At 38.6% G+C, this 65,932-nt stretch overlaps 1 protein-coding gene across 2 annotated transcripts; it reads right to left on the bottom strand.

Annotated features, from left to right (window-relative positions):
• Positions 1–13,998: 13,998 nt before the first annotated feature.
• LOC121520779 (zonadhesin-like) lies at positions 13,999–36,316 on the bottom strand. Of its 2 annotated transcripts, none has more exons than XM_041804394.1 (29): positions 36,061–36,316; positions 35,834–35,886; positions 35,659–35,733; positions 34,016–34,224; positions 33,838–33,919; positions 32,771–33,168; positions 31,274–31,832; positions 30,987–31,183; positions 30,508–30,897; positions 29,843–30,135; positions 25,666–25,931; positions 25,116–25,175; positions 24,712–24,849; positions 24,379–24,635; positions 22,531–22,615; positions 22,301–22,363; positions 21,963–22,097; positions 21,573–21,829; positions 21,376–21,460; positions 21,064–21,297; positions 20,837–20,974; positions 20,226–20,482; positions 19,990–20,074; positions 19,003–19,899; positions 18,587–18,795; positions 17,582–17,738; positions 17,093–17,484; positions 15,775–15,901; positions 13,999–15,610 (listed from the first exon to the last, which is right to left on the bottom strand). In XM_041804394.1, exons 1-29 carry the CDS (start codon positions 36,135–36,137, stop codon positions 15,468–15,470), a joined length of 6,318 nt encoding a protein of 2,105 aa, XP_041660328.1. In that variant the 5' UTR covers positions 36,138–36,316; the 3' UTR covers positions 13,999–15,467. The 2 variants fall into 2 exon arrangements, with proteins under 2 accessions (XP_041660328.1, XP_041660329.1); XM_041804395.1 differs by having other exon boundaries at positions 25,116–25,172.
• Between the last annotated feature and the right edge of the window lie 29,616 nt (positions 36,317–65,932).

Genomic DNA, 65,932 nt, shown 5'->3' with positions numbered 1-65,932 from the left:
ATCAATAAATTTCTCTTGTGCCTCCTAAAAAAGGAACAAAATGTTTATTTTTAAAGTAGCCTAAGTACTAAAGTTTACAATTGGCATTATTCATTTTAAAAAAGAACTTAAAAAGCAAAATGTGTGGCTCCAGATAAATAATTGTAAATAAAACTGCAGGAACATTAATACTAAGTACAATGTTAAATAGTACTTGTTTTCCTCTGCATTGTGTTTAAGGTGTTAGAATTGATTTGATTTCACTTTCATGTTGAGATCACCAAGGTTCATTTGTTTATTATCTATTTATTTTTGCATTTATCTGTCACAACATTTATTATGAACCTACTCTGTTATCAACCTAAAAGGTCCAGAGCTTCTGAGAAAATGGTTACGTTTGTTTATGATCACTGAAATTATTTATTTTTGACAGCACTAATAGAAAAAAAATGTATTTTATAAAATAGAAAAGGAGGGGGTGGGGCTACAGGGCATGCTCCCAAATATTCAAAAGTCTTGAAACCTTTAGGTTGGTAAAATCTATGTTGCTACAGAGTATTAGAATATATGAAAAATGCAACAGAATAGCATAATCAGACTTTTTAAATCATCTTTTTCTAAGAGTGTATACACACACTGCAGTATTAACATACAAATATTGTATCAAAAATAACATTTTTTTTGCATTTCTGATGGAAAAAACAATATCCAGCACCCTCATTTTGTTCCAACTCCAACTTTAAATTCCTACTGAACCTTTGATGTATGACTCAAAAAATAAAATTCACACAGTTTCTTCCCATTTTTAGGAGGCAGAAGTAAAAATGATGAATGTTTTTTATATTGATTACAGAATAACAAGGACACTTAAGAACAATTAGATTAAAAATAAGAATGATATTTTTTAGATGAAGTTGCATCCCAAATTATGTACAGATTTCTTCGCATTTTAAATTTTGTCTTGTAATTTCAAAAATTGTTTGAAACTCCCTGATAAATACAAAAAATATCTGGGACAGCACAAAGTAACCCTGGACCCTCCTAAAGTTTGAGCTAAGCACTGCACATGTGACACTTCTGGCTCTGCCCCTAGAAGTTGCACCACATTCAGGCATTCACAGCTACAGTCAACTTGCATTAAAGCATTAAGACATAATGTATATAAAAACACATGTAAAAATTATTCCACTGCAGATCATTTATATTGCATAGTATAAGAGGTGGCTTGTCTCTTATATAATTAAATTGACGATATTATAACACATTGCACAGGAGGAAGAGTATCTAAATACCATTTACCTTTAATGAATAAGCTGCAGATACAATTTCAAACAGTAAAGATTTCCCAGCTTTCTAAGTTTCTGAAAAATCCTTCAATACCTTTAAATGCTTCTAGATTGATTCCTGGTTATTGTATTTTATGGGAGAAAGCTTGTTAAACATCTTCACACCTTTGTGCTACAAAAACAAATATTCGGTATAATGGATCTATAAACAAAAACATAACAGATTTAAATTTTAGTCGTCAGATATTTCATGCTCTTGAAAAAAATTTCCTCTCAGTAGAGAGGGATGCCATTGGTGACTCTTAACCCCAGTATTTCTTATACTCTGTCAATGACCATGTGATTTACTTCGTCAGTTAAACTACATAATTTTTCTTTCTCTCTTTGTTCTTTTTTATTTCTTTCCATTTTAAACATGCCAGCTGCTTTACCCCCATCGTTATCTGAACCCAGAGGAGCGGGAGACTGACAATGCCTTCCCTCTTTGAGCTGCACCGCTCACGCACGCTCCTGGAGCACTAAATTTTAAATATATCCCCTTTCATAAACGGTCCTTTTGGACAAATTCCTGCTCCCTGGGGGCTCCTTCACACCCCTTAATGACTAAAACAGAGCTGCTGTAAATTATATAAGCACAGCGGCCCGCAGTCACACCGGGACATCAGTCACTGACATGGCTGTACAGAGTTCAGAGAGGTTTGGACTCTCACTGCCAAACAGAGAGGAAAACAATGTTCAACCAGTTGGCAGACGCCCTCAGAAGGTTATAGATATCACCAGAACTTTTTATCACTCCCTGTTGTCTTATTTTTCATTTCTTTTAGAGGTTTGGAGATTAGATTGCAGCTGTTCATGTCATTCATGCCCTCTCTATAAATGTTTTAATGTTTTCTCTCTGTATGTATTTGTACGTTTGTTTGCCTTCTCATGCTCTGTGACAAAGATCAAAGATCACATTTCCCTATTTTCTTTGCTCTCAACAAACTTTTTTAACAAGTGCTCAACTTGTAAGACACAATAAGTGAAAAAGCCAAAGGGTTTGCTTTGGACTGGAGTGTCAGTCAAGCTGCAACACACTGGAGACAACTTAACCTCTGACCCAAACACTCTTTGAAATGAGTAGACTACTTGACCAGCGCTGACAACAATCGGAGCGTCTCTGCAGAGCTCAAATTAAAAGTAAAGAAAGGACGACAAAGAGTTAAAAGAGGGTTTTTGATATGATAAAGAGGGAAAAGGATCAGAATTTTCTTGAAGAATATTTAAATATTGAGCTTTTTCTGATCAAAATAAAAATAAAATCTTTGTTTAATGAATTTCAAGTTGCACTTTTATGATATGTAGGCTGTATTCAGTGAGAAACATAAAGTACTGGGCTCTCTCCCTCGAAATGCCACCTTATCAAGCCCCCTGAAGAGTGGGTGGATGACTCACAGCGTGCCATTCCTAAAGTGGTGATTGCCCACCGCTTACACTCTCCTTGTCCCTTGCCCTGGTCCCTTTTCTCTGTCTACACATTAGTTTCTTTTAAGACTCTTCTACTTGTATTCATTTGTTATGATACCCATGAACCAGACCCTCCTGCTTCCTCTCCTCTCCAGATGCCAGCAGCTCCTGGAGGGCACCGCTATCGACACCAATGGAGCGCAAATCAAGACAACATTTACCAACGACACAGAGAACCCTCTGTCCAGCAGCAATCGGACATCCAGCATCTCCACGTCCAGGGGAAGTTACGATAATGCCTACTTTTACATCCTGTTTGTCATGGTCTTTTACTCCGTCCTTGCCATGACGCTTTTCAAGTGCCTGGGCAGCGACGAAGACAAAAAGGACCCCTATGAGGAGTTCATGAGTACTGGGAGGCAGTCAACACAGAAATTCAACGCAGGCCACATGGAGGAGAAGTTTGACTTTGAAGATGAGAGCAGCCTGTGAGGCTTTTTGAGGAGAAGGAGGAGGGGGGAGTTGTATGAACAAATGGGGGGATGTTTTGACAGTCACCAAGCCAGAAAAACTTCAGAGAAGGTACTCAGGCAAGACCTGCTAGTGATTTTGTGAAAACCTGTAGTAAGTTCATTTTTTCCTCTTTTATCCGCTTCCATCTGACAATCAAAAACCTCATGCAAGCAGGCAGGCTGACCGAAGGAGCTGGCTGACTCTAATGATCTGAGAGAGGGGTGGAAACACGGAGAAGTGTGGGTCAATGGCAGGCCGGAATCTCCTCCTGTGAGGCCCAATCAGGATCAATAACACTGGGGCCTTCGACATGCACAAACACCGCAGGGAGGCTGGAATAACGCTGCAGACTGACGGTGTGGACAACATGGAGACTGTGTGTGTTTGAGTGAGAGAGAATACTAACCTGCCAATAGATTTTCCATTTTTTGTATTAGGTTAACTAAACATACTGAACAAATTAGACATGGGTTATGTATTATTTTACTGCATTTAAGATTAAAGTAAAAAAGCATTTTTATTAGACTTAGAATTTTAAGATAAATGTTTATCCCAAATCCTAAATATTTGTATTTTCCAAGCTGAAAATCTCTCTCTAAAATGCCCTTAAAGGTAGTCAAATTGTGCTTGCAAAAATAAAAGCATGCAAACCATACTCCCTTACAAAATAAAATGATATCACACATTCAAATTGGTTCTAATTAGGCCCACAAGCTCCATGCAACAGCAGGAGTGAGCGACATTCCTTTGCCATTACATTGTAACTGATCTTTGCAGACTCAACGCTCTGCAGCTACAGGCCACTTCAACCTCCCAGTGACCCTGCATGATCTAAGTTTACAAAGCTGTGGCGAAACGTGAGCCCGAGACTCACTCTGCAGAATCAACTTCAATTGTGGGATTGTGGAGAAGGGAACACACGCTTCTGATTTGCACCATGCGTGGCTGACAGCGTTGCGTTTGCGGTAGGCAGGAGGACACTTCAGATTAACAGCTGGACAGGTAGAGATGATGATGCATATATGTGGAAAAAAAAATATACAAATAATAATATTTTTCCATGTTTGGTTGCATGCATTTAAATCCCCAGGGTCAAAGGTGGCTCAGCTCTAATTTGAACTATCCGCTCAGAGAGGTTGTGCCAGTCCCTGAGGCCATCAGGACCTGTTTCCTCTTCTACCCTCATAATTGATTTTTTGTCTCATCCCCCTCTCTTGAAGTGCGGGGGTCACCACGTGTATATCCTACCTGCCAAACAACCCTGCCTTTATGCTTGGGAGAGCAGGCCTAAAAATTAACACTAAGTCCTATTTAACAGAAAAACACCGATTTTTTTTTTCCATCTTGTGTCCAGACAAGTAATTCAATTTCATTTGCAATCACAATTTTGTCTTTCCCTTAATCAAAAAAACATGATCAAAAATTACTTAAATTTAAAATGTATGCAAAAGCTGTCATATAGAGCTTAAATATGAATTACCATTTAATAAAACACACTGTTAGACGAGGAACACTGAACAAAGCTCATTTTGTCTGATTTTTACTTGTAACATTTTTCTAATTGAGTATAGATATTATGGATCATTTATTGGTCATGTCTGGCCAATTACTGGAAACAGGGTGAGCCAGAAACACCTGGTCAGATTTTTGTCCCAGCCTTGACAACAGACTAACATCTTTTTTCAAAAAATAAAAAATAATTGTGATAATTATTTTTGAAAACAAACAAACAAACAAACAAACAAACAAACAAACAAACAAACAGAGTCCTATAGTAATCATTTAGAATTATTGAGGGAAATACTTTCAAAAATCACCATTTTATTTCACATTTAATTACAAAACCATTAAATTTTGAGGGGTTTTGGATGTATTCTGTTATTGTTTTTCTTCTGTGACACCTTGCTCTATATAACCCTGAGATAGACAAGAATTTTACAATTTGTCTTGTTAAAATAATAAAGAATAACTTTTGATTGACCCAAAGAAATTTACCATTTAATCATGTTATTGTCATGTTAGATGCTGTTCCTATCATGGTTATAACACATCCTTAACTCATAAATGACTGACTTTCACAATAAAATTCTGCTTATGGTAATTAATGCACAGTCAGATATAAGTGGCTTAAAAAGGCTTAAACAAAGCCTACCTCAAACACTTAAGGAAAAAAAATGGGGGAGGGATGGGGGAGGGTCTCTGCAGCACCCTCTACTTCTAGTGGCAGTTTTAGGGTGATGCTTCAGTGAACCATCTTCATCTGATATCCGGGGAGATCTGCAGAAAAAGTGTATGAGCCGCTTTCACATACAGCAAAAACAGAGGAATTACTGTACATGCAGAATATAAACACACAAAGAAAGCCTATATATGGGTTCGCTTTGATGTGAATGTTGTTTGCAAACCTATGTAGCGCCCTTTCATGGAAACACCTCTGAGTTCATGTCTTTATTTCCCTCCACTGGGTGAAATAACAATGATACATTTAATTTGTAAATTTCCAAGGCCAGAATAAGTGGCAAAAAAGTCATTTAAAAACATGTAACTGCATCAATTTATAAAAACGTGCTGAATATGGTACAGGTAGCCTTCAGTTAAAATCAATGGATATGCTTCACATTGATGAGGATAGTGTATAAGTGCTGAATATTATTGTTCTGTTGTGGGAACAGACTGTATGGCTTATGAGTGCGCAGAGGCGAAGTATCAGCTTGGATTTATTTGGGAAATTTGGGAAAAAAAACGTTTGGAACATTTTTTGAAAAACCATTGCAGATTTGTTTTTACAACCAGCTGAAGAAAAGGCTGTGTATGCTTAAGCAAAGCTGTCATACATGTCATGTCTAAAGGGCAACACACAGTATTAGCAGATGCTTTGGTTTTGCTGCCATCTACTGGTAAAAACTGGACACTGCCTGTCATTTCTACCTGTGGATTAAAGCTGTGAAAAACACACTTTAAGATTAAAACACAAGTATGACCGAATGGCACGGTTTAAATAAATGTGTATTCGTTTTTTACACCTTTTCTTTCATTAATATATCATGACAGAGAAACTTTAGACGAAGTAATATATGCTCTGATAATGATTTAATCTCTTTAACGTAGACATACAATGTGGCAATCACGACATACTAGAAATGCAGAACCTAATTCCTAATTCCTTTAATTTTTTTTGGCTCACAAGGAAAACTCAGTTAACCATAACTATGTTGTATAGTTTGATATCTTATGAATATCCTAGCACCAAAGCAAACAATATTTCTGTGGAAAACAAAACTCTCTCCTCTAAGAGTCCTCTTTGACTGAAATAGCACCTCGGTTATTAGTGTCTAGCTAACGCCACCAAATAAATGCGGTTAAAATTTAAACACTCTTTATTGCTTGAGGCGAAAATGGAGGGGAGAAAGTTTATATACAACCATAATGAAGCAAAAGGTCAGAGTCAGCTACTGACGGTACGGGCAAAGCTTAAGGCAAACTAACTTGCAGAAGAAGCATTGAGGACACCGTGTAAAGATTAAATGTTAATGTCAGTTACCTCCTTGAAGAATCCCAGGTTAGCTTGTTTTTCCAGCGTTACGCAGTTAGCCAAAAGTAGCTCTGGCGCAGAAATGATTTTTCTCGTCTATAAACGAACTTCATGCTATCACAGGTTCACAGCAGAGAAAAAAAATGTATGGAAATTACATTAATGTTCATTTCTTCATGACCTTGGCGGAATGAACAAAGGGCCTCAACGTCAAATCACGTGAATGAACTTAACCGTCCATTTTCTTTGCTAGCTTTGTCATCTCGTTCTTATGTATGAATTTACGCAGTATGTTGTTGTTTCATTATCAGCTGCTGAGCATGTAAAGATTTGTAATTTGTCACAATTTTCAATTTGGTTACTCTTCCTTACATAGTTTTCCTGGCTCCAAATGAGGCCTTCTGCAAAGCCTTTCTCTAAGTTATTTAGCCTTTCTATCACAGAGATGTTAGGTTATTTAGTAAATTGTGATATTTTTAATCTCCGTTTTTGTAAACAGAGGCGGACTTAATGTTAGGCAAAAGTAGGCAGCTGCCTTCGGCCCCCAGACTACCAGGGGCTCCTTGAGCACCTATGAACTTAATGTTAAGCGTTTATTTTTACTTATCATGATTTTATCTATAAAAATCATTATAAAAATCCATATATGCCAAAATGGCATCAAATTACCTGTACTTCTCAAATAACAGTAGAGATCCTTATGGAAAACTATGGCAATTTATGATAACACATAGCAGTAAGGGTGGATGATGTTGAGAAAATATAAAATCACTAGTTTTTTTGGAATGCCCAGATCACAATCTTGACTACATCACCATTTTTAAAGTCGACTTTTAAGACTAATTTGTAAATTATAACCTGAAGAAAACAAACTTATTCTCCATATGAATTTAAATGCACAAATAATTTGTTTACAAATTAAGTCTTTCATTTTTGTTTAATTTTCTTCTGCAATAACTTGATACTTAATACATGGAATATTAAAAAACACAAAAAATCATTTTCAAAATTGGTGCCATTAGGTGAGGAGGGGTCTGGAGGTCTACTCCAGAACATTTAAGCACCAAACTTTTATTTTTTTGCATTCTGATCTATTTTATGGTACAAATATGTGCACTATCTGTTGGGGAGGGCGTGAGTAAACATAGATGTAGAAGTATAAATAAGCTTTAGCAGATCATCAATGTGTTCTATTTCTTCATGATCTAAGATTGTCCTATCAAGCACCCTTATGTGACAGATAAACAGGCACTGAAGAACTAAAGTACTAAAGTAAAGTTTTATAGTGTTTTATGACATTAACTGTTTATTTGTTTCATTGTTTTTGTTTGGACTTTCTTAGATATATGAGGGTTTAAAAGAGGTGGAATCATGGATATGAAGGGCCCCATGCCTGGGTTTTCCATGGGCTCCAGAATTTCTAAGGCTGCCACTGTGTGAGTATTATTATCTTTACTTGGTCACATATTGTTGTAAGCTGTAAATCTTCCTGTCTTAATATTAATCTAGTTACAATAAAAGTTGGAATAAAGAAGACACAAAGCATCAGAACTGTCACCTTTTCATGGACACTCACAGGATTTATTTACCAATATCTTACCCAGCTATCAATAACATTATGAACAGTTCAAAAATTAAAATCAGTTGTGCAGTGTGTGTAACTCACCATAGTGTAACAGTTAAATCTAAATTTTTTTTGGTTTAATATTATTTTAATGAAGATGGCCTGCTAATTTGGGCTCAGAGCCGAAGTTGGAGAGATAATCTACTTGGCCTCAATGGGGCCATTAAATGGATTTGCTGCTTCCATCAGAATCAAACTTATGACTCATCATCACACTTGTAACACCCTCTCTCAGCAAAAAGAAGTGCCATGGCTGCTCTATTTGCACTAACTGTTAAATAAATATGTGGTTCTATTGCATTTCATTTGTCAAAACTTTAGCAGCAACTTTTAATCAACAGTTTGTTCTTTGTCACAGGTGATCCAGCTGGTCCGTAGAGTCGTACAGTCTGTTCTTGCCGTGGCCTTACTGACGCTGAAACATGCATGTTTCTCTCTCAGGTGGGTTTGATGCGTCTGATAGTCACTGTGCAGCCCTCACAGTTTGCCTGGAGAAAGACCTGGGACACAAACTATAGTAGGGAAAAATATGTTTAATGCTTGTGCCTCTGTAAGTGCATTAGGTATTTTTGGGGTTTGTTTGCACTTACATCAGATACATCATCTAAAAGAGCTTCCTCATTTGCATCCTTGTTGGAAAAAACTGAAACCTTTAGGTGAAAAATCACTGTTTTGGCATCTGGAGAAAGTATTGAAAACAAGAATGCACTTTAATTTTACATCTAAATGTTAAGTATCGCTTCTATTGCTAAGTAGGCTGTGTCCACTTAACTTTACCTTTATTTGAGGTAGATGAAACTTTGGATGTGCTTCCTTCTTCTATCAATGTTGTCCCAGCTAAGAGGAAGTTATAAAAACATGTTAAAAAAGTTAATGGAACGTGCCACAGTAAGCAAGAATAATTGTTGGCTCAGGCTGTGATGAGAAAAGTAACAAGTTTACAATTTATTGGCAATAAAAGACTTTGACAGTGTAATTTTAGCAGTGAAACACAGGAATGTTACATTCCTTTATGAATATGACTCTTTAAATGCATGTTTTTTTAAAAGTAGCTTTAACATAGAGAGTCACATTGACTAACCTGGGGCAGTAGATTCTGTAGATGCTGATGTTGTGAGGCCATCTAGTGGTGTAGATGTAGCTTTGCTACTTACTGTAGCACTTGTTTGGCTGATTGCTGTAGTAGTCTCTGTGGACTCAGATGTGCTCACATCTGATTGTGAAGTCATGCTGCCTGTACTTGATGCGGCTCTGGTTTCTGCTGATGATGAACTGCTGCTAGTTTGGCTGTTTGGTGTAGTTGCATAGACTGTGGATGCAGAAGTTGTGCTGTTATCCAGTAGTGTAGGTGTTGTAGTATCAGAAACTGTGGGTGCTGAATTGGTTTTGTCTCCTTCTAGCATAGAGGTAGAACTACTTGTTTGGTTGGTTGTAATGGCAGCAGAGATATTTGTTGAAACTTTTGCCATGTCTGTAACTGCAGAGGTTGATGGAGTAGATGCACTGCCGCTTGTTTGGTTGGTTGCGGTAGTGGAAGACACCATGGAGGCTGAGGTTATGCTCACATTAAAAACTGCAGATGTTGTACGGGATGTGCTGGGCCTGCTTGTTGATGTTGTTGTAAAAGCTGGAGTCAAGATAGAAAGATTTTACTTCAAATGCCAAACCCTACAGGTTTACGAAATTTAAGTAATCTGAATTCACACTCCTTTTGTTTGTGTATGTTCACAGTTACTTACATCCTGTGCAGGTAGAGCTGAAGTCAGGACAGCAGTCATTCAGTGACACACAGGCCTCGTCACAGAAACAACCCCTGGTACAGGTGTTGTTTTGACCAGCGCAACATAACACAGGTGGGCCTGCACAGCCTGGAACACACACACAACAGCTGTACACTACCATTAACACACTACACATTTCTGAGTGTTCATTGAACCCCTGAAAGCTGTAGACAAAATTACTTAGGTATTCAAGTGTCTTTATTTTATATCACCTAAAAAAGAACGCCTGTAAAAAGAAAAAAAGAAACACATTTTGTAATTATTGTAATAAAGCTTTGATAATTTTCGTTTAGCTGTGATCATTTCTAGTGGTACAGCAGCCTTGATTGCACATCACTTACGCTCTTCATCTGCTCCATCTAAATTGCTAAATCACAAAGTAAAACGGCTGATGATATAGACAGTGTTAATTTCATACATTAAAAAAAGTAGAATGATGGACGATAGTCAGTGTGCAAACTTAATTACAGTATATGCTGGTTTTAAGCCTCAGACAGCCCAGACCCACAAAACTCCCTCTACGGTTAGGGCTTGAAAGATGGAAACTGGAGAAAGATGTCAAATCATCATTCTCCTCAATACAACACTTCAAAATCTATTTGGCAATTTTTCAAAATTGTTCAGTCTTAGTTTAATCTATCTAATGTTATGTTTGTTATGATATAGATGGATTTATTGCTTTTTTTTTGAGAAATACATAAGAAAAGGAAAATAATAACATATTAAATTGCAATTGCATTATTGGAGGAAAAACAAAACTTGATTGTTTTCCCCAAATCGTTCAGCCTGATTATTTTTGTTTCAAAAAAGATGAGTTTGGGCATGATTGTTATGGCTATAAGCCAGTGTTGCAGCTGTATGTAAAGAGGCTAAAGACCTGCTTCAACTCCACCTCCATGTCTGAGAGTTAATTTGACTCTGCATTTTTAAAATGTTGACCGCTGCAAATTAGCTTGAAAGACAGCTACAGTAACCAAATAGGTGATATAACCTATTTAACCTACTCTAGTACTTTCTATAGTCTTTTTTGTAACCTACCTGCATAATGTCTGGAAATTTTCAAAGTACATTGTAAGTGTGAAAAGGGCTTAGATGATAGTAAATAACAGCATTAAAGTAAAAGAGAGAGCAAGCAAAATCTTGTGTGAAAATATTTCATGCATCTTACTGGATGCACTTGAGAAATATTGAAGACAAACTACTGAACATTGTAGAGTTAAAGGAGAGGCAGAATGTATTGTATTTTAGGAGTGGGAGAAGATAGTGAGCATCATGAAATGGTTTTGTGGCTCTTACCCAGTGGCACATTACTGGGTCCTCCTGTTTGAGCTGGAAGATAAAAAAGGACACATTCAGGGGAGAAAAGGCCCAATGGTTAGGTTTCATCCCATGTATGGAGGCTACAGTATTCCAAGCATTTAGCCTGTTCAGTTCCAACCTCTATCTTCCTGATTTCCTACTCTATACACTGTCCTACAAAATAAAGGCAAAAGCCCAATAGTGATAATCAGGGCTGCGTGTTATTATCAGCAGTGTGTTTATTGGTGTCAGCAGATATTAGCTTAAAAAGTTAAAGCAGATATGAAAATTTCTGCTGATATTTACCAACAATAAATAGCTGTAAATGTCAGCGATATAAATAATATAGGCCTTAAATTTAGTAAAAATGTACATACTGTATGTAACATTGGGTACAGGTGGTCCCCAAGGGCAACACATAAGGGGGGCCCACTGTGAACCCCGAACATTCTGAGTGAGGCCCAAAGCTTAAAGACCCTGTAAAGTGAAATCCAAAATTTGTGTCTTAACAGACTAGATTTGTTGGAATATGGTTGCTGTAAACATGTGAAAACAGTGAGATCTACATGCGACTGGATTTTGGATTTAGATCATTAGAAACTTTTTCACCTCTTTCCTGGCTTATTTGGGCGGAGCAAATATGTAGACTGGTGATGTCACCAGCCCACTGTGGGGAATGACCCCGTCCCTTTATCACTACGTTACAAAATCACCGAGCAGCTAATCTCAGGACAGTCTGTTGTCAGCTGATGTCACTGCCTTTATTGAAACTTAACAGTTAGTTAAATGCCGTTTGTTTTGTTCATTGTGAGGTAAATTTGCCAAATCTATCAGCCACAGTTGCCTATGGATCATTTAAAGTATCATAATAGAGATTTGAGTCGGATGTGGACTTTGTTTCTTCTCTGTCCCAGAGCCAGGCGGCTGTGCTCTGATTATAAGGTCAACATAAGGTAAAGGGGCAGGCTGATGGTGTGAGTGCTTTTCTTCACTCAGATTGTAGCATTTTTTAAGTTTGAGGGGAATGTTTTCCCCCTAAGTGGGCGTGGCTTCAGCTCATTCAACAGACACTCCCACATCATCTTAGAAGAGATTTTACTGCCTCATTTTTCATGATTTTGAAGCTTAATTTTATAAACCTAGAGATGTTTTATTTGAATTAAATTTGACCTGGGGGTCCACAACACAGTAACCTGTCATACAACAAACCTAAATCTGGATTTATTTTCACTTTAAAACAACCACCAGGCTGTCTTCTTCACATCTCCTTCCTTAGCTCTGCTTGAGTCAGACTGTCATGCAGGAGATGGTTTTCCTTACAACAAAAAAGTGTATATCAGTATTAATATCTATATTGGCTAAAATTAGTCTTGAAATACCACATCCCTAATGACAATAAAAAATAGAAATAGAGGAAGACTGGCTTGGATGCTACAGTAAAGTATCAGTACCAGGCTGGTACTGCAAAAGTGAGCATTAATGCTTATGGTTGTTTTTGACCGTTTTTTATTTTCCCCTTTTTACATAAGTACATCTATTTAGATGACTATAAATATGGTTCAGTTTAATTTAATAGTAAAACTAAAGTTTATTGTCAGTGTCATGAATCTCATGTTTCATTCATCCACAACAGATGTGTTTCCTAGATAACAGAGGACCGTGACTTTTAAAAACTTTTTTGTTTGAGGTCTAGACAGAATTGCATTGTTGTCATGTTAAACATGACATGCATTTCCTCAAACTTTGTAAGATTTTCTCTTTCGTCGCTAACATTTACATTATCTTTTTTACCTTGGATAATAACTTAGAAGTTAGAGCTTCAGGGCGATAAACTGAAAGAACTTTACATATGAGCACAGAAGTATTTATCAGTATTTTTTAAAGTAATTGAACCAGCTCTAAGCAGTCATACAACAATTAAATATGATTTTCACAAAGAAGCCTGAAGAACAATAAAGTACCAAGTTGATGATGGTAAATACATTTTAAAAATTGTTGTAGCTTTTTGTCCTAATTTCTTTATCAGTAAAACACTTGTATATTATGGGCTATTCTGACTTTACTTATATAATCTATTGCCTCAGTTATAATGTACTCACCATTGTAGAGAGGTAACAATCCCAACAGAAGAGAAAAGCAAAATACTAAACAACCCATGACTGTATGAGGCTGTGAATGTAACTGAGTCTTATTTTTACATCTGAGCATGACAGGCACCCAGACACACAAATTGTTCAGACACAGGACTGCTCTGACAAGTATCCTATTGTCTATTGCCCTCAGACAGTAATATCAAGTTACAGAAGTTATCTAACCATTTTCCCCTAAAATGATTAGGCCTTGTGTAGATGTAGAGGTTAAAGTGTTATAAATTCAGACTGTAAATATAATAATAATAATAATAATAATAATAATAATAATAATAATATCTTGAATTTATATAGCGCCCAGAATGTTGTTGTAGGTACACTAGGAACTGGAAAAGGTAGGGCACAGTGCAGTCAATCAAATTATAGCCAATAACAAGCAGCATTTTGAATAGTTGTTTATTGCACTTGAATATCTTTCAAACAGTTTTAAAGGGTGATATAATCTGTTATTGTCTGGAATACAGTAATCTTTACACAGTATATCATATTTTTCATTTTAACATGGCCATTACTTTGTTATACAGGTATGCAGTTTATGCACAACAGTAAGAGCGTCATCCCTTGAATAAATAGGTATGTCATGCCAATGACACAGTATAGAAGATACAGTTTATAATCAAGGTGCAAAGTTTTTTTTAAAAGGCTAAGAATTTAAACATTCACTGAGACTTGTAACTTCTTCAAGGTTGGCTTGAAAACTAGAACACAGTGGTAGCACCTTAATTTAGTGGGCCCTAATTACCTAGTAATTTTCTATTGATAAGGGTACTTATCTAGGCATTTTTCCAAGAATAACGTGATAATTACCTAGTAATAAATTGGCATTTTACCAAGTCATAAGTCTGTAATATCAAGGAAGTATTTACCTAGCAATAATGTATATATTATCAAGTAATTCCTTGTAATATTGTAGCAATTCTCTGGTAATTGGATGGTATTTTACCAAGTAATTTCCTAGAATTATGTGTTGCTTGATAATTACTAGATAATTTCTTTATTTCGGCCCACTAGTAATTTTTCAGGATTAGGTTAGGAAAGATACAATGACGCTCCCTGTCTGGGGTGTCACCCATTCAGTTTGGAGTAGAGGGCCAAGGGAAAGACACAGGCCACCTGTCGAAGACATTCACACAGGTTACTGACCAGGTAAGAATTACTTAAAGTAGAAGATTTGGGAGAAGTATCCAGCATTGATGAGTTGGCAGCATTGAGAGCAGGGTATCCCGTACTTGGTCCAGGGTTTTATTATTGTGTTGAACCATTTTTAACTTGGATTGTACAGCAAGTTGGTTGAATGCTGTTTTGATTTGAAATGTGTCTACTTTTAGTCCAGTGCTGGAGAATTAAAGACAATAATTTCTAATCATTCGGAATTACTTGATAATTAATACATTATCACTAGGTAAACACTTCCTTAATATTACCAAATTTCCAGTTAAATGCCAACTTATCACAAGGTAATTACCATTGATTCTTGAGAAATTATCAGATAATTACACTTAATTCTATATAATTACTAGGTAATTTTGGCCCTTTAGAAAAAAGTGTTACCAAAACGAACTCCTGAAACAATGTTTATCTCTAGATCATGTAGATGCAACAGTGACGTCTTTATCATGATATCTTCATTAGAGCTACAGGTTGCTAATGTACCATACATGTCTTCCTAAAAGCTAAAGGTAAAGAAAAGTGCATAGGTATGTTGTCACTGACAAGTAAAGTCTTCTATAAATTCTGTCTGTTATCATCAGTTGACAGATATCGTTGTGTAGAATTCATAGTAGAATCCCTCAGTGTTGTTTACACAAAGGTTACTGTTTTTAAGTGCTGTTTCTCAGCATTAGATGTATCCGATGCTCAAACTCTCCAGCTCTCTCCAAACTCTTGAACATTCCTGGCTATGGTGCCATCCGGTCTCATCAGGTCATTTTGCTTTCTGCCGTCAAAGTACCCACAAAGGCCTCCCACCTTTGTTTTATACATATTGGGTAGAATGATCTCTGCAGAGACAACATTAACAGTACAGTGTCAAATAACCTGATGTACAGAGAGGAAATAATTTGTTCGTTGACAGAGGATAGAAAGATTAAATAATTAGTTTGAATCCTACAAGATTTAGAGTTACTGTCTTATCTTTAACCTTTAATGGGTAAAGGATACTTACCTGCGTTGCTATCTCCATCAAACTCCACTGAAAGACCGAAGTCGGTCATAAGGTTGATGTGTGATGAATGCTGCCAGATATTGAGACCAGGAAGTGACACAGGAGTGACTGTTCTCTTTCCATCCATCTGTTGGAGACAGAGATGAGGATGTGTCAAGAAGATTTTTCATACTAAGGGTGACTTTTCTGAACTATTATTTACACTTAATTATGTAAATTTGTGTGCTAGGATGTTGAAAGACTATTTTTTCATCAAAGCTGCCATTTTTGGCTCTAGGGGTTTGTCAAATAAAAATAAGTTAGAGGGAAATGTGCCATCATCTGTTGGATGTGCTTTGAATAAAACTGGGTACACAGTTCAAAAACATCATAAAGAGTTGTATTAACTTTGATGATTAGTTCACTCTTGGGTAAAAATTTTCCATGAAATAGATGACAAATAAATTGAAACAGTAAAGATTTTCCTATCCACTTCAGCTACGTCTATTATATTTTAGTATTATATATTTTTTTTGTTGTTGTTTGCCTGTATTTGATAGGACAGCTGAAGAGAGATAGGAAACATGAGGATGGAGAATGAGGAAAGACATGTACCAAACAGCACCAAGATCAGGGTTTGAATCTGCGACCAGTACGACAAGAACTAAAGCCTCTGCCTACCTACTTCCCCAACTGGGCAAAACAGGCGGCCACTATGTTTATTTTGAAAACAATACACAGTAAAAGTAATCATATTTCGATACTTAGCCAGTATTCAGTAATGGTAGATTTGATACCCTGTGAAGATTAGATTTTTATTACTGTGAAAGTTAGCCTCACAAAAGCACTACTCTTAGTGGGTCTTGCTTTGTAAAACTGCAAGTCTTTACTTAGCTTACTGAGTATAACATGATGGTTTCTGCTTTGATACACTCAAAATTGAGAGTTACAAATCAAACACTTTATGTGCCGACCTTTTTGAAAGTACAAACTCAGAAAGCTTACATGATTTGACTCCTAAATAACAGTGTGGAGAGGCAGATACTTCTCTCTCTCTCTCTCCCTATCTTTTACTCACAAACCTGTATAAACTGCCAATAGGGAAATAACATGCGATGATCATAATTTAGCACACAGCACATCATCTCACTGCTGTTGTTACACTTCACAGAGAAAATGCGAAGAAACTCTTATTTCCCTCAGCACTTCAACAAATGTGTTGTGGGAAGACAGAGTTATGATGATAATACCTAATGAACATAATATTACATCTGCCGGAAAGGCTTCACAGAAAATGAAAAGAAGGTAGTATGTCATTAAAAAGGCCCTTGATACTTACAATCAGCTTTCTTTTTTGCTTGAACTCCACAGTGTGATTGTACACTCTGATCTTAAGCTCTTGTAAACAGTTGTCTTCATCGTCTTCCTCGCTGTCTTGATTGCGTGAGTCATCATCATCATCATCATCATCATCTTTGTCTTTGTCATCATCATCATCCTCATCCCTGACTTGGCGGCTGCTGTCTTCTTCACTGCTACTGTCATCATGCTGATGGCTATCATCGCCATTATCAGTGCGCCTATTGATGCCCTCAATGTAGACTGCTTGGAGGTTACTTGGCAAGTTCTTAGTCCGGACCAGCACATATGAGTGTCTTCCCACAAAGTCATGCTTTAGTCTGTCAAAGGTTCTGTACTCAGGATCTCCTTTGATGGAGCACTCACTGAAGCCTGTAGAGCAACAAGTGAAGAGTGATTCATAAATTAGTGAACAGCACCTTACATGCTGTAGGTAAATAACAGAGTTAAATGATTGTACTCATAGTACCTGTAGACTGGCAGTAATAGTCGTTGTTCTCTTTTGGAAGGCAAACAGCATTTCCATCACACTCATTCTTGTCTTCACATTCAATTCTCCCAACACCATGTTCCCTTTTGCATTTACATTTCTGACTGCAGTGACTGGTGTACCATACTTCGCTAAACTGAAAAGAAAGGATCATTATAGTTCTTAAACTTTTATATACACATTCAACATTTTGGACACCACGACTAAAGTAAGTAGTAAGTAAAGTAGTAAACTTTTATATAGCACGTTTAAAACAGCTTTCAGCTAACCAAAGTGCTTCATACAAACAAACAACCAAACAATACAGGAGATCATAGACAAGACACAATAACATGGCACAGAGTACACATTCACTGAGAGGAAAATGTTGCTCAGATTGGAGAAGTCTTTAAGCAGTATCAAAAGCCAAGGAAAACAGGTGGGTTTTGAGCTGGGCCTTGAACGAATGTAGAGTGTTTGCAACTCTAACTTGAGGAGGCAGATTGTTCCACAGACGTGGACCTGCCACTGAAAAAGCACAGTCACCTCTGAGTTTGCGTTTGATTCAAGTGGGAACCAATGAAGGGAAGAGAGTACAGGGGTGTTGTGCTCCCGTTTATGTGTGCCTGTTAAAAATCTGGCAGCAGCGTTTTGCACATATTGCAGGTGAGACAAAGCAGACTGACTGACCCCAAATAGAGGGAGTAACAGTAGTCAAGCCGTGATGTTATAAAAGCGTGGATAGGTTTTTCAGTGTCTATAAAAGAAAAAAAATGTTTTACTTTTGCTAAGGAGTGTAATTGATAAAAGCAGCCTTTCACTACAGATTTTTGTCAAATTTAAAAGCAGAATCAAAAATCACGCCAAGATTTTTTGCAGATGGTTGAAGGTGGGATGAGCCAAGGCTGAGGTTTGGTAAGATTTTCCAGCATATGCTATTTCATTAAGTTGAAACTGTAGATGACTTCTGCCCTTGATGAAGACTCATTCTCAACAGTCACTCACCTGACGTCTGGTGCCATTCCTGTCCACACATCCACACAGTTGGATAGGCACACAAACCCCGCCTTTCAGCACAAATCCATCGTCACATACACATCCTGGCACACAGCCCTCGTTGTTACTGCATTGTGATAGGCCATTCAGGTTTGAACAGGTGGGACTGCAGGGAGGGACGCATGTAGTGTAATGACTGTCCTCAGGGCAAGAGGGAGCTATGGAGGGAAGAACACAAACACAGTGTTAATTAGTCTACAATGAGAAGGTCTATGCATCAATGTACCATGCACTTTATATTTAAGGGCAATAGGTCTTTGAATATCTTAGCTTATGTGCAATGAGACTTACATAAGGTTTAGAACTAACATGATAAAAAGCCCAGTTCATGTTTCAATGGGTAAATAAAAAATGTTCTCACTTACTTGGTACAGGTGTATTTGGTGGTCTAACTGTTGTAGATTGTGGTGAAACTGTTGGGGTAATCTCAGGTCGACTAGTTGTTTGATTTGGTTTACTGGTTGTTGAAGGTTTTGGTCCAGCTGTAGTTGGTGGGTGTGGCCTAGCTGTTGTTTGAGGCTGAGCTGTAGTCTGAGGTTGTGGTTTAGCTGTTGTAGGAGGTTGGGGTCTAACTGTTGTTGGTGGTTGTGGGTGGTCTGTGGTAGGAGGTTGGGGTCTAACTGTTGTTGGTGGTTGTGGTTTAGCTGTGGTAGGAGGTTGGGGTCTAACTGTTGTTGGTGGATGTGGGTGGTCTGTGGTAGGAGGTTGGGGTCTAACTGTTGTTGATGGTTGTGGGTGGTCTGTGGTAGGAGGTTGGGGTTTGACTGTTGTTGGTGGATGTGGGGGAGCCGTGGTGGGAGGTTGGGGTTGAATTGTTGTTATTGGTTGTTGCTCGGCCGTTGGCTGAGGTTGTGGTTTAGCTGTGGTTGGGTGTGGCCAAGCAGTACTTTGTGGTTTTTGCTCAGCTGTTGTTTGTTGCTGTTGGTCAACTGTTGTTGGTGGTTGAGGTCTAGCTGTTGTTTGTGATCCTGGTTCTTCTGTTGTTGGGAGCTGTGGCTTAGCTGTTGTTGGTGGCTGATCTGTCCAGGCGGTGGTTTGGGGTCTTGCTGTAATTTCAGGCTCTGGTTGCTTTGATGTTTCGATTTCTGGGTACTGAGTTGTTGGTAGGGGTTCGGCTGTATTTGGGTTAGCTGTTGAAGATGGCTCTTGTGTTGGTGTTTGAGGTTGTGTTGCAGTGGTGCTGTTCCCAAAAGGAGGCTCTGGACCTTCTGTCGCACTTGTTTCAAACATTGTAGGAGTTGGGGTTACTGGTTTAGCCAGATCTGTTAAATTTTAAAATGAAGTCAGTTACATCAGTTTCATGTCATGACATGGATGACTAAGAACTGTTGCCAGTAGGAGGGTAGACTAACCTGCACAGTGGCCAAAGTGAAGCGACACATCATCAATGGCCACATCAGACTGGTCATTAGAACCTCTCCGCCCCTCAAAAAAGATCTAAAATAAAGTTCACAAGTTAGTACTTACTGTAAATCTGTCATAGCATGCAGATTAGTTACAATCATTTATTTTAGTCTGTATTACACTAAGTGTTTTTCTCTGCTGGCTGAAAAGGTAAGAAGAGCCGATGTGTTAAATTATGACTCACCTGAAATGCTCCAGCTGGTGTGAAGTCTACTTGCGCCAGTTGCCACATATTTCCTTGGTCATTCCTCTTCCACCAAATAGCATTGGCCAGTCTGTCTTCAAGCAAATAGACATGAAGGCCCATTGTATCTGCAGAACCGTACATATGGTACCAGAACTGCAGACACTGAGGACCAGAGCGAACACACTCAGAACTGATGAGACGAGCCGTGTCTCCATGTGACCCAGCATTGGCCTCAATGTAAAGATAGTGACCATCTGGTAAAGGACACAAGAGTCAGTTAATCAACCTAGAGAAAAAAAGCAATTCCTCTTTTAATTTGAAATTTAAATATCATCTTGCAATTGAGCCTAGTTACTTTTTTTGATAAATGTATTGAAAAAGCAAAAGACAAACGTGACACCTAAGAAGGCTCAAGGAAAAATGCAACTTTATAAAATATTGTACAGGAGGGACTTTACAACAGTCTACAATTCTGGTTCTACAAGGAAGAACTGTCTCAACAATGAGTTTTTCACAAGTCTCAATGTGACTAGCAGGAATGTGCTGCTTACTTATTCCCTGGCAGCTCTACTAAAAATTTACTTGGCTTGTGACAGAAAGCTGATTACCTCCCGTCGTGTGGTCTGAGGAAGGCCCAGTCATCAGAGTTGGTGTGGCGCCACTGTGCCTAGTCCAGTCAAAAACATCAGCAAGAAGCTGACTCCACTGACATAGATCTTGTTCAAAATTGCAATCCATTTGACATACTGAAAACAAAAGTCAGAAATATCTTTAGGTCTCTGTGAATGTAGTAACCATAAAAGTTCCACTACTTTTGATCAATTGTATACTTTACCTGGGTGTGGTAGAGGTTTGTTATCTGAATTTTCAGTGACATCACCAACATAAATAAAGTCTGTTGTTGCTTCCACTATGGGAGGTAAGGTGACATTTGCTACAGGTGGGTATTCCGTTTCAGGGGGAAGAACTGTTACACTGACTAGTGGAGGCTCTGGGGCCTCTGAGGTCGGTACTGAGGCTGTGGTGTTTCCATTTGGTAGAGGGGCACTTGTCACAACATCACTCAGATCTGAAATGGTGCAAAATATAATCAATACAAGCAAATACTTAACGCTTCATTTGCTCTCAGTTGTTGAGTGTGCCTTACCAGCACATCGGCCATGATAAAGTATGACATCATCTATCGCAACATCAGACTGTTCGTTGGATCCTCTACGACCCTCAATGATTATCTGTGTTGGGGAAAAAATTAAGTATATTTAGGGTGGTTGCTAAAATATGTATCCCACCTTTCCTTGGCTATCAATCTAAAACCCTTTGGGGGCCTTGTGGAAGATGTCTAACCTTGTAGGCTTCAGTTGGTGTGAAGTCCACTTGCGCCAGTTGCCACATATTTCCTTGGTCATTCCTCTTCCACCAAATAGCATTGGCCAGTCTGCCCTCAAGTAAGTAGACAGTAAGGCCCATTGTATCCGCAGAACCGTGCATATGATACCAGAACTGGAGACACTGAGGACCAGTGCCAGCACATTCAGAGCTGATGAGACGAGCTGCGTCTCCGTGTGTCACGTTGCTGGCCTCGATGTAAAGATAGTGGCCACCTAGAAAAGAGAAGTGACATGAAACTTCACAGATACCTTTCCATGCTTTGGCTGTTAATGGTTTCCCTGTATTATAACGTGCACTTCTTTTTTCACTATATGAAATATTTAAAGGAGGAGTGGAGTGTTTTACCTCCAGTGTGGTCAGCAGAGGGCCCAGTCATCAGGGTGGGGGTAGACCCAGAGTGCCATGTCCAGTCAAAAGCATCTGTGATCATCTGACTCCAGCTACAAAGGTTGCTGTCGAAGCTACAGTCAAGACTGCAGACTAGAGGGCAAAAAGTCAAGAGGAACAAAATATTGAGGCTCTATTACAACTTCCTGAAATTTTAGACAATCTGTAACTTTGGTTCCATGAAGATGCGCTGTTCAGTATTTATTAGACTGAAAACAAATGTTAATTTGTAACCAGACTTGAGCTTCTGATGTAGAAACAAGTGACCCATAAAATATTGCTTCCTGTGTACTTACCAGGGAGTGCTCCTGTAGTTGTGGAAGGATGTGTGGTTTGTCTAATAATGTCAGGGAATCTATCTAAAAGAAGGCATAAACACTTTCTATAACATATCTTAAATGGTCATGATCTTGGATGTTGAAAAAGTATTCTCACTATAATAAAAACCTAAATTTGAGTTCTGATTGATTGCATCATCTCTTTATAAATTTAACATGCTTGATATTTTTGTAAGAAGTTAACGTACCTGAGCAGGAGCCAAAGTGGATGGAAATGTCATCAATGGCCACATCTGACTGATCAGTGGAGCCGCGAACTGCTTCCACTATAATCTGAAAGAGCCAATGTTCATTTATTTCAGACCACACTCCAGCACTTTTATGGTCAATATACAGTGACCATTCACCTCCTTGGATGTTTTGCCCTCTTTATGATTTAAAAAATCAATCATACTCAATATTATTTCACTTTTTTGGGAAAAAAATTAATACCCTCTTTAATGTCAAAGTGAAAACAGATTTTTATAAAGTAATGTCAATTTAACAAAAATGTGTAATGTAAAATAAATGGTTGCATAAATATTCACCCCCTCTAGAATAACAGGCTTAATTCAAAAGAGGTCCAGCTGAAAGGTGCTTAAAGTCCAACAATTAGTAAAATAGGGATCACCTGAGTACAGTATATTTGTCTTAAATCATTTTAGTGTACAGACATCTGTCTGGAAGGTCCAGATACTGCTTAATCCGTATTCTTGGCTATCATTACAACATGAAGACAAAGAAAGCACTTCAAGAAACTCAGTGAAAAGGTTATTGAAAAGTACAAATCAGGAAGGATACATCCATCACCAAGAAAGAGAATAATAAATCTTGACTAAAGTTCATCAAAAGGTATGTCGGAGACTTCATGGTTAAGTGGAGGGAAGTTCTTTAGTCTGATCAGACCAAAATGGTGCTTTTTGGCCATCAGACAAGAGGCTACTGTGTATTCGGTGGACACCAAAAACTGCACATCACCATGAACACACCATACCCACTGTGAAGCATCGTGGTGGCAGCATCATGCTGTGGGGATGCTTCTCGGCAGCCGGTCCTGAAAGGCTTTAAAGGTACAGGGCAAAATAGTTGTGGGAAAATATAGGAAAATCCAGGAGGACAGTCTTACTCAGTCTACAAGAGAACTAGGGCTTGGGAGAAGATTAATTTTTGAGCAAGACAATAACCTGAAGCAGACAGGGAAGGTTCACAGAAATAGTTTCAAGACAACAAGGTGAATGTTCTGGAGAGGCCATGTCGAAGCCCAGTCCAAAGATAATTTATGGCTGGACTTAAAAAACAGCTGTTCACATCTAATCCCCATGCAACCTGAGAGCTTGAGCAGTGAAGAAGAATAGATTAAAATGGCAGTGTCCTGATGTGCAAGCCCGACTGAGACCACAGCCACACAGACTCAGTGCTGTGATTTCAGCTAAAGGTGCATCTACTTAATACTGGCTTGAAGGGGGTGAAAATGTATGTATTAACCTATTTTACATTATATTTTTTTATTGAATTGACATTACTTTGAAGAAATCTGTTTTTACTTTGACATTAAAGGTCACATATTATGCAAAATACACATTTTCAGGCTTTTCTAGCAAAAAATATGTGCACCTGGCCTGCCCAAAATCCCCCCAAGAATCAGAAAAATCCATTCCCTTCTCCCTCTGTTTCTCCATCTTTCAGAAAATGTGTGCCGAAATAAGCTGCTCTCAGATTTTCCCCTTATGATGTCATGTAGGGAAACAGCTCGTTCTGAGCAGGGCTGAAACAGAGGGGTTTTCAGACATGCAAAAATCCAATACTGGAGTGTTTTTTCAGCAGCAAACTTCACAGGCATGATTTGGAGACCTCTGAGACCAACATGAAATTGTGTCAAAGGGGTAAAATATGTGACCTTTATATAGGTTTCTAGCATGTTTTTGTCAAAAAAGCCATATTATATTGACCATGATTGATTTCAAAAATCACTTAAAAGTAAAACATCCAAAGGGTTGAATACTTTATATAGGGATTGTATTGTCACATATTGTCTCTGTATGCAGTGCCAAACTTACCTGGAATGGACCAGACTCTTTGATATCAGCATATGCTGGATGCCATTCAGGTCCCTGGTTGTTCATCAAAGACCAAATCTTGGTGGCTTTATTGTTCTTGATCAGGTATATATTTAGGGCCATGGCTGAAGCTGAACCATGCATATGGTACCAGAAGTGCAGGCAGAGTGGGCCATCATAATGGCACATTGAACTCATCATGCGGGCTGAGTCTCCGTGTCTCACACTGTTTCCCTCAATATACATGTAGAAACCAGCTAGAGAAATGTTGAATATATCAATATCAACATAAGAAAATAAAATCAGTGTAACAGCACTCTGTGCCATTTTTACCTCCAGTGGTGTGATCCTGGGTTGGGCCTGTGAGATCTGATGGGGTGGATCCTGAATTTCTTGTCCAATCAAAACTGTCCTGTACGAGCTGTTCCCACCCACACAGATTTTTTTCAAAATCGCAATTCATGGGACACACTACAGGAAAGCATATGAATACTAGTGAAATGATGATAAAATAGAATAGGCTGGTTATAATCAAGAACATTATAGACTTGAAAGGATTATGCTTCTGTTAAAAATCAAAGTGAGACAATTTTAATACAGTTTATGTAAATATTTGGCCTTTTGAGGCAAGCACATTCAAAAGCATACTTGGTTTTACATTTATTATTTATAATTGGATTATGCCACTGCTCATCCAAACCAGTAACAAATAGACCTTTGATTCTTAATGCTCTTACAAGTTTGATCTGGTGTTGGAGAGGAAGCAGTTGGAGTTGTTGTGGTTGTTTGGGATTCTGCTGAAATTGGGAGAAAAATGAAACAAAAACAAAAAAAAACAAAAAAAAACAAAAAATCAGACACATGAACAAAAAGACAAAAATTAGTTAACCACTTTAGCTTTTGGGTATCATCTACAGTTAGTTATTTTGACTTTGGCCAACCCCTTAACATCTAATCCATCAAATTTCTCCAACTTTGCTAAAAATCATTGACAAATCAAACTTAGGCAAAGCATTAACCATTCGCCAATGTCAGCCTCATGCAGGTTATAGTGATTGCCATGATTAAATGCTGAATAGCAGGAGCAGAGTTTCTGAAGAAAGCAATCAACAAGCAATATCACACAGCATTTAATAGAATAGTTTCACATGATCTTTATCACAACACTGTTTGTGGTTCAATAATTCTGTGAACTCAATCACAAACAATACTTTTGCAACCCATCATCATGATCAACATTATAGCATTTTCATCATAATCATCATCGTGTCTGATCCAAACACTCACCACAGGCTGTGTTTATCTGCCAGTTAGGCAGCTTCACTCCTGCAACCTCGCATGCAGCAACATAGGACTTCAGAGATTCGCATAGGGTGTATTGATCACCACTTGTGGCACAGTAGTCGTACACACAACTCTTGAGGTAGATGCTTGGGTGAATTCTTTCATGGCAGGGCTTGAAGGGCTCCCCCAGCAGTGCGTAACATTGATCATACGCCTCATTTTCCTCAGCATAATCACAGACTCTGGGATCATTAGGCTGAGCAACACACCTGAATAAGAAAATTAACACTGTTTAATAAGAGAGAAGAATTTATCATGGCACATGTATTTGACACAAGCCCCCTTTGCTTAGTCAAATAAATGAGAGAAATATGTTAAAATAAACAAGCCAAAAAGAAAATGGAAAACAGTCAAAGACAAATATATACATAAAATGCTATAACTACAAATTATTACAGTTTTATGCTCTGAAATACAGAATTTGTGAATGGGAGTCACTCGGCCAATTCTCTGTGAGAATGTTTTTTTTTGTGTTTTTTCAAATTCATTCATTTATTTATGTTTGTGTCTTAATCGCCATGTCCTTTAAAAAAATCAGTTATGTCAGGTTGGCAGATTTTTATCTGCTGCCAACGTGTTTTACCCTGTATACATGTATTTATCTTTAATTAGCTTGTAATAAATGGGTTTTTATCTGGTATTAAATAACCTTTGCAAGCAAACCAGGTCGTAAACTGCTCAAGGTCAGCTAATTGCTAGGGATGTGCGGATACAGTCATGGACGAAAATGTTGGCATCCCCTGGAATTTTTCCAGAAAATACACCATTTCTCCCAGAAATTGTTGCAGTTACAAATGTTTTTGGCATACACGTTTATTGCCTTTATGTGCATTAGAGCAATAGAAAAAATTCGAAGAAAAAAGCCAAAATTGACATAATTTTAAACAAAACACAAAATTGTTGGTACCCTTTTAAACCTGTGGGTAAATCATTTTATTTCCAGCATGTGATGCTCATTTAAGCTCACCTGTGGCAGTAACAGGTGCTGGCAATCTGGAAATCACACCTGAAGCCAGTTAGAATGTATAAAACTTGACTCAACCTTTGTGTTGTGTGCCTGTGTGTGTCACACCAAGCATGGAGAAGAGAAAGAGGAGCCAAGAACTGTCTGAGGACTTGAGAAGCAAAATTGTGGAAAAATATGAACAATCTCAAGGTTAAAGACCATCTCCAGAGATCTAGAAATTCCTTTGTCCAGTGTGTGTAATATAATCAAGAAGTTTATAACCATGGAACTGTGGCTAATCTCCCTGGATGTGGACGGAAGAGAAAAATTGACAAAAGAATGCAACGCAGAATAGTTGGAATGGTGGATAAACATCCTCAGTCAACTTCCACACAAATTCAGGCTGTCCTGCAGACTCAGGGTGCAAAAGGGTCAGCTCGGACCATACGACGTAATCTGAATGAGATGAAGTGCTATGGCAGGAGACCGAGGAGAACCCCACTGCTGACAAAGAGACATAAAAAAGCCAGACTGGAGTTTGCAAAAATATACCTGAGTAAGCCTCAATCCTTCTGGGAGAACATTTTGTGGACAGATGAGACTAAGGTAGAGCTTTTTGGAAAAGCACGTCATTCTAGTGTTGATATCTTAGGGTTAAACATTTCAGAGTTGATTTTTACTCTCAAAGGGCAATTTTAACTCCATTCTGAATTCAGTGGTATTCAGTGTTAAGTTATTTGACAGTGTTGATCCACTAGTGTTAGTTTAACTGTAACGAGCCAATTGATCTAAGCTCTGCTCCCTGCAATGTAAAATCTGGGGGAAATGTATGGATGTAAGTAGTTCCCATCATGCCCTTTGGCAGAGTGTATAGGTGTGTTGGGATGTTGCCTGTACAGTGATCCCTTTGGGTTCTTCTTGACATGTTAGAGGTAGATTGATGTTGTTTTTGGTTTGAGACACATTTGTACCATGAGTGAAGTTATCCACTGAGTAATAGTTCCTATCTGTGACTTTAGGTGATCCTTAAGGTTGCATAAAGCATCTTCTTCATCAGTATACCTTCCGTGAGGTTGACTCTCTGTTTTGTTCTTGCCAGAGGAGACCAACATTGCCACTGATTTTCAAGAGTTACTGCTGCTACTGGAAAGTATTTAGGACTTTCAGAAGTGTAGTTTAACTATATAGCTTGGACCAATAAAGTACACCTACTTTAGTGTTAAATTTAATCATATGAGTTTAATTAAATTTGTCAATTTAAGTGTGTGTTTTACTTTATGATCGAGTTGCGACTTTACCTGAATAACCTTGTTAGAGATCTACTCTCTTGTTATTGCAAATAAGCAAAGATCATTATTTACCTTACAACTCCTCATTTCAGTAACTTTTACTTTTACTTAGATTCATAGACGAGTGCTTTAACTAAAGTGAATTGTAAGCTTAGTAACCGTACTTTTACCTTAATATAATTGTCATTATTTTTTCCACCTCTGTTAGCAGTGTTGGGTAGTGTTACTTTTGAAACTAACTCATTAAATTAGTGCATTACATACTGAGAAAGTTATTTGATATGTTACTGTGTAACCTACATCTAAATGTAACGCGTTAGAGTACTTTTGCATTACTAAATATTAAAACCCTTTAGCCACTTGTTACACTTGGTGGTTGTAAAAATGACAGATAATGACCGCACGTCTGCATTTAAATGTGCAGACTCTAATGCCAATGTACAGCATAACCTACAGCCCATAATCTGTATCTCTGCAGCCTGAGAACACCGCTAACAGACGGAAAAACCTTCACAGCTCTTTAACATGCTCACAATCTGACAACAAGCTGAGCAGAGGCAGACAGAACCCCTCAAACGCTGTGCGTAATAATCACGCGTAATTGGAACAGATGAACAGCTGATTCAATGAAAGCAATCGGAGCTTTTAAACTTACGTTTCACCATGATGCTGTTCTTGTCCCTTTCATCCAAAAATCCATCATAATGGATAATGGGCATAACGGGCGCGTAATGGCACAGAATGTTTACCTTCCGCTGGCTCAATGCTACATGCCAATGTGACTACAGGAAAAGAGAAGGACAAACAGAGTAGATGCTTCAAGGTGCTTCTTTTTTCTTTCTCTCTTTTGAAGCCGCGGTAGAGAGAGGAAATTTGGGATTTTTCTTTCAGTAACGGATTACTTTTATGAAAAATGTAACTAATACCGGGATTACTTGAATTGTAAAACTAACACGTTACGTTACTCGTTACTCCAAAAAAGTAATCTGAGTACTCTAACAGACTATTTTGTAACGCGTTACCCCCAACACTGTCTGTTAGTAACTGAATACGCTTGAAGGAAAATAACAGTTACATCAATGGCTGACAAAAGATATGGCTAATAATTGTCAAGGATTTTGGGCCAGCTAATCAGGTTTCAGAGGGGCCATAGTCTGCCTGTACAACTGGATCTGCTTTCAAGATAAAAATGATGCTCCATGCAGCAGGGAGGAGAGGCGCTAACATCTTCATATTCAATCTCAGAACAAGAGCAAACTGCATGAAGCTAACACCCTTTATAATAGTGTTGGTGCCTGAGGATGTTTAGCATGATATGCTTTGTAAATTGGACCTTGAGACAGAGCAAATAGCAAAGTAAAGAAGCGCTGCTATTGGCTGCTGTAATCCTGTTGTTTTCATTTAGTATGGTGTTATGAATCAAGGTATCATTATTTCCATTGTAAATATGATTTTCAATTACCCTACTATCTTAACTTAGTCATGAAAAATGGCAATTCTTCTTGTAAAAATGTTTGTTTACAGAATTAACACAGCAGCACCATCTATTGTTGAAACTTAAAAGTACGATACAGTTGAGCACAAGCTTCATGGACATATTTCATTTTGTTTCTACTATTTGCCGCAGGCCAATAAAAAATGGACCTCAGGCCACATTTGGCCCTGTACACCCCTGCTTTCGCACATTGGCAGCCCATCATTTGCTTACTAGCCTTAACCATTTAGTACAGCTAAGGTTTAAGGGAATGCAATTAGCATAAAACTACAAGTTTTTCTTAATAACCTGCTTCAAATAGTATGTTTTATCTGTTCAAGATAAATTGAGAACATTCTTCCAATTTGAACCAACAGTTGTGCAGATATCAAGGCATGTCTAACTACTTACTTATCATTGCCCAGCAGCCTCCAGCTGTCAGCAAACTCAAATGGCCCAGTAGCATTTTGGCCCTCTGGTGTTATGAAGTCATCGTCCTGGTATTCAGAGTAGGTTCCGCACAGTCCACACAGTTCATACTTGAAGCGGTCATCCACTTGCAGGAACAGCCTGTACTGCCCATCTATCATTATTCTGAGGCCAAAGGTCGACTCCAAGGCAATAAAGTTATTCTGCATGTCAACCCATACTGAGCCGTACGTGCCATTAGTGAAATAGGGAAGTTCCACAGTGTTGCTATCCACCTAAAAAGAGAACAACGTATGTTTTGTCAGTCCTGCTACAAGTGGGTTTATTGTTGGTGTCTTATATAAAATAATAATGTTTACTTCTGCAAGTATAGTGCCTGCAACTAATTTGCTGCCAACCAGCTGTTAAGGGAGAAGTCAAGTGGGTCAGTTAAGTCCTAAAACGCAAACAAATTTAATCCTGCATTGACCCGTCACAGGGTAATAACTCAGCCGTATAAACAGGGATGAAGTCATTAAAGACATCAGCAGATAAGGCAGAACAATGACTCTCTGAATCCAATAAACTTGCAGGTCTTTGCTGCAGCCGTTAAAAACTTGACACATTTATATTTTTAATGTGTGTAGAGTCAGAGTTTTTATGCTTACATAGACCTCGCCGCTCATATTCAGGGTGAGGTGTAGATCGTCGACCTGAAAGGACACTGCTTGCAGCTTGGACCGTGTGAAGTTCTGAAGGGTGGGGTGCATGTTGTGACCAATCACAGAGAACTGAACTGGACTTTCTCTTCCACATGTTGTAGTCAGTGTATAGCTGCAACCACCTTGAAAATCATACGCCAACCCATCAAAGGTGATGTAGTGTGGATCGCCATACACTCTACAGATGGCGGGACGGAAAGCGAAGCAGCCTTTGACTCCATCTTCTTCCTTACAGACTTCATTGTCTACACAATGCATCGGTTTGCATTGCACGTCATTGTTACCCATGCACTGGCACTGCTGCTCACACTCTCCTTCTGTCAGTGTTTCTCCTTTCTGTGGTAAAAAAAAAAAAAAAATTTTTTTTGAACTAATTCTTGAACTTTGGAAGTGAACATGTGCATAAGATTATGTACCACACTTACCTGTAAGTGTATCCCGTTATACCAGCACCCACAGTCCTCTGCTGGGACACACTTTCCACCATTGAGTTTGTAGCCATGATCACACTCACATCTCTCCTCACAGCTGCCACAGAAGCCCGCTATATCCTGGCTAGAACACACATCTGGACAGCCATCAGCACAGGAGTTATAGTGGCTGTTCTCACCACACTGGAAGGCTAGAAGGAAGAGAAAAGGAGAGTAAGATTATTCCACTTTTTGGAGACTGAAGTAGAGAAACGAAGGTTGGAAGAAACAAAGCAACATACGGCAGAATGAAGAGTTTCTCCAAAGAGGTACGGCCACTCCAGCATCCTGGCAGATATCAGCATAGACATTCAGTGTTTCACACAGCACCACAGTGTCGCCATGTGTAGCACACATGCTGGCCATACAGCCCCTGAAGTAGCTCTCTGCTCCCACCACTGACAGGCAGTCGGCAAAGGGCCCGGTACTGGAGAGGAGGGCTCCACAGTTCAGCTCGTCGGCATACTCAGCCTCCTCCAATGGGTCACACTGATGAGGCACCAGCATGGTTTCACATGTGGAGCTGGCCTCCCTCGTCTGCCAGCTCTCAGCCAAAGCTGTGGCATCTCCTGCAGTCGTACCATTCGGCATTTTGAAGTCATCCTCTTTGTTGTGGTTAAAGTTTCCGCACAAGCCACAGACTTTATCAGAGTACTTGGTTGGCAGAGTGACATGGAGGGCACCGGCCCTGTCGTATGAAACTGAAAGACCAAAGCTGGTTCTCAGTAGCACAGCAGCAGGGTTGCTTTGAATGTGGATATTTTGGAACTTCAGTGGAAGTTTTCTCCAGACTCCGTTAACCTGAAAGATTGAAAGTTTTACACTTCTTTACCAGCAGCAATATACTCAGCTGTATCTGACAGTTTGTATAAAAAGCAGCATTCTTGAGATAGATCCATCTTTACGAGCTGATAAGGCTGATAAGTCCTTGAAGAATTTCAGGACATTCTGCCACTAAACCCTAGGCTTTACGATAAACTCAGTTTATCAGTAGGGAGGGCTGAAGATATTGTACCGTTATTTCAAGCACATAACCTATAGTTCAACACTTGTTACAAAACTGAAGTACTGGAGGCTTTTTGAGTTAAAAGACGAAGCATTAGGTTTTCAGATTCTTTTTGACACCACTTTCTTTTTTTTGTTTTTTTTACAAATGATCCAATGGTGTTCAAAAGTACTAAAGCTCTTAAGGAACTATTTTATAAGACAAGTGTACAGGAGAGATAAATCCATCAAAAATAGCATGCAAACATGTTTACATTGCCTTACATCTTGTTTCCACTTATTTATGTGACTGATGTCTGTATTCCTAAATATATGGATGATGCCTCCTAGTTTCGAACAAAAGGATGTGAACTTTAAAGAAAAATAAAAACCTGATTGAAACTACATGTGACATTGAGTAGTTTTGAGTACATTTTTGGATAGTCCTAAGAAAAGAATAGGATTACCAATACATATCAAGAATTAAGTGAAGATTTATTTTAAAAAAGATGAATGAGTGGAAGAACAAGCTAAGCTAAGTTAACGCTTTATCAAAACAGATTTCAATATTGTTTGATTTTTGCTAGTATCATATCAGTGGTTAAACATCTTCAACTATGACAACCTTAGAAACAGTATGGCTGAACTGAAGCTTTTGAGAAGAGATGCTTAAGGGTTATGGTCAGGATAAACCCGGCTAAATTTAGCCATCAATGACACAGTCTACGTCGCATCTAAATATCTAATATACTCACCACAACCCGGCTTGTTATCTTCTTCAGCAGGGAAATTCTGGAGTTCCCCACACCCACAACAACCTTTTGAACAGTTGAGAGGGATGAGTTCCCGTTCTGCTCGTTGACCACTTCCACGCTGAACTGAGGCAGGGCCTCGCTGGGCAAACAGCTCTTAGCTAGGACATAGGAGCAGGGGGCCATGAAGCGGAACAGCACTCCATCAAAAGTGCTGCAGTCTGTGTCACTGTGTATCGTGCATGTTCCTGAGGCAAAAATCCCTCTGGAGTCTCCTCTTTTGGGACCACAGGTTTGGCCCTGAGGGCACTGAGACAGGGAGCAGGAGAGCTGGCCATCAGAGCAGAGGCAACGAGTAGACTCATCTGTCCATATTTCTGTGTTTGATTCACATTGGGGTCCTGTGAGGGACGAGGAAACAATCAGATAAACACAACACTACCTGGCTGGTCAGCATCATTTAATAAATCATTACATTTACTGATAACAATGGTTCTAATAATCCTTGTTGACCCACCTTTGAATTATATAAGTAATCTTAATTAGATATGCATGCTCTTCATTTACATTTATCAGTACAATTACAGGCAATATTAACAAGCTTATCTATGTTTTCAAACTTGATAATTAAGACTAATAAAAATGTCTCCAGATGGTTATATGATGGAAGGTCCCTTGAGTAAAATTGCTTTTACAGTGATGTGAAACTCCTGAGACATTATACCATTGTTTTACTTTGTTTGCCCTTTCTGTGTTGTGATTTTTTAAGTTGTGTTCTACTTCCTAAGATCTCTCTTGTAAAACAGTAAAAGTCTCCTGCTTTAAGTTGAAATGGGAAAATAGAAGAGTTCTAGGGCAATCTGCCTCAAATTTTCAAGACATTTTTAGGAGACCTTTGTAAAAGACACCTTAACACTCGCTACTTTGTCTTACAACTCTAATATTTTGTTGGACAGACATTATCTGAGAGCGATCTACCTGAACGTAGTAAAATGTGTCATTTTCTGACTGATGGAACCGAACGTGGATTGGTCTTTATGTAGCAAAAAAAAAGATTACAGAATATTTACCACATGAGCCTCTCCTCACACCTATCTGTTTAAGTGTGACTCGTCCTCCTGTGGGGACGGCATGAACTGTTTCAATTACAACCTGAGGAACAGCAGATAAAATGCTTTTATGTTTCCATTTTTATTCAGATCAACAGAAAAGATAGATAAAATAATCCATAGTTTGCTGCCATCGTACCTGAGTTCCTGGCTCAATGATGTGCAAGGGGACAAACGCTTGTCTCCAAGAATCTCCTTGTTGGGCAGGTGAGGACCAGATTTCTTCCAGACCAACACTACTTTTTAGCAGCACGTGGACTTCAGACGCAGGGAGGTACCAAAACTCTAGACAGGCCTCACCCTCCAGACCCAATGGACCACTCTCCAAAATATTCACTGAACCGTCTCCTAAAAGTGAAAAAACAAACATAAATGGTAGGTGGACTTGAGGTTATGTAGGACTTTTCTAGTTGCACAGTGCAGGTCACACCTACCCATTTGCAACCATTCAGACACTGATAGTGGATCTGCTGTGAAAAAGTCTTTTGGTATTAGCTTAACACAGCCATATGTATCCATACTAGGTCTGTCAGCATTAATGGAATAATCATGATTAATTAAGGTTCTTAATTAGTGCAATAAGTTTTTTTAATCACGTGCTTTTTTTAATTATCCCTGCAGCACACTTTGGCTACACCACAGGAGCATCTTCCTGCAGCCACAGTGATGTAAACAGGGTTCTGCAGATCCTTGAAAAGTCTTAGAAAGTCTTATTTTTACTTGTGAGAAGTCTTAAATTGTAACTGGCATTTTGCCTGAGACATGTCTGGCAAAGTCATTGTGACACCCATTGTGACATTTACTCCCTGAGAAAAAATGTTATTATGGATTTGAATAAGAAAGCTGTTTAACATCAGGTTAGCACACCCAAATATAAGTACAACTGTATTATTTATTGATAGACTAGAACTAATAACTCTAAATGTGCCAGAAATCATCAGATTTGGGCAATTATGATTGTAAAACATCTTAGCCCTACACCAGTTGTCATCTCATAAACAGTAAATTAAATCTTAAATACAGTCCTGGTCAAATGTGTGCTGAGGGATCTTACATACTTTTTTATCTTTGACAGCTTGCTGCGTGAAAATTATTCATTAAAGTTCAAGTCTTAAAAAGGTCTTTAAAATACTCAGACAGCACAGTGGAAAAGTCAAAAGCCATCTGCACTTCCTTTTTGATAAGTAATAGGTTCCTTTTTCTGTAGTTAAGTTATATAGTCTTTGTCACAGTCTTTGATCTACCTGAAGTTCCTTATTATCTTTTAAAATTAAACCAGATTTGTATCCCAACAGGAAAACAGCGACCTTAGTTTAAGATTGTACAAAAGGACAAAATGAAAGGAAAAAACAAACAAAACAAATTACATGAGATCAATTGGGATTAACCACAAAAATTCTGAAATATATTGCAATTACAGTTTGTATCCTTTGACAGCCCTATTATTGCAGTGACAAAGATAGGTACATCTGTTGTAAGACTCAAATCTGCACCATGAGCGCAGCTCTTTTACTTTGACTACCAGCGGGAGAAAACCAGGCTATAAAAGATTATTGACCTCCTTCAGATTAATTAGTGATACACGCACTGTTGCAGCCTGTTTGAAGATTAAAACAGAACTGTGGACTGCTGTTCCAGATCCCCTCTGTAAGGGCGGTACACTATTAAATGTTACCTCATTCAATTTATCTTTAAATGTTGGCGTGAACTCATTACTGGAGTGAACTATAACCTGGTTTGATAACATGTAATTGTGTCAGACTTTCATTTAAACGACTGTACCTGCTCTGGGTTGATGCCTTGTCCAGTCACAAATGAAGTTGTTGTGCCTGTCATAGGAGCATTGTGTAACATACTCTATGAAAGAAAATGAAAAGTGTTAAATGTTGTAGATGCATTCAGTCTTATTGCTGTGAAAAACTAAGATCTAGTAATATCATAGTGTGAAAAGTGATACCTGAATTTATTGTCCATTCTGGTAAAGTAATTAATGATAAATCATCTTCAGCCCTGAAATTGTGGGAAAAAAGATAATGAAGTGTTATACATGAATTTAAAAAATGACTTCATCTCAAACTTTTATCAAAATCAAACCTCATTTCTGTTTCCACTTTTCAAAATTAATGACAAGTTTAGCTAAGTTTTAAATCAGACTGTTAAAATGTAAATCATCCCGACACCAACCTGCTCAGAGTCCCAGTCTGAGTTAAAAAGAGTAGAGTCACTGTGACCAACAAATCAGTGTGGATGCCTCCAAGCATAGCTGATCCCTTAACAGCAGCCTCTCAGCTGCTCTCCCGTTGCTAATACTCTCTCCCTCTTTGATGAGCTGAAGAATGAAATGATGAGCAGTAACTGTTGTGGAGCCCCTCTCTGTAGAAACTCAGTTAATGAGACCCTTTAAGCGCCAGCACAGATGTGTGGGCCCCTGCTTAGTTGCTCTCAGAGCAGAGCAGAGGGTTCTAGCATTTATAGCCCCTGACACCTCACCAGGTAACTTCTGCAGTGGGCGGGGAGAGAGACGACTGGTGTACGGTGAGACATGAAAGGGGTGGGACCGCAACTGGTCTAAAAAAAAATGTGCTGGAAGTAACAACAACAATGTAGTTACAGTAAAGACTGATAGGGAAGGTCAGGGTTTAATGTTGCTAGATCATAAAACCGAATTTTTCCATTGACTTTGATTTGGAAAGTGCTAAAAATAACCTATGAGTGAACTTAGAGGGCTATAATGAAATGATTGGAAAGGCAATGGTGAATTTAAATGTCATCATCATCTATTTAGAAACTGCACTGGGAATAAGATAAGAAAAGAAGCTGCAATAAACAACTGAATTCATAACACTTTTATGAAAACAGGGGTAGTGGTGGCTGTACTGATACATCAACATCCGGTATTGGCAACATTAAGAGTCAGTTAAATTAATTACCTTTCATTTTTTACAAACAGACCTGAAATCCCAATCAAAAGCTTTTTTAAAACTGTCATAAAGCCTCCTGCCAATTAACTGGGCCCCTGTAGATACAGTTAATGTTGCTGCCTTCCTGTCAGAGCTTTGTCCATCACTTTGCCGGACGTAAGTATGTGAAGCTTAGCGGCTAGCATGTCGTGGGAACAGTGCGTAGGACAGTCTTTTTTAACTAGACAATTGAAATAAAGTTGTACGTAGGCTGTTGAGGGTTATACTCATGTATAACTTGTCAAATGAAGTGATGAGTCACCACACTAGGCAAAATATTTATCTGCAAAGAGGAATGAAGTCTGGTGGAGCTAGCTGCTAATGCTAGCCACACTCTACACAGCATATCACATCATACCCGCTGACACAGTGACTCTGTGATGAATTTGACAGTTCTCTAAGCATTTCCCCCTCTTTAGACCAGTTGGTAAAATTGTCACTCAAATGAGCGTTACAGCCGAATATGGAGAAAGACACCTGGGAGCATCCTTAGCAAACACATATCCGGTCTCTACTTGACCTGGAAATGCCTAGAGGGGCATCAATATTGTTGGTTCTTTTTTGCTGCTTACAAGTAAAAAAAAAACCAAACAAACAAAAAAACAAACTTGTCCTCAATGAAAATATTCCAGTGAAGCCAGCATAGTTTACATAGCTCCATTAGCTGCATAAGCTATGTAGACAAAGGAGCATTGCAGCTAATGGAGCAAAAGCTAAGCTCACAAAGCAGCTACATATGCTGCTTTTAGCTATGTTTGATAAAGTTCCCGATGATAAAGCTAACTTAGCTATAGATAATGGAGCTTTGTGGCTAACATAGCTAATGTAGCTAAAGCTAAGCTCACAAAGCACCTATGTAAGCTAAGTAGATATGACTATAAGCTTAGCTATGTTTGCTGAAGCTACCATTACTAAAACTAATTTAGCTTCATTGGCTTGTGTAGTAGCATTAATTACGTAGCTATTGCTTTAGCTAAAGCTAATGAAGCTAAAGCAAACACCTTTTGTGTTACTACTTCTAAAACTGATCTATGCATAATTTAATCCCAGATTAGACCTCTGACCTTTTTCTCCATTTATTTATGAAATGTGAAAACCCTCAACTGGAAATACCTTGTACCGTCCAATTAAGGCATTTCCCCTCTGAATTTCCTTTCCCTTTGCATTTCTTTTCTTTCCTTTATGGTGTCTCAGATGAATGGTCTGTGAGAGTGGCTGTCTGAGATGTAAGGTCTGCAGCCAGAGCCCTCTAAAAAAGGGGTTGGCAAAATGGGAGTGTTACACTAAAAGAAGTAGAAAAAACCAATCAGCTATGCATATTACACATGATTTATGTTTAACAGTACAAAGCTGTTTGCCTTCTAGTTAAGCTTCTGAACGAACCTGTGTGTTCTGAGAGCATTTTGTATGACTGGAAGATTAATAGAGTTCAGATTAATAGATCTGACACACACGGTACTTTTATAGAAATTTTTACAATATAGTCTCACAGCATAGAAAGATTTAGCCCTTGGCATGTTTGATAAAGTTACAGTAATAGGAATAAGTAGGGCACGGCAGCTTTATTCATATAGCATGTACACATTGTAAAGAAATGATATATTTATGAATATTTAGCAAGAAAAAAAATTAATCAGGCAAACTTTAAATCGATTCAGCTAGGTTAAAATTTGTCATTAAATGTAACTATTATCAAAACGTATTAAATAAGGTATTGCCTGAATAAAGAGGACGATCAGATAATACCCTTTGCATATTGGAACTAATCCCCCATCATACAGGACACAGATAAGCTAAAAGGATGAGCCATCAGGATTGTCAACTTATGTAATCCATATTCTTTAAGTGCACACTGAGGCATTTGAACATTGTGACCTGATAGTGTTGGTGTAAAAAGTGTCTTTAAGAAGAGTCTGGGAGAATATATAGTATGTTAGCAAGATAGGAGTGCACACTGAGAACAGGTGAAAAAAGAGCGATAAGAAAAAGGTGCTGCATGATCCACCTATTGTGACATTCCTGAGGACCTTCTGGTATGTGTCAACAGAGTGGGTGGCTTAAAACAAATATAAGAGCTCTCTATACCTATAAGGAGTGCTGTGTTTGGGAACAGTTTCAGGAAGCTACTGTAAATCCAGTGTTAAAAAATAAAAGAAATTCCCATTTTTGTCATTGTTGGCTAATGGAGGTAGTGCAACAAACATCATAGCTTCACCAGTAATCCTCTGTAATCAAAGAAGACATCAGCCAGATTTCCTCACATCACTAAAGCTTTTATCTCAATTTGTCCCAGCTGTGTAAGGTGTGTGATAAATGTGACAGGAAGTGGTTTATTCATGAACTGACCCACTGCACTGCTCTATACAAGCACTTTGTTAAAATTAAATTAGAGCAGATTTACTGTTCCACTATTTCTGGTCTTATATCAATACAATAACACTGAAAAGCAGGAAAAACACACATGCAAAGTGATTTCCTTGGCTCCATTCAGTTAATGTTTTGTTGCACTCAGTTACTTATTGCTTTTTACTACATACTTGGTCACTACGTCACTCTAGTAAATTGAACAATCACCCAGACAGGAAAAAGGATACAAGCACTCTCAAAAGGCTTTTATTTTGATGGTAACAGGCATGATAAACCCTGAAAGGGAGGTGTCTGTCTGATGATAAGGCCTATCCTTGAGTCAAGTGACTTTATCAAGATGTAAACCCAGTTTTCAGTAAGCCATCACGCCAGATTTTCCTTGTTACCATGAAGGTCATCAGTGTTGCAACCTGACTGATAAACCTGTCTAATTATGGTAAAATATGGCTCTATAAGACACTGCTGCTTAATAACATCCAGAAATCTGTACATGTAGTTGTACCACCGTTCTTCTGCCAACAAATAGAAGAGCCATTAATAATCAACCTCGCCCACAGGAAGAGAGAAAAAAACGCAACAAGGGGCCAGACCAAGTACAAAGCAATATACTGAGGGCTTTTCTAAGGATCACTGTGGTCTACAGAAGCCCTGATCCATGACTAACAGGTAATAAGCTTGTGTTTGCCTTTTGAATCCCCCCTCTCCTATGTCCACTTTGTCTGACGAAGGTGAAAATAGAACACCTTAGTAAGCGATGGAATGTAACCATGGAAAAACAGAGTCAATGCCACGTTAAATATTGGCCAAGAAAATTGATTAAGTGAGTCTTAAGTTAAAGATTTTGATGATAAACATGCATGAACACTTTTAATATATGGAGCCTTTTTAATACAATTCTATTTTGGAAAACTAGAACAGTGATCTTATTAGCGGTTAGGCCATTAAGCTCTCCTCAGGAACTTGTCTAATATATGAGTTTGGTTTGCACAACAAAGCTCAATTTCCCTTAACAAGAGCCCTATCATAAATATATATACAGGTATAATGAGAAGAAAAGGGAAAAGGGATAAACAAAACAGATGGAAGCAGAGGTTAGATACACCTGTCTATCAGTGCACTCACCTTCAAGTCAAAGTACATAAAGTTGAGCAGTATAAGGACCCCGTGTTAACACAGGTTGATCTATCGTGTTGAATAAGAGTTTGTAATCCTCTGTGAAGCAGCTAATGGGGGATATGTGCTCCTTCATTCTCACTCTCAGCTTTTCTCAAGGCCAAAATAATGTATTTCGTTTAAGGAGAACTAGTTGAAGACTTGTCAGAGGACGGACCTAAAAGAGTCATCCCAGCAGGCACTTGGGCTTTCTCGTTCATTACCTTATGAATAACTGAGTCACTTCCCTTGGTGTTAAAGCTTATACTCCACAAGAGGCTGGCTCCACAAGCCAAAGAACAGCCTCATGCCATAGTATCACTTTTCATGCCTCTATGATTGCGATGGCTGTGGCTGGATGCATTATGTTTTTAGGTTATTCATCTGTATGCCCATAAAGGACATTCTTGTAAATGTAATATTTAGATACTCTTTGATGACTTCCCAAACTTTGCACAAATAACCACTGGGGCTAAAGGATAAACTGATTGGATTTTGGCAGTCATATGTCAAAGGTCATGGTCATCAGGCCTCATGTTCGTATCTATTAATATCTTAACATGAAACATTTAAACATTATCAGGGATTTTCTTCAAATTTTGTGCAAGTGTCCATAGTAGCTCAAAGATGAAAACTATGATATGAGGGCACAATGTAAAATAGTTCAGTGACATGCTTTTTGGAGTTGAGGGATACAACTAAATACTTCATGTTGCCATTTAGTTTACAAAACATGTTCGCAGCTAAAAATCCCGAGTTGGCAGAAAATTTTCAGCTACTTTTGGCTCAGCTAAAGTAGTTTTGCCAACTATGTAAGCTGAGGCCCCAGAAACTTTTGTCTCAACTAAAATCTACTTAAATTTGTATTCACTTGTTCAATGTTTTACATAATTTAAGAAACCCGTATATATTGTGTTGTATCAACTAGTTAAGTTATCAAATGTGCATCCAATACATCATAATTTGTTCCCTCAACATTAATCAAGTTGGACTTTTTACAGTGTAGATTTTGAAAGTTCAAAGGTCACTGGGCCTTATGTTCATACCTTGCTTATATGATTTCTGTGAATCATACTACCACTTAAAACACCTAAACACTTCTTCTTGACCTACCAGTTTACTTTTGGCAATTATTTGCCCCACAGAGGCGTATAATCATCAGGCAGTAGTTCTAGTTACAGCAGAAATAAACATGCTTATAGCATGCTACAAAGGATGCTTTTGGTCCTTTAAACTCTAATTATGACAACTGTAGGAGCTGAATTTTTATATGACTGCATTCTTAATTATCCTAAGGCTTAAAATTTGGACCCTCGAACCTGACATGCCAGGTAGACTGTTTCAATTATCTGTTATGTACGCTATGTAAGGTGTACGCGATAGACAGTAGTTTTTGTTGTTCACTATCAGTAGAGCCAGTTGAATCAAACTCATCTTTTCCATTAAGAAAAGATTTCAGTGCAGTTTTTTGGCCTTCTTCTAGTGAGAAATGTTTTCCAGTTTTAATCAAACTGCCTCTGCTGCTACGTTCAACCTAACCACATCACTAGCTGCCATTGTGAAGAGCAGTAGTTCTTAATTGGTGGGTCAGGACCCAAAGGTGGGTTGCAAAGCTTTTTTCAGTGGGTTACTGTTGTCTGCCAGGAAAAAAGAATAGCAGAAATTATACAGAAGCCAAAATGGACACAGGGTAAATTCAAGCGTGTGCTATTTCGGCTTACCTATGATGATGTGTAAATTTCAATTTTTCTGTGAGCTTTCAACTTATTTATCTCCTTTTATTTGATGACAGCTGGTTTTTCCAAGACAACAAGGAAATTCATTCAAGAAAGTAACAAATTTTCATGCTGGAGAAAAATAACATGCGTGCATGTGTGTCCTTCTGTGGTGATTTGCTTTGAAACATATTTCATTTGTCTTGTCTCTTTGTTCAATTTGTTTTAGGGTCCAAAAGGAGGTCGTAGTGGGTCCTAATGCTCAACCAGTTGGTCCATTCATCCTGAGACCAGGAAGAAACATTAAGCTTTAGCAAGATGGATCTGCCTAATGACACACATAATCTAGCCAATACATAGGCTTTGCAAGGATGTAATTTTCCTGCAATGTTTGTGTTCTTCTGTTGATTCTTTTAATCCATAAATTGGGCATAAGATACATCTTTCTTTCTTGTTGATGACAGGAAATGGCTGTCTAGACTCAGGCGCTTGTGATGAGTGAAATTCAACATTTATTGTGAAATGTTAGCATTAGGTAGAAGCCATACCTGGCCTATTCACTTATCAAATATGTATACATGTATTTATTCATTTGTGAGTGAGTCAAAATTAGTTCAAAAGCTATTAATCCTTAGTATGAATATGAATCTGAATAGGCAGGCACAACAGCTTTATGCTATAAAGGAGGAGGCTGTGGTGGAGGAGGTGAAGCTTTGCCAGCACTAGCAGCATAGAGCGTCAGCATTAATGGGAGCAGGGATTAGTGAGAAGTTCGGCATATTTAAATACGCTGCTGTGTTGAGAGAAAGAGCTGTGATTGGCTGTGGGAGCTGGGAGGTGATAATTAGGCTGTCAGCTGATCATGGCTGGGTGTATGACTACCATATCCTGCATAAACTAATGCAGAGCTTCATGTACATGGTATATACTGGTTACTCACTGCTCTTCAGATAGAGATTTTAGTGAGGAGTGGCATGTATGCATGATCTCTCTTAACTTCTTCATTATGAAAACTAAATCTGTGGCTAGCCAGGTACAGAATCTCAGTCCGTATGAAACATGAGGATATCTTCAGAAAAACAAGATGTTGACGACCACTTGCCTTCATATAAAGGAGAGAAACTAATTGATGTCATAATGGTGGCTATACACTGTAGTTCTACAGTCTATGGGAGTGGAGTGTTGGATTTAACAGAATTATTTCTCATTTCATGTGAATGATGTGTAATCCACAGTTGCCTTCCACAAGACACAGTCTAGCATCATGAGCTGTTCTAGTAAAAGTTACTGCTTCACGTCTCTTTAACATCATTTGGAGAGAGTCTTCAGAAATTCTGTAAATACATTTCTGTCTAATGTGTGAACATAAGAAGGTGACATGCCTCACCCATCCTTACTGATGGCATCTTTTATTCCTCTCCAAAAACTTTTTGCCCCTTCATCTTGGAAACCTTCCTCCCCCTGCAAATCCAAGTGCAAGCATCCTTTTTTAAGCTCAGTTTATACCGGGCTTGCACTCAAAGGTCACCCCTGCCAAAATAGAAAAAAAAAAGAAAATCAATCCATGGTGCAGCCTCTCATCTATGAATAGGTCAGTCAATGGCATATGAAAATCTTCTCCGCTTTGCTTCCAGTCAGCTTGCGTCTTCTCAGTGTGTGGTCCCTGGAGTTGTCCCCGACTGTAGCTGCAGGTCAAGGTCACAGATTATGGATCAGACTTGGTAAGACTGGGCAGACACACAACTCTCCCTCAAGGCACAGCTTTAGTATATCTATGATCAGACTTCAATGCATACACTCATTCCCTTATAGTATGTGTGGGAATTAGATCTGGTTATTTTATTTTGCCTTTAAATGTATTGTCCACATGGGGTCAAGGTCAGCTAGGAGAAGGCTGGACAGGCGAAGAGTTTTTATGTAAATATGTGCAATATTTTTATCAAGATCGTTGAGTTTTCCTCCAGTCCTAATAGTTCTTTATGTCTGTAGTTGTATAGATGCTTGACATTTTTCTTTTTACCTCAGGCTATTTCCTTTCTATGCCTGAAAGTTTATAGAAAACAATGTATGGCCTTTGAAACCCTGCAGAGGCGTGAGCACTTGTGAACCTGGTTAATCTTAGCGGTAAATTGCATCGCTACCTGAATGTTGAAGACTTACTAACTGCATAAGTGGGTCCATATCATTACATTTTAAATCCCTTGACTATTTATGGGGGCATTTTTTTACTAGAGCTGCCATTTATAGTCTGTCTGCTGGAAAATGACCTATTTTCAGTGAGGTTTTTAGAATAAGGAGTTACCACTGAAGGGTGAAAGAAAGCTGCGTAACGCCCCTCTGTGGAATATAAAGTAGGTAAGGTATAGGTTAAAGTCATCTTTTATTCCCTCAATATAAAACAAGTCTATCAAAACAAATTAGGGCCTCAGTATGTGGCTTCTGTTTAATATTCATCGAATCATTTGATATGCCAAAGCGTTTCTTAATTTCACAGGGACAAGTCAAACTTGTTAACATTTCACCCCCAAGCCTTGAAAGTGAACAAGTGTTTATAAAGCAATAAAGCATAAAATAACCTCCGTCTCATTCCTATTAATGTTGGAATAAACACAACAGTTCAACATTTGTTAGCTTTTGTTTATGTTTTTGCTTTGTCTCTTTCCGTTCTTTCCCTTTTACATAAGACAAGGTCACAGTCCGTCCTCCCCTTCCTCTGTCTGTTCCTTTCTTTCCGTCATGCTCCATTGAGAAGTTTCCGTGCAGTCTTGCAGGTGTTTCGTGGCCTATGGCGCCTGGTTTCACAAACAGAGACAGACTTTCTCCTTTCCCACCGCATGGTTGCTAAACAGGTTGTTTAATGAATACAGGTGCTGTGGTTCTGCTCTGTCTATCAGGGAGACATGATCAATACTGCAGGCAAGCTGCGTTTAATTGTCTTTGTCAACAGTCTGTGTGAGGACGAGAGAAACATTTCCACACCACCCACATCTGCCCCAAAAACAGTGTTTATTCCTTTCTTGAACTTTTAATGGGTTTTTGATGAATAAAGCATGTTTCACTTCACTAGGGAGGCGTCAATCCAATCCTGATTTCAGATATATTGGTTCATACTAGTGATGTGCGGATCGATACTGAGTATCGATACCTCCGATACCAGAGTCTTACGTTTTAGAATCGATTCTAATACAAAAATATCGATATTTTAATAAATGTGGACAAATGTGTAGTTTGCCATTAACAGGAATACAGTGGAGAGTAAAAACACTATCGCAAACTTGTGTAATGATTCCCAGTTAGTAGGAACTACTTCTTCTTCCGCCTGTCAGTCACATGCGTAATATGGCTCTATAAGAGCGTCACTGGTCACAACGGGCTGCTGCTCGTTAAAACGCAGTCATGTGGGGAAATATTTCAGCTCCATAAACAGCAACGACGCGGCACGTGATGTATGTGAGAAGACAGTTAAGTATTAAGATTATCAACCCTAAACAGAATATGATGAGGCGATCCAGAGAGCAGGAGAGGAGAGAGACAGGTGCTGCTAGGGCGAGACAGACGTCACTCTCGGAGTCCTGGTGCTGCAGGCAGAAACTATCTAGGTACAGAAACAACAGAAAGAATAAGGAGCTGTTGGAGATGTGTAGTGATATACGTCTGTCTACTAGACTTAGGTTTTATTTTAATGATCAAACAACGGGAGTTCCCTGCATTCTTAAAGCTATGGAATCCTATTCTATACAAATGTTCATTAATATAAATATGGTTATTAAATTAGTAATGAAATAAAAAAAAGGCCACAATAAACAACTGCATGAGCTCAGCTTTGAGTAAAAATCTATGTCCCTGAGATCAGCTCACATCTATTCAGTAGGCCTAGATTTAGTCAGGTAAGGCTACCTGTAAAGTAAAACATTTGAAGCGGATTACATAGGCTAGGTGTTGCTAAAATATACATTATACTTGCAATAAAACAGCCATTGAGGGCTAAAAAAAAGCTAAGTGAAAACTGAAAAACATTTTATAAATAAGATAGATAATAACATTGTTTCTATAAAATATTTTTCTTGTATTATTTTCAGTCTCATTTGTTTTGACTGATGGTTAATTGAATATTTTGAAGTGTAGTAGTGACGAACTTATGCAGTTATTGTGACATTTATTTTATTGTCATTAAATTATGTATTTTAATAGCAATTTCAATGAGTAACATAGCTTTTTATATGAAAACTGTTAATTCTTTGGTTTTAGTGTAGGCTGTTTTGAGAGTCTACACACACAGCTGAACCTAAATAAGATTAAGAATTCACGGCAAGTATCGGTATCGGATCAGTATCGGCGATACCAGCCTGAATTTTACTTGGTATTGGATCGGAAAGGAAATCAGTGGTATCGCACATCACTAGTTCATACTGACTTGATAGCTGAATCAGGTATTGTGACAATAGGCTGAATCTTGAGGCTGAGCTGTTTGGAAATATTTTGCAGAAATATTTTTTTTAAGGGATGGCAAGTTTAGACAAAGAAAGAGGGTAAAAAAGTTATTATGACAATTAATTTAACATTCAAATAAAAACTAATTAAAATTGCTTGGGTTGACATATCTAAAGTAAAAAAAAGCACCCAGAAAACACTCTGAATGTAGCAGTGTTCATTTACGGTGGGATCACAGCAGCATTATTAACAACATGAAGTTCGTGTGCAGAATCTGGCTAACGTTAGCAGTGGCCTCTCTTCTCTGTGAAGGTGAACATCTACATTCCTGTGCTGATAGTCATCACTCAATTCTTTGGCTAGGACTTAAGCCCTAGATTCTTGATCCAGACACACAGACTCTACTTCACAGTACTCAGTAGTGGTGGGATAAACCAGTATCAGTACAGTCACCGGTAAAATTTCTGCCAAGGTATGGATTTTTGTACCACCATCAACACCAGTTCAAACATTCTTGTTGTATTGTGGTGCCATTAGTGTTACTGAGTGATATGTGACAGACAGCTGCTCACTCTGAGTCCAGTGAGCAAGTTTCGCTTTGACACTATAGGGCAACCAGATAGCAAGCCAAACGTCAGAAAGAAAAACCCACAGTGGTCACTGAAACAAGTTGAAACTAACAAAAGTAATAATTAATAAAAATTTACTGAAAATGAAAGAAAATCAGACATTGGTTTTGAATTGTGGTTCAACAGAATCATAAAAAAACAAAGTAATGAAAAGAACCTGAATAAAACTGATGTTATCCCTAGAAAAGATTTAAATCATGTTGACCATAGGGACTTCTTAGACTGAGGTGTGTCCTGTAATGAGCATCACAGGTGTCTTCAAACTTGTAATCAGTCTACCTATTCAAAGGGTGAAAAGTAGTCGCTGTGATGTTTGGTATCATGGTGTGTGAACATTGACCACAGAAAGCTAAGGAGAGAGTTGTCCCCTGAGATTAGAAAGAAAATTATAGACAAGCATGTTGAAGGTAAAGGCTATAAGACCATCTCCAAGCAGCTTGATGTTCCTGTGACTACAGCTGTACATATTATTCAGAAGCTTAAGGTCCCCGGGACTGTAGCCAACCTTCCTGTGAGTGACTGCAAGGGGAAAATTGATGACAAATTGAAGAAACAGATTATACAAATAGCTACCAAAGAGCCCAGAACAACTTCTTAAGAGATTAGAGGTAAACTCCAAGGTCAAGGTACACCAGTGTCAAAATGCAACATCCAGCAAGTGTAGCCAAGGAAGACTCCACTGTTGAAAGCAAATCATAAAAAAGTCAGACTGGAATTTGCCAAGATGCATATTGGCAAGCCACAAAGCTCCTGGGAGAATGTGATCTGGACCGATAAGACAAAACTGGAGCTATTTGGTAAGTCACATTAGCTCTCTGTTCACAGACGCAAAAATGAAGCACCCAAAGAAAAGAACACTGAACCTACTGTGAAACATGGAGGAGGCTCGGTTATAGTCTGGGACTTCTTTGCTGCATCTGGCACAGGCTATCTTGACTCTGTGCAAGGTACAATGAAATCTTAAGACTGTCAAGGCATTCTGGAGTGAAATGTGCTGCCCAGTGTCAGAAAGCTTGGCCTCTGTCGCAGCCCATGGGTCCTCCAAACGGACAATGACACAAATCACACAGCTAAAACCACCCAAGAATGTCTAAGAACAAAATATTAGGAAGTGGCCTTCAATGATCCCTCAGAGAAGTTAAACCAATTGTAAACATTGTACCACAGACAAATCGTTCCAGTTAAGGTCCTTAGTTGTGGTTTTCCCTAAATGCTTTTTTTTTTTTTGTGAAAGCCCACATCAGGACATGTTTTCTGTAGCAGCATGACACACCACAGCCAACAAGGAGTTAAATTAGATCTACAGTCAGTACCAAGTAAATGAACACCAGAGAGACTTATAAAACTTTTTCTGTGATAACACGCTCAGACATGACTTTATTATGCCATCACACATTTGTTTTGGGGGGAGAGGAAAGAGGAGAGTTACTTTATTTTGTAAAAACATCACACAATACCTTTACGGCGAAAAGAGTAATAATAAAAAAAGCTGTGATATTATAATTGGCTTCTTATTGTGATTTCAGACAAACTTAAAGGAAAGCTTGTCATGGAAACAAGAAATCCAACAGCACAGATGTGGTAGCATGACATGCTTCAGGTTACCTGACTTATATCACGTCTTTGCTATGTGACTATTGTGCGTGCAGACATTGAAAGATCTTAAAATCTTTCAGCCAATGCGAGGCTTTGAATCAGCCCATCCCAACACAGCCAGTGATTAAACACAATTTCCTCCCTTTAAAGTGCTTAGATTTTAGTTTCTGCACAATCATACAGTCTCTTCAAGAAGAGCACATTCACTGAGGTGTACATGCCAGTATGATCGTTCTAAGTATTGGCAGGTAACAATAGCCCAGCTAACAGATTTGTATCTAAGCTCAATAAGTTGGATTGGTGAATCACTAGTTTCTTTTGGTCAGGCAAGACAATCTGAGATTGGACCATTTGAGAAGAACCCACATTTAATCAGTGTTTGGATTGTGAAAAGAAAAGAAATTTCCTTTTAAATTGTCACATGGGACTGCTCATAAGAAAAGCCGTTTTAAATGTCAGACCAGGAAAATGGTTTATTTATACACCTAAGTTTTGTGATGTTATTGCTTCTTTAAGAACTCTGGTGCTTTATTTATTCAATTTTAACCATAAGGTAGTTAATTTTAATTGCTCATGTCTGCACAAACCTCACCCATGAGGACACAAGCTCTGCAGGCTGATGGAGCAAAACATTGACATCATTCAATCATTCCACCAGAAGGTGGCACTCTACCTCCTTTTAAAAACTGCCTCAGTGTCGGAGCTGTGATGGCTGAAGTTTCAGGTTTGTGCTTTACCAACCGACTGGACCAATTTATCAAACTACTGTTTTTATGTTCTACCTTTAATGGAAGTTGAATTAAATGGGATATAAAGGAAAAGTGCTAGAGTATATGTATGAGAAGTAGGAGACTTGTAATGTTACTTAATTTGGACATGGGTTGGTTGATTCACTCAGTCTTAATGGAGCTTTCATGCCTGTGAACCTGACCCAGAAACAAATGAAAAGAATATGAATTTAATTACAATAACAATTGATCTCGCTATCTAGTCTGTTAAAGCAAGATAATTCCCATTTGTGAGGTCTGATAAGGAATTGGTTTTTCTCTGGGTTCAGTGATTCTCTCACTGATAAACCCAGCGCCCGACTACAATACTCCGGCAGACAGCGGCCCAGTGTCCTATCTCCCCTCAATTAACTTCAAACTGCTCTCCATTACACGCTACAATGAGACACGCAATTTCATTACCTCACACAGGCCCATCAGTGCTGCTAATTGTTTTTCTTTTCATCTTCAGCATCCCTCCATCTCTGGGAGTGGCTGTGAAGGTATCCTGTGTTCAGAGGGATAGAAGGGTGCAGGGGGTCAGGGGAAAAACGGAGAAAATGATAAGAAAGATTTCACTCGTCTTGTGTACTTGCTGTGTATTGGTCCAGTAGTGAGCAGAGCTGTGAAGTAAGTCCATATAACCTTCAAAGGCCAGGGACTTGAAGCACTCACTGACACTTAATTCTCAATCAGCAAAAGGTCAACCCAGACACGGGCACATATACAGCAAGAAGCTGGGCTTTACTGCCCTAACTAGTCAATGTCAGTGTGGTTATACTTCCTGTCCTCTAAACACAAAGAGACATTAGCTGTGCTCTTTCACTATTTAACCACCTCTATCCTATGCCATGTAATATCAGGCCTACTTGTATAAGAAAGCACCAGATTTGTTATTACAGTCTTGACCCAAATGGACTGCTCAGACATAAACAAACAGGAACTATCACTGTCAACATTTTAATTTCATTTACTAAACAATTATGGGCATGCAGCTTTTTTTTCTTATAACACACATGACTGGACATAATAAACATGACACAAAAACTGATAAAAATATTTCACTAAAGCATCATATGATTTCAAGTCAGATGGGCTAAGTGGCAAGGTCGATAAAGTGAATGGCTGTTTTGTGAGCTATACTCATTGTGTACCAGCGCTGTCAAGTAAAAACACTGCATGTCGGTTTTCCTGCCATTTTTTCTAAGTTTCCTTGAAAAATAGAGACACTTAAGCCTTTGCAAATTCCGCAGTGGTTTTAGCATTCTATGTTAGTTCCTTGTCTGTGATCATGCCCAAATACTTGCAGTATACTAATCCTGAACAATTTCAGTTTTACAGGGGATTGCAGGGGATGGAGACAACTGTCAATGTTTTCTTTGTCTTTGATATCAACAACCTAAGTAGCTATTTGGTGAAGGAGAAGTTTAATTAAAATTAACTGTACAAGAAGATTTACAGTGCTTGTAAAAATTATCACCCCCATTGAAGTTTTACCATTTTATTGATTTTATAAATCAATCATGGTCAATATAATTCTTGCTTTTAACAAAAAAACAAAACAAAACCGAAAAAAAAAACCAACAAAAAAACAACAGCGACAACAAATAATACAATATTTCACCCTCTATTAAAGTCAGTGGCTAGAGGTCAGAGGTCCAGCCAACTGGCACTGGTAGTCTTACAACTAGTGAAACAGGGATCACCTGAGTGCTGTGAATGTGTCTCAGATGACTGGAGTATAAAGACATCTGTGTCTGGACAGTCAAGTAATTGGTAAATCAGTATTCCTGGCTACCATTACACCACGAAAACAAAAGAACACTCCAAGCAACTCAAAGAAAAAGTTATTGAAAAGTATAAGTCAGGGGATGGATAGTTATGTATGTCAAATAGCTATGCAGCTACCTCAGCAAAGTAGCTTAAGCAAATATACCATATTCTGAAAAAGCTAAAATAGCTTCATTAGCTTTAGCTTTAACTATGTTAGCTGTATTAGAATATTTTCATGGATGGGGAACAGGTGGCCTAGTGGTTAAAGGCACTCCCCATGTACCCAGTCGGCCTGGGTTCAAATCTGGCCTGAGGCCCCTTACCACATGACCCCCCCCCCACTCTTGACCCTGTTTCCGACTCTATCCACTGTCCTCCCCTATCTAATAAAGGCACGAAAATGCCCAAAAATAAATTAAAAAAAAAAATATATATTTTCATGGATGTCAGGTTTTTCCTATTCACTTGGCTTTATGAAATTTGTTACCTGCAAAAGGTTTTTGTCTTTTTTTTGGTATCTTACCTTAACCATTACCCTTACACTAACTAGAGGTTAAATCTAATATTATTTGGAAAGATTTAGCGTGTATTTCCTTACTGACAGATGTGGTGTCAAACAGTAGCTGCCTGTAAGAGTGGGTGTCCTAGGGCGCACTCACACTAGGCCTTCCGTACCGTGCCTGGGCCTGTTTCAGCCTAAAGTCCGGTATGTTAGGCCAGTGTGAGTGCAATTGTTCCGTGCTTTGGCGCGCCACGCTTCACAGCCCCAGCACGGAGAGACAAGGTGGGCCTAGGCACGGCACGGATGCAAATGAAGGAGCACAAGTGCAGGAATGTGACGTAACAACAAAAGGACCCGCCTCAGAGTGCAGAGAGCACACCAGGTAGCAGCTGCATGCTAGAGACAGCAAGATTTTTTCTAGAAAGATAGAGAACTATATATTTTGTCTCACTGTATTTCAACAAGTTACAAAGATTTTATAAGAGCTGAAGAATTTAATTTCGCACAGCTCCACTATGACCTTGTTCTAATGGATCCCAGTCAAATCCACAATCCTGACCAGTTTCTAGCAAAGTCAGGCTTTAACTACTGTGAGAGTTTTTTTGGTTTAAGAAATAAAGCTTCTGCCCTTGACTGAGCCACAAACAGCATCTCACAGGATAACAAACACCTTTTATCCTCTGTGCATAAAGGAGAGTGCAAAATATGTGGACGTGTGTGCAGGGGTTAATCTCACTAGTGATTTAACCTCTCATATTATAAAATTATAATGCCATACTATCATCCACTGAATTAACTTACCTTTAATTCTATTTCATGTTATCAAGAGGTTAAATTGTGGTCTTGGTCGCTGACATTTGAACAGAACACTGTTTTTTCAATCCTGTGGCATAGTTACCGACCGTTCTCATCAGATCTTTAAAATTGCTCTTGTCGCGGTAAAAAAAAAAAAAAAAAAACTTTTAACTGAACATTTAATCCTGCTCTGGACACAGGCTGTCCTATGACATGAGAGCTTGTTTGGTGCAGCAGGCATTTAGAATTATGCAGAGAGATGGCACAGTTCATGGCACATAAAGGAGTCAGATAGTATACGGACACACAGAGGAATGACTGTAGGGGCTCAAGTGAGTTAAAAAGTTCGGTTTTCATTCAGCAGAAGTGCTTGGAACTCTGATCAGGCTCAAGAGTATATGCTGTGAGTGATATGTCTCCACCTTGAACCACTTTCTCTCTTCTCACTGGGCTCTGTATAGTTAATGTAGCTACTGATCCCAGGTCAGGTGAAATAATTCTGGTGTCAAATCAGATATTGTATAAAACTGTTGCTATTTTACAGCCAAAAAACAACACTTATGTACACTAAATCATCAAAACGTGTAAGTAACTCAACAGTGGATGTTTCATGTGATGATGTCAGTGCATGATGTATCTGTGCTCAGGCCTGGATGCGTTGAGCAGTGTGAGTGCGGGCCAAAGTGGGGACAAGGGGAGGGGGTCAAATGGGCTTCAGCACGGTTAGAATACAGCACAGTATAAATGGCCTAGTGTGAGTGCGCCCCTAGAGCTGCCGTCTGCAGCCATAGTGTCTCATCTCAAACTGACTTTAGATCAGCCTAGTAACAGAAAAAAAGAGGTGGAAATGAGGTGGGTCTTAAGCCTCCTGACAAATATCTACAATGTGCTGCCTTCTTATCAGCCATTTTGCATATCTTGACAGGGTTGTGCCTGAACGAGTTCAAATGAGCGCGTTCCATGACCGCGCTTATATTTTTGGTGAACGATGAACTCCACTGTTGTGTTCAAACGCGTTAAAATGACTGCGTCCAATGAACGCGTTCATTTCCTTGTTAAACGGTAAGCTGTACCGTTCAATTAACAATTCATGAACTAAAAACGTGAGCGCAGTTCACTTGGGAAGCAAAGTGACCACTCATATTCCGAAGGGTACTGAGAATTGCCGAGGTCTTTGTTTTACGAAGGCTTAAGTGTGATTTCCGGTAGCCGAAGTTATTTACAGCAGCTGAGTCAGGTTTACGGCATGCACCCTGCGCCAGGTATAGCTAATGTGGCTAACGGAGTAGTTTGTGACATCGGCAGTAGATCATCCGGTACGACAGAAGGCAGAAACTATGAAGATTTAAAAGACTTCTACGAACAAACCATGAGAGATCCCGACGGAAAAAAAAAACATTACATTCTTTTGCAAATTATGCCCACCTATGAAGAAACAAATCCGAACCACTAAATGTTAATGATTTGCAATATTTCATGTGCGTTATACTTCAAAATTGGCATTTTAAGGGAGAGCTTCAGAGTTTTGCACCTTTTGTTTCCAAAATACAAAGGGAAGTATATATTTTTTAGAATGCTGTAAATTAAATTCTATGTTCTCAAACTCTTGAGTAATTTGAAAATGTCATGTATCTTTAGTTATACTAAGACTACCACTTAGTTTTAAGTGTTGAGTTTTTTTCTGTTAGGAGAAGACAGTTGAACTTAATGGTAATAATTTGCCTTATGTAATGTGCACTTGAATATTAAGTATAGAATTTCAGAGAGGTTTTGCTGAAGCTTCAGACTGCATTTTTTCAATTTAAAAAATATGAAAAGAAAGTTTGATATTTCTAAGGCATTATGTCTGCTATAAAGGTGATTGTTTTATTATTTAAGTACCGGTATTCAAGATACTTCTTTGCCTTTGGGCAGTAAAATTTAGCAATGCAGAGTCAATCTTATTGAGATATTTACTGAGGATTATATGTTTGTTTTCATTGAAGCTGTTAAACTCTTTTCATATGTTACATTTTAGAGTAAATATTTTATAATAAATATTTACAATATTCTGTTTTTTTAAAATCTGTTCTGAGTTGGCCTGCTTTATGATTGTACATTAAGTTGCAAATGTTTTAGGGTTTTTTATCTTTCAAGTTTAACATGTAGGGCTGCAGTAAGCAATTCTTTTTGTGATTGAGTACTCTATCAATTCTTCTGTTGATTAATCAAGTAGATATAGAGTAGATAGTAGATATAGACTACTGTATAAGACTATCATATTGCAGCCAGAAAACAAAAGAAAATGGGAGACGAACTAGTTCAATTAAGCTATGTGAACTGAACTTTGAACTAGTTCATTTTAATTGTAAACTATAACATCACTGTACCTTGATATCCTTATTTCTAACTAAAACAGATCAGTAAAAAAAAAATCCCCCTGTAAAGTGTGTATCCAAAAAGATATGAAATGTGCTTTGAAATTTAAAAAAGATGATGAGGAAAAAGAGACAGTTTAAATAAAAGCTGTCAAATGTTTATTCTTTAAAACCAACATGCCTGGTATGTTTCATTACACTCACATTTATTAAATGTGGTAATGTCAAACATTACAAGAAGCACCTGTCTTTGAACAACCACGCTGACATCTGATCTGTAGAAGTGGAAAATGAACAACCTAAAGCCCAGATATGATCAATGATACAATCATTGTCTGACCAGTTGTTTAACAGTCCACTTACATTTGTTTTGGATTCAAGTCACATATAAATCCCTGTTCCAGGGGTGTCAGATATAGACCTGATTTCAACTCAGATTTAAAATGAGTGTACATTACTTTAGCAAAACATGAGAAATTTGTTAAAGTGGGAAGAGGGAAAGAGAGAGGAGCACATGTCAGTTTTTTATATGATGATTTTTTTTTACTTGAAAACTGGCTTTGACAGTTAATACCTAAAAAACAAGATGGGGAAACCAACACTACACCACTGATTTTAATTCTGTCCTAAAATGAAACCTTTATATTTGAATCAGGTCATTTTTAAGAACTGTCTAGCATATCCTAAATAGCCTAAAAAGCTTATTTTATTTGCCACAAAAAATATTTTTATGTTTTATCATAGAATTTTATAGGCTTATTCATTAAAATATTTAACCTGACATGCCAGATGGATGTGTTTCACACATCCATCTAGAAAACCTTCAATGTACAGCGTTTGGGAAAGGGCAGAGCCTTTGAAAAAACACTCAGAGGGTGAGTGGAAGAACGTCCGGTCTGCCACATCTTTACGGGCCAATCAGAGCAACAAACTGTGATGTAGCTGAGACCGAGGTGTGTGTGCGCAGCTACCAAAGTATAATGCAAACCATGGCAACTGTAGACATGTCAGTACATGACTTTTGTCATTTTTGAAAAGAAAACAACTCACTGCTGTTCTTTGTTCTTCTTTTAACAAAGAAATGTCATTAAGTTCTGATAAAACTGGGTCTTTAGCAGCATCCACGCTGCCATAACGGCACCGGCCTCCTGTTGCTGCTTGCTTATGTCATGACTCTGCCTCACCCAAAAGTACTGCCCCTCGTTGCTGATTGGTCCTGTCTCTTTCTAACCGGGCCCAAAAGATTCAGTAGGGAGCTTTGCAAGATGGATTCGCCAGTGAGAAACACGGAAACGGGCATATCCATCTGCTTTGCAAGGTTATAAAATATTATTGTTTCCAATGCATTTTATGAACTGGGCTGAAATGAGATACAGGTTAGATGAAATAAGTCCTTTGCTCAAGGAATTTTTTTTTCTGAATCTAACCTTGTAGAATTTTCCCAGATCTGAATGTTGACAACTCAACCTGATAAAGGGTTTTGTCCTTATAATCAGATCATTTCACATACAGAAGGGCTTGATTAAACATAAATATAAAAGCCAGGATTATTGCAGCTCTAAATACTATTAAAATGACTTTTCAAGATAAAAGCTCTCTATTTTTCCAAGCACCACTGCACTTAAAAGTAGAGATGTTGTGATGTGTGAAATATGAAATCAGAGGATTTAAGACTAGGGAGAGAAAACACAGGGAGGCCGAGGAGCCAGAAGCACTTAACTGCCTCCTACCTACTCCGAGGAAAGAAGTCACCTAATTAATAATGCACAAAGTGGTGCAGATGAGGCACATGTGGTGATGTCATACAGAGTGGGCTTCCTGCATTGGTGAGACTCAGAATGACTCACTCTGCCTCTAATAACTCTTAAATAAACTGTTTTCAAAATATGACGCATTTCATGCCATGTTTTACATTTTTGTGTATGATCTCTAGATTTGTGAGATTTTCTGAGCAGTTCAAGAGTCCCTGCATTATAACACATGAAGAATTACATGCAGATTGTATTCTCTGATAGTTTCAGATAAAAACAATGTGTGGGAGAGACCAGTGATTTCTAGTTCATCTTCCATATGTTTCCATGCCCTTCAAGCTGTTTTGTTCCTTCATATCCTCTGCTGTCTTTCAACACCAATCTCCCTGTTCCTTCCCACATATGAGTTGGATTGAATCGAATGCATCCAATTGAATGTGCCCCAGTGACTGAGATGTGAGGCAGGGTCCCTGGTCTCCAAACTGAAATCGTTTCACTCGTGCTATCCAGGATTTGATTCGCTGACCCAACCAGCCGAGACCGGTCTGTGATGAGATGCTGGTCTCCAACAGCGCTATAGAAATCACATCCATGCTGTTTCACCTTAGCTGAGGCATACTGCTTCTACAGAGAGAGAGGAAGAGGATGAAAAAAAAGAATGAAAAACCAGAAGAGAGAGAAAAAGAAAGAGGGAGATAAGAAGAGAGAAGTCTTGGAACTTGAAGCAGAAAAGGTTGCCTGCCCAAAATCCTGTGCAGTCGAGCATGTAAGAACAATCAAAGCGTTCTAACACACACACACACACACACGCACACATGCACACACACACACTGGTGGTGTAGCTTCTTAGCTGTGACTCAGTTCTTGTGTGCCTCTTGCCTTTTTTACAGCTGAAAACATACAGCTTTGGCCTGTAATGGTCAGCTCAACTTTGAGGACCTTCATTTAATTTCAAATGAGAAAATCCTAATTACTTGGCGATCTTATTCTATTCAAACAAAGCCCAAAGTAGAGCCTTTGAGGTTGCAAAGGCAGGAAAAAAAAAAAGAGTATTTTCCTCCTTTCTGTAAAGGGACAAGGCACAGACACCCTGCCATAGCCTCATTATGTTTTAAAGCTTACGTCTTCCCCTGTAGTACCCAACCCCTGCACCTTTTTAGTTCAGCCTCGCTGAAATAGATAAGAGTCAGCACCCAACTCAGTAAAAAAAAAAAAAAGTCGCCACGTTTGAATGTCAACTGTCAAATATCACAAGCTACAAAAGGCGACCCAACTTTGTCAGAGTTGTAAAAGACTCAAATTATCTCAACATGGAGCTACACTGATAAGGCGAATAAAAGCCATGGGAATATTAATCATGATATTGGGGGGATTAGACTCAGGAACTGAGTGGCATTAATCTGAAGTTGCCTAATGCTGCCTTGAATACAAAATGAACACAATTCATAAGAGATGCATAAAGAATAAGCATGGTAGGAGGTAGGTTTTAATAATCGATGCACTGCTTTATTTATGCAAATACTGGCTAACTTGTAATTATGTGAGAGGGAGCTTGTTGGGATCTTCTTTACTCATCTCCTCAGTGTATTACCAACAGTATGCAGTATTAACGACCTATAGCTGCTGATGGTAGTGAGGTAATGAAAGATCAAGCAATAAGATGTACAGCATTGAGACATTTCAGGGTTCCTATGTAGTGCTGTGAGGCCCTGAGTCAGAGCCAGATCAGCCTTTATAAAAGGCAATGTATATGAATACTCAGTCATCTGAATAAAACAATTCTCCTCTCTGTTCGACTGTCATAAAAAACAATTCAGGTTGTTACAACGGTTTGCTCAATGCTTGCATCATGTTGACTGCACTGGCTGAGCGAGATTGTTCCTTCCTTGGAGGTCCGATCGCCTTTTTTGAGGTACAGCACCTCGTACAGCTGTAAATGTGTGTGTCTTCAGTTTGCATTTACTCCCTCTTGCCTGGCCTGCTCCGTGTACTTTGCATTTCTGGTAAAAGTTGCCTGACCCTCACTTTTCTGATGCAACTGGTGTATTGATGCACAGATGAACAGGAGAGCGGGGCCATCTTCAGAGGACTCCAACACTGAGAGAGACCTATGGGTGCACGCTCCCCCAGTCGATAAACAATCTGAGCACCACAAAGGAACAATAGCCCCCATTCTCTTGGCCACCCAGCAAACACGTCCTTTTAAAATGTCAAATGAAAAAGCTGTTGCAAGGGTGCGGTGTTCTATTGATTCAAAATGGGCTCATCATCTGACCACTTTATAGACTCCCTCTATCTTGGACACAAAGTGATGGTGTAAGATCCAGGGCTGTTTAAGAAAATTGCAGAAAACGGCATGAAATTTTTAACGTGTTTGAAAAGTGTTATAGGAAACCACAATTCCACTTTCAAACGTTTGTGATGAATCATGAAGAATGAGAGGGGCTTAAACAAAACACTCAGTTTCTCATTTACAGAACCCCGGCAATAATCTCAATCAACAATCACCATGAGGAGTCACAAACAACGATGTAAACACGAACAGGATTCATTAAACAGAGCACTAATTAATACCCGGAGACAAGACGGGAAAAAGAAAACAATGTTGTTTCCACAAACTATAAAATGTTTCTTGTACTGTGCCTATAAAAAAATATTCACAGTTTAATTGATTTTATGGATCAATCATTGTCAATATAATTTGGCGTTTTTGAAAAAAAAAAAAAATCTTGAAGGTCGTAGTGAAAACAGATTTCTACAAAGTAATGTGAATTTAAAAAATATGCAATGTAAAAAAGAAGTGATTGCATAAATATTCACCCCCTTTAAATTGACAGACCTTATTTAATAGAGGTCCTGCCAGTCAGTGCTTTTGTCTGGCAATTACTGAAATGGGCATCACCTGAGTGCAGTGTCTCAAGTGACTGTAGTATAAAGACACCTGTGTCTGGAAGGTCCAGTCACTGGTTCATCAACATTAATGGCTACCATTACACCATAAAGACAAAAGAACACTCAAAGAAAAAGATTACTGGAAAGTCAGGGGATGGATACAAAAAACCCAAGGCACTGAACATTTGCCAGAATTCAGTTAAATCCATCATCAAGAAATGGAAGGAATATGTCACATGTTTACATCTGCCTAGATCAGGCCATCCTCGCAAACTGAGTGACATCTTTATCAGTCAAAGTGATATGGAAGAGGGGCAAAAGGAAAGCCACTGTTGAAGAAAACTCATTAAATCTTGACTAAAGTTGTCAAAAGGCATGTAGGAGACACCACGGTCAAGTGGAACAAAGTTCTTTAGTCTGTTGAGACCAAAATGATGCTTTTTGGCCATCAGAAAAGACGCTATGTTTAGCAAACACCGAACAAAGTACATCACCACAAAGGCACCATCCCCTCTGTGAAGCACGGTGGCAGCATCGTGCTGTGGGGATGCTTCTCAGCAGCTGGCACTGGAAGGCTTGTAAAGGCAGAGGATAAAATGAATGTGGCAAAATATAGTAAAATCCTGCAGGACAATCTTATTCAATCTGCAAGAGAACTACGGCTTGGGAGGAGATTCAATGACCCAAATTTCACAGCAAAAACAACACAGAAATTGTTTTAGGGCAACAAGGTGAATGTTCTGGAGTGGCCAAGACAAAGTTCAGACCTCAATCCCATAGAGAATATTTGGCTGAAAATGAAGAGGGCTGTTCATACCCGATCTCTGTGCAAACTGACAGAGCTTGAGCAGTTTTGCAAAGAAGAATGGAGTAAAATTGCAGTGTGCAGATGTGAAAGCCTGATTGAGACCTATCCACAGACTCAGTGCTGTGATTGCAGCCAAAGATGCATCTATTAAATACTGACTTAAAGGGGGCAAATATTTATGCAGTTACTTATTTTAGCTTACCTGTTTTTATTCAATTGAAATTACTTTATAGAAATCTACTTTCACTGTAGAAAATAAAGAGATCTTTTGTTTTTAATATTGTCAAAAATGCCTATTTTTATTGACCATGACTGATTTATAAAAACAGTAAATGGGTAAAACATCCAGGGGGTTGGGATCTGAGCTGAGACAGCTGTGTCATCTGATGAAAAGGATAGGAAAAGCTATGTATCGTCTGCATAGCAGAGATAAGAAAAGCCATGTGAGTGGATGATTGCACCACATGAGGTGGTGTGTAGAGAAAATGAGGGGAGCAAGCACTGACCCTTGAGGCCCTCCCTGTTGATAAGCCATGCGATTTGGACACTCCTCCCTGAGATACCAAGTACAAAGAGTGGGGAGAGAAGGATTTGGTGGGTAACTGTGTCAAAGGCAGTAGAAAGATCCAGCTGCAAAGTAACGGAGGAGTGACCAGCCACCCTAGTCAAACAAACACAAACAATTCCATTACCAACGAAAGTGCAGCTTCCATAGTGATCCCCACATAGAACCAGACTGATTCTGATCAAGTATAGATCATTATTGAGCAAGTAATCAGTGAGCTGGTTGAAGACTATGTGCTCCAGTTTTTACTATTGTTTACTTCACAGACCTGTAAAATATTTAGTCCACCTCATAACAGTCTTTGGTTACATCTCAAAAAGTACCCACTTCCTTCAAAGAATTTCTGTGTTTGGGCTCACTTTTTCTCCCTCCACTGATATTGGCTGCAGCATTATCCTTGTCTGACCAAACTCTTTTTTATCCCTTTGATAGCCTTCTTCAACCTCCATTCTCTCCTCTCTCCTTTACTCCAGTGTTAGAGCAGAGCCTCAGCTACACTGCAGTTAAATACTTCTCACCATAACTGACAGCAAAAACACAGTAAGACGCTGTTTATTTCTGTTATTTACCTAATGCAGTTGAACTTCTTTGAGGCTGGTGAGAGTCTGTTGCATTTAGCTGTCATCCATAGTGACATGGTGTTACACAGCAGTGACAGCAGCTAGACAACAACCACCATAATCACCATGTCACGGAAACTGTCAATCCCAATAGCAGAAGGCAAACAAAATTAATTTATCTCTTAAATATGTCCAAAAACTATGAAAAACAAAAATGGAGCCCAGTGAAAAACACTTTTAGAGGACACTTTACAATAAAACAGCTAGACTGAAAAAAGAAAGCTTTTTGTTAACTTAAAGCACCTCTGAATAGTTTCTGGTTGGGTATTAAGCAGACCCAAACTTATACTAATGCCTCCTAGTGACTTTTTAAACCAAGAGAGATAATCAGTGATATGATGATTACTGTAATCCTATTTTTTTGTGTGTAAATGTTGCTGCTCTCAGTGCAGTGTCAGGAAAGTTTTTTTTTAATCTATCTATTTGGTCAGATATCATTGTACCCATATGTAGGCTGTTTAATCATTAGGCAGAGTTAGAAAAGTACAGCGGGCTTCAAGCTCCAAACAGCCTCACGATATAGTCAGTATAGGTGTGCATCCATTATGAGGTATACCTCTAAAATAACTTTCAGTGATTAAGAAGTGTATATTGAATGTAAGTGGCCAAAAGTGAATAAAAAAGCATCATGATATAATGTACCAAAAAGTCCCTAGGGAAGACCTCCGGCACCAACAGCAAGATTCAAGCCTGTCAGAAGTCTCAAAATATCTTCATATCAAGGCAAGGCAAATGTATTTATAGAGCACCATAAATACAGAACATTTGTACATTAAGAGCATTAAAAGACTATCACATTGAACACATCAAGAAAATTACAGTAAGAGAGATCTCCAAAGACATATTGAAGTGATGAACGGATGGATTACTGTGGTAAAATAGGATGCAATAACATACTAGATAAGCACTCACAGAGAGCAGACCTCCGCCATCAGCCCTATCTCCCAATAATGAAGAATCCTTTAAAAACATTCCTGGATCCAGATGGTGATCCGGATCACTCCCAAAATCTAATTCGCTGATTACTCCCTCCCCGGTGGGGTGGAGACATGGTGAGGCAAAGCATTGGCACTACTTGTGGACTGACATGGCGGAAGCACCCAAGGTCTCACCGGATGACTGGAAGTCATGGCAGAGGGTGAATATTCCTCTATTCCTCCCAACATTATGAGTATTCTCGTTACAAGTCGCTGTCTTTCTCTCTGTTATGCTCTGACTCGTCTCCTCAACCGGGCATACATCTTTCAAACTCTATAAACTCCAAAACTTTGAATAGAAACACACTCAAAATGCTGCTGGGATTGAAGTTACTCATGTTTGCCATCTCCTGGTGTAAAGTGGCAACAGCACAGACCTCCGCCTTTAGCCCTATCTCCCAATAGTAAAGAATCCTTTAAAAAATTCCTGGATCCAGACGGTGATCCAGACTGGTCCTAAAATGTAATCAGTTCTTCCTTATGCCATTTCTGACATTTCCTGAAAATTTCATGAAAATCTGTCCATGACTTTTTGAGTTACGTTGCTAACAAACAAACAAACGAACAAACTCACCCGATCACATAACCTCCTTGGTGGAGGTAAAAATTAACAAGACAGTTTAGCTGCAGACTGTACATCTCTTACAGCCACTCTCACAGGCTGCTTGTCTAAAATGAGTATAACTCAGAATGGAAATACACACCAAAACTTTCAAAATAAAGTTTTGGGTTAGTGTAAGGGTAAAGGTACGAGTTAGGATACCAAAAGTTAGAAGTTAAAAACCAAACCTGCAAAAACCAAATACAAAAAGTTAAATAAAGCCAACTAAACAGTAGCTAAGGTATGCTAAGCTAAGCTCACAAAGCAGAAATGTAAGCTACATATCTACAGTATCTATGTAGCTAAGTTAGCTTTAGATACATTTGCTAAAGTTCATTTTTCCAAAGTAACATAGGAGAAGCTAATGAGCTATGTAGCTAAGTAGCTACATAGCTAATGTAGCTAAATCTACACTCAGAAAGCTACGTAGCCATGTTAGCTTCTGTTGTAAGCTTCTGCTATGTTTTCTAAAGCTCACGTAGCAAAAGCTAATTAAGATACTTGGCTTATGTAGAAATGATAATTATGTAGCTAGTATAGCTATATAAGCATTAGCTTAAGCTAATGCTAACATAGCTACAGTTCATGTAACTAGCCTGCTTCTAAAATGGATTGATACAGAATTTTAATGCAGATTTGACTTTTGACCTTTTCTTTATTCTATTTATAACTTGTTGCTTAGTCTATGATGTTTCAGTGTAGTTATTATATAAATGTAACTGCCAGACTTTGTTTATGAATAAAGTTGAATTCTTAAAAAAAAACCAAAACAAAACAAAAAAACTTTAAACTGAAAATACAATGTTAAGGCAAATTACAGCACTTCTTTTTCCATACGGTGTCTCGGTCTGTGAGAGTGGTCGTCAGAGATGTATGGTCTGCAGCCACACTCCTCTCAAAATTTTACGATATATGGCAGAGGAGCACATATCATACAAACAGTGGGACTATAATTTCTTTTTTATGAGTTGCAAGTGGCCCAGAGACATATTAAAACATTTAGATGAGGTGAGTTTGAATTATGATGCACTACCACAAGTACAGTTGGGTATTTAAATTTCCATTTTGTGTATGTCCTCTATGTCTCTTGCTTTGCTGCCTAAGGAGAGATGCTTCAAAATATTTGTTCCCTTGCTATAAGTGCTTTACGCTAAGTAGGGGCAAGACTCATATTGGTCTTTTCCTTTCGGCCTCCAAATTACTAAAATTGCCCCTGCATGAACCGGACAAGTTTAGAAAAAAGAAAATTCTTTGGGGAAACAATTTTCTTGGAAAATAAGAACTGAAAGTTTTTTTTACAGGTAGGTTATTTGGTGATATTCAGATACAGATTGAATACAAGAATTGTCCCGACTCCATGCCATATTTTACCTCTACCGTCTTGCCTTTTCAAGGATATGACGCGTTAGGAACATTCGTCACAGCCGTCATAACACTGACAGCTACAGATCAATGTTAAAATAATTTTCAAACATATACTTTGTATTATAGACATTATAAGATCTGGCAGGAGTGATCTAACCTCACAGTAATTTATTAGAGTAGTAAAGCACCGCATACTTCATATGCTGTTCAGATCATTCAGTAAAATCATTGACGTGCAAATGTACTAAATTACATTACCACCATTGTCCTGCATTACTAATTCCATTTGGAGAGGCTATTGTTGGAAGATGGAGGGAGCATTCTGAAGAGCTTTTAACCCCAACTGACATGCTTTCTGATAAAGAGACAGTGATGGAATATTCTAGTAGAGGGTCCATTTCCCTCGCAGAGCTACAGAAATATTTAAGGCTTTGGATATTTTGCTCGGCCATCTTTACATCATGTGGTCTATGAAAAATAAAGAATCAAGAACAATAATGTCAGAATGAGTGAAACTGACTTTATGTCATTTGAAGACTGCTGAATGGAAACATATTGATGACCTCTTACAGAAGCAAAATAAAACCTGTATAATGGAGCTGCTGCATTGTCAAATAATGTGAAATGGGTAAGGCAACACTGATAACAATATATTTTTTTCCATCTTTAAAACATAGTCAAAGCCTTCATTCCTCTGTGTTTGAATGTGCAGATACGTATGTTCCAGGCCTGACCTGGTGTGTTCTTCAGGCCTCAATGGCTCAGTGATGAATCCTTATGACCCAGCAGACATCTGCCTGTATTACAGCTGGCCCAGACTAATGAAATGGACCCAGACACAGTCATAATCAGATTAATGACTGTGTTCAGGTATAAAATGACCAAATCAATGGGAAGCAGGCGAGATAGGGGAAGAGTGGAGCCAATCTATGGCTAAAGAATCATTAGACACTGTCGACAGGCATAGAGCCAAGGTCAAAAGACCGAGCAGCCAGATGTAGGTCAGAAGAAGGTGCTACGCCTGGGAGCAAAATAAATATAAGAGGTGAGCAGGTAGTCAGAGGCCTGCAGCATTCTGTTGGCCTGCTGTTGATGCCATATGGAAAATCACACTGAATGAATGCAGATAACTAAGATTTTTGAGAGGCATATGGTGACAAAGGTCAGGGCCATGTGTGCTTGCCCCAGTCACATCCCCAAAGACATCTCGACTCCAGGCTTAGACTATAAAAAAGGACAGGAATTACAATGCTGCAGGCTAAAATTAAAGCAACTAAGACCTTTTTTCTGGACATACATTCAAAACAGTATGCCAGGTGAGAATGTCAAAAAAGGAAGGAATGGGATGGGACTAAATGCATACCAACAAGGGGGTGCTGGGGCTTAAGTCTACTGCATACTTCGATGCTGAATTTAGCCACACCATCGTTACC

The sequence above is a fragment of the Cheilinus undulatus genome, linkage group 13, assembly GCF_018320785.1.
Source record: "Cheilinus undulatus linkage group 13, ASM1832078v1, whole genome shotgun sequence".
Lineage (NCBI taxonomy): Eukaryota > Metazoa > Chordata > Actinopteri > Labriformes > Labridae > Cheilinus > Cheilinus undulatus.
The sequence above is the reverse complement of the archived record's forward strand: the minus strand, read 5'-3'. Positions and strand labels throughout refer to the sequence as shown.

What these genes read in the sequence shown, in the direction of transcription:
- LOC121520779 (XM_041804394.1), bottom strand. Translation starts at nt 36,137, where the DNA reads ATGCTTGGAGGCATCCACACTGATTTGTTGGTCACAGTGACTCTACTC. An exon ending in CTCTGCTGACCACACTGGAG is followed by an intron (nt 21,830 to 21,962) that starts GTAAAACACTCC and finishes TCTCTTTTCTAG; the next exon opens with GTGGCCACTATCTTTACATC. An exon ending in AGCAAAAAAGAAAGCTGATT is followed by an intron (nt 15,902 to 17,092) that starts GTAAGTATCAAG and finishes TGTCTCCAACAG; the next exon opens with ATGGATGGAAAGAGAACAGT.